General features: G+C 41.5%; 10 protein-coding genes across 10 annotated transcripts; 9 read left to right on the plus strand and 1 right to left on the minus strand.

Moving 5' to 3' along the window:
* The first annotated feature begins 4,481 nt into the window (after positions 1 to 4,481).
* LOC128400399 (olfactory receptor 12-like) lies at positions 4,482 to 5,414 on the plus strand. Its single transcript, XM_053362580.1, has one exon. The coding sequence runs from the start codon at positions 4,482 to 4,484 to the stop codon at positions 5,412 to 5,414; it is 933 nt and encodes a 310-aa protein (XP_053218555.1).
* A 2,299-nt stretch (positions 5,415 to 7,713) lies between these two features.
* Positions 7,714 to 8,655, plus strand: LOC128400400 (olfactory receptor 12-like). The gene has a single exon (XM_053362581.1). The coding sequence runs from the start codon at positions 7,714 to 7,716 to the stop codon at positions 8,653 to 8,655; it is 942 nt and encodes a 313-aa protein (XP_053218556.1).
* Positions 8,656 to 10,159: 1,504 nt separating this feature from the next.
* On the plus strand, positions 10,160 to 10,746 carry LOC128400401 (olfactory receptor 5P3-like). Its single transcript, XM_053362582.1, is given in 2 exon segments — positions 10,160 to 10,406; positions 10,409 to 10,746. Coding segments are annotated over 2 exon segments (585 nt in total).
* A 2,217-nt stretch (positions 10,747 to 12,963) lies between these two features.
* LOC128400402 (olfactory receptor 12-like) lies at positions 12,964 to 13,905 on the plus strand. Its single transcript, XM_053362583.1, has one exon. It carries the CDS (start codon positions 12,964 to 12,966, stop codon positions 13,903 to 13,905), a length of 942 nt encoding a protein of 313 aa, XP_053218558.1.
* A 9,200-nt stretch (positions 13,906 to 23,105) lies between these two features.
* On the plus strand, positions 23,106 to 24,197 carry LOC128399855 (olfactory receptor 226-like). Its single transcript, XM_053361658.1, has one exon. The coding sequence runs from the start codon at positions 23,129 to 23,131 to the stop codon at positions 24,056 to 24,058; it is 930 nt and encodes a 309-aa protein (XP_053217633.1). The 5' UTR covers positions 23,106 to 23,128; the 3' UTR covers positions 24,059 to 24,197.
* A 6,708-nt stretch (positions 24,198 to 30,905) lies between these two features.
* Positions 30,906 to 31,924, plus strand: LOC128399854 (olfactory receptor 6A2-like). Its single transcript, XM_053361657.1, has one exon. It carries the CDS (start codon positions 30,980 to 30,982, stop codon positions 31,922 to 31,924), a length of 945 nt encoding a protein of 314 aa, XP_053217632.1. The 5' UTR covers positions 30,906 to 30,979.
* A 4,809-nt stretch (positions 31,925 to 36,733) lies between these two features.
* LOC128399853 (olfactory receptor 6F1-like) lies at positions 36,734 to 38,596 on the plus strand. The gene has a single exon (XM_053361656.1). The coding sequence runs from the start codon at positions 36,969 to 36,971 to the stop codon at positions 37,938 to 37,940; it is 972 nt and encodes a 323-aa protein (XP_053217631.1). The 5' UTR covers positions 36,734 to 36,968; the 3' UTR covers positions 37,941 to 38,596.
* A 2,169-nt stretch (positions 38,597 to 40,765) lies between these two features.
* On the minus strand, positions 40,766 to 44,029 carry LOC128400403 (olfactory receptor 8I2-like). The gene is made up of 2 exons (XM_053362585.1): positions 44,012 to 44,029; positions 40,766 to 41,713 (listed from the first exon to the last, which is right to left on the minus strand). Exons 1-2 carry the CDS (start codon positions 44,027 to 44,029, stop codon positions 40,766 to 40,768), a joined length of 966 nt encoding a protein of 321 aa, XP_053218560.1.
* Positions 44,030 to 51,258: 7,229 nt separating this feature from the next.
* LOC128399816 (olfactory receptor 6B1-like) lies at positions 51,259 to 52,287 on the plus strand. The gene has a single exon (XM_053361589.1). It carries the CDS (start codon positions 51,279 to 51,281, stop codon positions 52,215 to 52,217), a length of 939 nt encoding a protein of 312 aa, XP_053217564.1. The 5' UTR covers positions 51,259 to 51,278; the 3' UTR covers positions 52,218 to 52,287.
* Positions 52,288 to 59,172: 6,885 nt separating this feature from the next.
* LOC128400405 (olfactory receptor 5V1-like) lies at positions 59,173 to 60,102 on the plus strand. The gene has a single exon (XM_053362588.1). The coding sequence runs from the start codon at positions 59,173 to 59,175 to the stop codon at positions 60,100 to 60,102; it is 930 nt and encodes a 309-aa protein (XP_053218563.1).
* Positions 60,103 to 61,822: the final 1,720 nt, after the last annotated feature.

Here is a 61,822-nt window from a genome sequence, read left to right on the forward strand (position 1 = left end):
ACAATAACATAGATAGTTGAATATGAGTCAAATTTTGAGGGTGACAAAGTTGCTTTGTGGGACACCTCTTTTTCTTCCAGCAACATTTTCTTTTCTTTTCTGACACTGCAATCTTTCTGTATTGTGTAGCAGGTGTCTGTGTGTGTGTGTGTGTGTGTGTGCTGGGAATGTGTCTGAGCCATGCTACAGAGCCCGGAAATAGTTCATTGGTTGCCCAGGCAATGTGATGGTATCTTCCAGCAACTCTCTGTGAGTGTGGGCCAAGTATGTTTATCTGTAAATATAGACACACAAGCTAAACATGAAAGCTTTTGCACTGTTTAACACACTTTCTGTCTTTAGTGTTGATTAGGCTACCTCAACTTGTTAGTAATACATTGTTAAGCTAGCATCTTCATATGTCAGAGATTCCCAACGTGCAACCTTCTAGATGTTGTTGGACTGCAACTCCCATTATCCTCAGCCAGCATGACCAAGAGTCAGGGATGTCCAGAGTTGCTGACCATGAATAATAAATGCTTCAATTTGTTCATTTCCCTGTTCTGTTCTTATTGCCTTTTGAACTGAATTTTGAATTATTATTCATATAATAGCATATGCATAATACACTCCACATTTCCTAATATATCAGTACATAAAGAGTACACATTTCCTAATATATCAGTACATACCACAATGCGTGTAACTTTATTAATACTTTTTAAAATCATGTTGCAGAAATATAGTACTTTAGATATGTATTATACTTGCAATGAATGTGTTTTTGGAAATAATTTTGCATGTTAATCAGCCTTAAAAAAACAAAAACCCTTTCTATTGAGAGAATCAGGGGGGAGTTTAGTTTTTAAAAAAGCGAAGCAAAGCAGAAGTAGAAGCAGCTCAGGCATATGAGGCTGTTTGATGGACATTTGTGGACAAAGCTCAGTTACATCAGGACTTCTAAAGACCATGTATAAATCCACTTAAAACTCATTCCTCCTCCATCTGTTGAAGTATCTCTTAAATTGTGGTATGTTTTAATCTTACAAAACAGAGCACATCTGGAAGCTAGTCCCACTAGGAGCTCTTGCATCTTGAAGCTTAGTGGTTCTCAAGAGATTGAGCTTGACTATGCAAGCAATTGTCCCCCAAGTGTTATGGGACTATTTACACATGCATTAACACTGAACACAGAAAGAACATTGTCATGACTCGCTTGTTTCAGAGGTAGGTGCCGATATATACTTTTAAGTGAAACAGAACAAAAGCTAATGTTTTCATTTCATTTTGATTCAAAATCTGACCCAATGGAGAATGAAATATCTGCTGTGGTAGGAGAGGAACATGGCACATTGCTCCGATAGAAGAGAGAGGAGGGCACTAGGTCCTTGAAAGCTGAATTAGTTCAGGGGGAAATGATCCAAAATATTTAAGAAGCAGGTTACTGGGACACCATAAAATGCTGCCACACTATAGGAAAAACTTTGAATGGTTGTTTCCTTAGAAGGACCAGATTTTCAAGCAGTAGGTTGCTTATCTCTGCAACTAAGTGAACATTTTCACACTTTAAAGGAAGTAACTGCAAATCAGCTTGACCTTGTAATGTAATCAGAAACACTTCATATTGTAAGAAATATCAAAGCAAGGTGAAACAACAACAAACTTGACAAGGTAAGAGTTGTACATAAGGAATTGGAGCATTTTGATGATGGTGGTGAGCTGAGATCAATAAGAAAACCTCAGATTTATTCATTTTTACATATAGTGTAATCTGTTTTTATTAACTAATAATACATGCATACATTTTTTCAACCCTCACATTTCTTCTTCACAAGACAGTCTCTCATGTTGCCACAGTGGTTCAGTGGTAAAGCATGCCTAGGCTATCACCAGCATCTCCTCATAGGCCTGAGAATATCCCTTGCCCCAAACCCTGGAGTGTAGACAATACTGAGTTACATGAACCAATGTTCTAACTCACTTATTAAAGTCAGGTGTCCATCTCCACTATTCAGATGCCAGTAATGTGTGTGTGTGTGTTTGTGTGTGTGTCTGTGTATGTATGTATATATATATATATTACTTGCAATGAATGCGTTTTTGAAAATAATTTGGCAAGTCAATCAGCCTAAAAACCCTGCAACCCTCTCTGTTGAGAGAATCAGGGGGGAGTTTACTTTTTTAAAAAAGCAAAGCAGAAGTAGAAGTAGAAGCAACTCAGGCATAAGAGACTGTTTGATGGACATTTGTGGGCAAAGCTCAATTACATCAGGACTTCCAAAGACCATGTATAAATCCATTTAAAACTCATTCCTCCTTCTGTTCTCCGTATCCTTTCCTGCCATCAACTGCATCTGGCTACTAAGCAGTTGGATTGTGCATAAACCATAACACCTCAGCAGCTGTGTGAATGGCTAGGAAGGGCTCTTTATAATTGTCCAGTAGCACCTTAGAGACCAACTAAGTTTGTTCTGGGTATAAGCTTTCGTGTGCATGCACACTTCTTCAGATACACTGAAACAGAAGTCACCAGACCCTTATATATAGTGGGAGGGTGGAGTGGGTTTTTTCTCAGAAGGGTAGTACGAGATGGGTGATTGACTCAATGGGTATGGTAAACCTGTTGACGACTGTTAACGACTGCAATTAGTCCTACAATTTTGCAAGGGATAGTATGCACATAAAAGCTTATACCCAGAACAAACTTACCGTAGTTGGTTTCTAAGGTGCTACTGGACAATTTTTTAATTTATTTCGACTGCTTCAGACCAACATGGCTACCAACCTAAATCTAGATTAGAATATGTAATGGAAAGCCATTGCTTCAAAATATTTTAATGGTAACTAGCTGATTGCCTGGTGTGCTCTGGTCCATGGGGTCATGAAGAGTCGGACACGACTAAACGACTAAACAACAGCTGATTTCCTCAGTACACAACAGGTTGATTTTCTTTTAGGCCGGTACATGCTGTCGGACCCCTTTTTGTTTTGTGACCCATCTCTTTTTTTTAATCAGTTTGTTTTTCTTCATTTTAATGATACTGTTTTACTTGTTGAGTCATATATACGTCCCTTGCTTGTTTATGTCCTTTTTCTATTAATTCATGTAACTGCACGCTTATTTCAAGCAACTTCTCAAAATTTGAATTGATCCTCTATTTGGCTTTCCCCTCCTCATATATGTTTTAATATCAGGCAATCAGCAGGGGTTTCCATGAATGTTTATTGTACTGATACATATTGAACTTTTCATTTTCTATGTTTTCCCTTTTGGTCTTTTTTGTTAGACAACTGGCTAGTCATTCACAGGGCATTATCTTTGTTTTAGTTTGTACTAAGACTCAAAATCACCATTAGACACTGTATTCATCCTGATGACGATTTAATCCAATGGTGTGACTCAACTGACTACAAGACATCCATCAACGGAATGGGAAGCAATGATATTTTTTTTGTGATTCTCCCCTCTCCCTGCAGCCCACACACCAATAAATATGTTCCAGAGCATCAGGTAGATATAGTAACACAAGAGGCTGCAGGAGAGCAGAAACTCATTGAAAAATTATTCACTCCCCATTCCAGTGATGGAAGTTTTCCAATCAGCTGTATGAAATTGCTGGATTAATTATCATTATCACCATCTCATTACTTACCTTTATTGATGTCTTTAGGACTTAAAAACTCCTAATAGTTTCTGGATTGCGGAGCTTTGTTGATTATTGTAATTGCTTAATCATGAATCAATACTGGTTATGAGAATTCCTTCCACCTCATTTGTTCTGAGGTACTTAAGCTTCACTGAAATGTCAGTAAGATGCAATCCAGTGGTTCCTAAATGATTTTGGGCCACTGCCTCATTGGTTCCATAAACTCATCCCCAGTACACCATACCCTACGAAAATCATCATTCAGAACTGTGGTTTCCATGATCCATTAAAGAAGATGATAATATAATAAAATCAAAGCAGTAACAATTAATTTCACATTTATTCAAAATCTAGTTAAGACCGGTGTGTTTTTGTTGTTGTTAGCCCAATGATGCATTCTCTTTAAGTCACTTTTCTTGCTTTCTTTTTTAAAAAAAACAATCAAATTAAAACTATTTAGTTTAATTAATTCAACAACATTATTCAACTTGATCCAGTGATACCACCTTTTCAAAGTTTGATAGTCATTTACGCCTCCAGCATCCACTTGTCACCCCTTGCCTTTTAGTGCTAATATAGGGAATCCCCCACAAGGGGAAGTAATACCACCTACTTTAGGAACCACTGTTGTGTAATCTTTCTCTCTCCCTCTCTTCCTTTGTATTCCCATTCAGGTTTCTGTTACTATAATTTTACAAAGCAGCTATATTTCTGATGCAAAGTAGCTCCTATGCCTTTGGCATCCACACTGTGAGGATTGCATACTAAAGCTCTCATTTCTGAAGTTTGCAAATACAAATACAAGGATATTTGAAGACATTTTCCCCCGACTTTCCACCTTGTCATAACTAAGCTATGGGAAACCATACTGAGATCACTGAATTTATATTGGTGAGCTTTAAGGGTCAGCCACAAATGCAAATAGTTCTCTTATTGCTTTTTTTGCTGATGTACACCATCACTCTGGTGGGAAATGCTGGTATGATCTTAATCACCAGTTCTGATTCCAAACTCCATACTCCTATGTACTACTTTCTAAAGAACCTGTCCTTCTTGGATATTTGCTACTCTTCAGTCATCACTCCCAAAGCCATGGTGAGCTTTGCAACAGGGGACATGGCCATTTCCTACAATGGATGTGCAACCCAGATGTTCTTCTTCTCTCTCTTTGGAACCACAGAGGCCTTTTTCCTGGCTGTGATGGCATATGATCGATTCATTGCTGTCTGTAGCCCACTTCTCTACCATACCATTATGTCCAAGAAGAGGTGTATGTGCCTTGTGTGCATCTCTTACTTCTTTGGTTGTGTCAACTGTTGCACCCAAACCGGGTTTACATTTAGTTTGGCATTTTGTGGCCCAACTCACATAAACCACTTCTTTTGTGATGTCCCAGCAGTCATGAAGGCCTCCTGTTCAGACACATTTGTGAATGAAATGGTGCTCCTTGTAGTCTGTGGTCTCATCATTGTGACCACAGCCATAATTGTCCTAGTATCTTACATTTACATTGTTACTACCATCTTAAACATACCGACTGGCAAAGGGAGACACAAAGCTTTCTCAACTTGCACTTCCCATTTGATGGCAGTAAGCTTGTTCTTTGGGACAGTCTTCTTTATGTATGCCCAACCTGGGGCCATGTCCTCTCCAAATCAAGGAAAAGTGGTGTCAGTTTTCTACACAGTTGTCATTCCAACGTTAAATCCGATCATCTATAGCCTAAGGAACAAGGAGGTCAAACAGGCTCTGATCAGGCAACTCAAAAGGAAAGGGTTTGTCTGTTGATACAGAGTTTTTAGCTGTGTGTCTACTCAATAAGTAAGTTTTACTGAGCACAATGGGACTTATTCCAATGTAAGAATGTATAGGACCCCTAGTTTGGCCCGCTATATTATAAGACTACCAATCTGAAGGAAAATTTGGATTTTTCCTGCTTGACAAGAAGAGCTCCAATTACATGCAAAGCACATGGCACAAGAAAGCGGTTCAAATGAATCCATGCCAAATATATCAAGCAAACCAATCCAATGCAACACTCAAGAAAGTTTGCCAACCTAGACACACAGTGAAGTCAATATATGCATATAACTAAAGAAGCAGGTTTCTAAAAACCATTTTCCTTTGCCTTCCCCACCCCTTTTATTGCAAACACACTCACATAAATAAATAAATAAATAAATAAATAAATAAATAAATAAATAAATAAATGCTGTTGTGGCCTGCTTTTATTCATAGGCTGCTGCTTGGTACCAACAGAAGAATGCCTCTCAGAGGGCAATGTGCCCATTTGCTCGAAAAATGTTAGTCACAACTACTTTGGGAGGGAGGGAAGTAAACTAATAGGGCCTTACTTCTGAGTAGAATTCCTCAGATTGCCCTATAATTCAACAATTTAATTGTGTCTTAAAAATCTAGGACAAGCGAAAGATCTAAGGTCAATGCATTTATTGGATATTCCTAAAACAGTATCCTTTGAGGCTTAGTCTTTAATCTGGCACCTAACTTATATATATGTGTAACAGAATGTTACATCTGAAGTCAATAATATCTGAATAGGGATACAAAAATTTATTTTGTTCAAACATGATGCAGTAAACATATATAATATGTTTATTATATTATATGTGTTTATATATATGTATACATATACATGTATATGTGTGTGTGTGTGTGTGTGTATATATATATGTATACATATACATATATATGTGTAGGTGTATACATATATCTACAACATACACCATGTACATTTAATTGCTCTCAAGCAGTTAACTTTATGACACTGTGGGGAATAAATTAACCCTCAGGTCTCTAAGACTTCATTTATTATAAATTCTTTCAAATTCTACTGTTGAGGCTTTCTTGCAGAACAACTTGATAGGGTTGGAATTTCTGCCTACCCCATTACCTCTTCGGTAAGTTTTATCATTTCACATTTTGACAACTCTGCTAAAGCAGGTGGGGCTGCTGACTTATTTAATGAGTTTGATGCAGAGATTTGGCTTTTCTGAAATCTGTTGTTTTTTCCAGTTCAGACTGTAAACCTAACCCCATTTATCTGGGTGCAAGCTTCACTGAATTCAAGAAGTCTTTTATTTTATTGCAAAAAATGTAGGGTTTTCTCCCCCTTAATCTTTACATCAGTTTTACCACCATGGCCATGGCTTTATAAAGATTCCCGATTTTCTTCCACCCTTTCAATGCTAATTGTTCCAAGCATTATGCTATTATTTGTGTTGTAGAGATAGAACATGTTCTGGGTTCAAAGAAATGACTAAGTGGTATGTTGGCAGTACCGTGCATTTTGTTCTGGTTATACCTAATGGGCAACAGAGCAATCCTATGCATGTCTTCTCAGAAGTAAGCCCCACAGGGTCCAACCACAATTAATTTCAGGTGCCTGTGTATAGGATTGCTGCCTATAGGAATAAAACTGAAGCAACCCGAATACTTTAACATGGAAATAAATTAAACATGGTGCTGGCTCAATATTTGGGTAGAAGATGCCTGGGTGAAATAATTTGCTTTAAGACAGTGGAGGCAGATGGGGAAGGGAATGTTTAGTATGAGTTACTGCACTGAAGCGGAATTTGTGTGTGTAGTTAGCCACTGAGTTGAAAGAGAAGATGTAAGGATCAAGAAAGACATTTTTGGGAGCTAGAGCCATATCCGCCCTTCAGATGTTAAGGCGAGACAAGTGAATTTAAGACCTAGCCAAACTGGTGTCTTCCATATGTTGTCTGACACTCCTTTCCCAAACTCCCAACAGCCCCAGCCAACAACATCTAGAGAGCACCATGACAAGCTCTAATGAGAAAAGAACCCCCCCCTCTTTCTCTCTTTTTCTTTCCCTAAGTGATGGAGATATATCAATAGAGATGTAAAAGGAAGGCATAAAAATTAAATTGTCAAAAAGAGAAAAATAAATGTAGACAGCACAAAGGAAAATATAATTCAACCACACCAGAATGATTCGATGAACTTATTACTAACAGTGGCTGGCCAAATGTTTCCGAGGAGCCAACTAACAAGGGATGTTTGCTGTGTATCATTAAAATGTTTTAATTTATTTCAGGAACCTATCATGGACAACTGCAGCACAGCCTCTGAGTTCATCCTGGTGGGGTTCAGAGATCTCCCAGAGCTGCAAGTAACATTTTTCATCACTTTTCTGGTGCTGTACATCACCACAGTGATGGGGAATGGTGGTATGATTGCTGTCATAAGTGCTGACTCTCAGCTCCACACCCCTATGTACTACTTTCTCAAAAACTTGTCTTTCCTGGACCTCTGCTATTCCTCCGCCATTGCTCCTAAAGCTCTAGTGAATTTTTTCGAGGAGAAGAACATCATCTCTTATGAGGGCTGTGTGGCCCAGTTGATGCTCTTCACCATCTTTGTTACTACAGAAGGGTTTCTTTTAGCAGTCATGGCATACGATCGCTTCATGGCCATTTGCTACCCACTCCTCTATCCAACTAAGATGTCTAAGAAGTCTTGCCATCGTCTGGTGGCTACTTCCTATGCTTGCGGTTGTACAAACGGAGTGATTCAAACAAGTGTCTCTTTCCATTTGAGATTCTGCAACCTCAGCAAAATCAACCACTTCTTCTGTGATGTCCCTGCTGTCATGAACGCTGCCACAACATACACATATCTCAACGAAGCTGTGATGTTCTCCCTCTGCAACGTTATCATTGCCATCACCACAGTGGTGATATTCACCTCCTACACTTACATTCTCTCCACCATTCTCAAGATTCAATCTGCAGAGGGCAGGAAAAAAGCATTTTCTACCTGTGCCTCTCACATAACAGCAGTGATCATCTTTTATGGGACAGTCTTCTTTATTTATGCTCAGCCTGCAGCCATGTCCTCCCCAGCTCAAAGCAAAATTGTCTCTGTGTTTTACACTCTTGTCATTCCAATGCTAAATCCCCTCATCTACAGCCTTAGGAACAAAGATGTCAAAGCAGCTCTAAAAAGGACTCTGGGGAAAAAGAGGCTCTTTTCAATGAACAGATAAAATCTGACAAAACCTTATGGGGGTGTTAAATCCCATAAGCCAAGCCAAACCAGAAGAAAATCTACATTTGTAATCAGAACTCTCAATATTCTGTTTAACCCAGGGAAAAATCCTATGGCAAGAACCACTGGGATGACCAACATGGAATCTCTGGCTCAGCTAGCTAACTGATGCCTTAGCTAGTACTGAACTGTTCTGAACATACACCAGCATAAGTTGCTCATCCTAGCTGGTTGAGTGGAAGCTGACTGAACTCAAGTCTGGTGTAAGCAGTGGCAGTGCTGGGTTATTTTGCACCCTAGGCAAGGCACCTCCCAGCCCCAAAATTGCTAACTTCTATTTTTAAAAACAGATGTTTTATAGAAAAAAGAAATATAAAAAGAAATAAAAAAATTGTCCAGTAGCACCTTAGAGACCAGCTAAGTTTGTCCTTGCTATAAATTTTCGTGTGCATGTACACTTCTTCAGATACACTGAAACAGTAGTCACCAGACCCTTATATATAATGGAAGGTGGGGTGGGGGTTTTTTCAGGAGGGTAGTAGGAGATGGGTGATTGACTCACTACCCTCCTGAGAAAAACCCCACCCCACCCTCCCACTATATATAAGGGTCTGGCGACTTCTGTTTCAGTGCATCTGAAGAAGTGTGCATGCACACGAAAGCTTATACCAAGAAAAACTTAGTTCATCTCTAAGGTTCTACTGGACATTTTATATGTGTGTGTGTGTGTGTGTGTGTGTGTGTGTGTGTGTACTGCTTCAGACCAACACTGCTACCTACCTGAATCTAGGAAAAAGAATAATACATCAATTTTTTTATTATCTTTCTCAAATACAAAATAAAATCTTTTAGCAAACAAAATATTTTGAATAATCTTGTGAAGTGTGATGCTAAAATTTAAGTCTCTTAAAAGTTTCAGTTTCAGACAAGTCTCCGTTTGCATACCTTTTCCTTTGCAAATTTGGTCACCAATTTATTCAGGTCAAGTGCTCATGAAAGGAGAAATAGGAGCTAAATATTCTGCAACTTCAAAAAATCCTGATTGCTAGCACAGTACAACTTTTCAGATGTACCACGAAATACCAAGTTTTGCATGCCAAGGACTCTGACCAAAGCAACCCAGCATTCCAAGATTTGTCGCCAATACTGTTCATCTTGCCAAATTTTCAAATGGATTCATCAATTGCTTTTCCTTGAGATGAGCACAATTCAAGTTGTCTCCACGTTTGCTAGTTTTCTAAATGGTCAGTATTGCTCTCTTGTGAAGACAGAATTGCTCCATTGTTCTTCTAGTCTTTGGAGCCTATTTCTTGTAGGGTTAATGCATCATGTTTTTTACTGTTCACTAGTGCCCCAGTACACACCCTCAAAGTTTATCGAATGCTTACCTAGAGCAGAGCTTTTAGTGTGGCGGCACCCACACACTGGAATGCACTCTCTGCTTGAAATTAGGGTGGTACAAACAATTTATTCTTTCAACAACCTCCCTAAGACATTTTGTGATGGCATATGACCGATTCATTGCTGTCTGTAGACCACTTCTCTACCATACCATTATGTCCAAGAAGAGGTGTATGTGCCTTGTGTGCATCTCTTACTTCTTTGGTTGTGTCAACTGCTGCACCCAAACCGAGTTTACATTTAGTTTGGCATTTTGTGGCCCAACTCACGTAAACCACTTCTTTTGTGATGTCCCAGTGGTCATGAAGGCCTCCTGTTCAGACACATTTGTGAATGAAATGGTCTCCTTGTAGTCTGTGGTCTCATCATTGTGACCACAGCCATAATTGTCCTAGTATCTTACATTTACATTGTTACTACCATCTTGCACATACCATCTGGCAAAGGGAGACACAAAGCTTTCTCAACTTGCACTTCCCATTTGATGGCAGTAAGCTTATTCTTTGGGGCAGTCTTCTTTATATATGCCCTACCTGGGGCCATGTCCTCTCCCAATCAAGGGAAAGTGGTGTCAGTTTTCTACACAGTTGTCATTCCAATGTTAAATCTGATCATCTATAGCCTAAAAAACAAGGAGGTCAAACAGGCTCTGATCAGGCAACTCAAAAGGAAAGGCTTTGTCTGTTGATACAGAGTTTTTAGCTGTGTGTCTACTCAATAAGTAAGTTTTACTGAGCACAATGGGACTTATTCCAATGTAAGAATGTATAGGATCCCTAGTTTGGCCCGCTATAACTCTACCAAGCTGAAGGAAAATTTGGATTTTTCCTGCTTGACAAGAAGAGCTCCAATTACATGCAAAGCACATAACACAAGAAAGCAGTTCAAATGAATCCATGCCAAATATATCAAGCAAACCAATCCAATGCAACACTCAAGAAAGTTTGCCAACCTAGACACACAGTGAAGTCAATATATGCATATAACTAAAGAAGCAGGTTTCTAAAAACCATTTTCCTTTGCCTTCCCCACCCCTTTTATTGCAAACACACTCACTAAAAAATATAAATAAATAAATGCTGTTGTGGCCTGCTTCTATTCATAGGCTGCTGCTTGGCACCAACAGAAGAACGCCTCTCAGAGGGCAATGTGCCCATTTGCTCGAAAAATGTTAGTCACCTTATACAACTACTTTGAGAGGGAGGGAAGTAAACTAACAGGGGCTTACTTCTGAGTAGAATTCCTCAGATTGCCCTGTAATTCAACAATTTAATTGTGTCTTAAAAATCTGGCACAAGGAAAGATCTAAGGTCAATGCATTTATTGGATATGCCTAAAACAGTATCCTTTGAGGCTTAGTCTTTCATCTGGCACCTAACTTTTATATATATATATATATATATATATATATATATATATATATATATATATGTAACAGAATGTGAATTGATCTGAAGTCAATAATATCTGAATAGGGATACTAAAATTTCTTTTGTTCAAACATAATGCATTAAACATATATAATATGTAGGTATATACATATATCTACAACATACACCATATACGTTTAATTGCTCTCAAGCAGTTAACTTTATGACACTGTGGGGAATAAATTAACCCTCAGGTCTGTAAGACTTCATTTATTATAACTTCTGGCAAATTCTACTGTTGAGGCTTTCTTGCAGAACAACTTGATGGGATTGGAATTTCTGCCTACCCCATTACCTCTTGGGTAAGTTTTATCATTTCACATTTTGACAACTCTGCTAAAGCAGGTGGGGCTGCTGACTTCTTTAATGAGTTTGATGCAGAGATTTGGCTTTTCTGAAATCTGCTGTTGTTTTTTCCAGTTCAGACTGTAAACTTAACCCCATTTATCTGGGTGCAAGCTTCATTGAATTCAAGAAGTCTTTTATTTTATTGCAAAAAATGTAGGGTTTTCCCCCCTTAATCTTTACATCAGTTTTACCACCATGGCCATGGCTTTATAAAGATTCCCGATTTTCTTCCACCCTTTCAATGCTAATTGTTCCAAGCATTATGCTATTATTTGTGTTGTAGAGATAGAACATGTTCTGGGTTCAAAGAAATGACTAAGTGGTATGTTGGCAGTACCGTGCATTTTATTCTGGTTATACCTAATGGCCAACAGAGCAATCCTATGCATGTCTTCTCAGATGTAAGCCCCACAGGGCCCAACCACAATTAATTTCAGGTGCCTGTGTATAGGATTGCTGCCTATAGGAATAAAACTGAAGCAACCCAAATAATTTAACATAGAAATAAATTAAACATGGTGCTGGCTCAGTATTTGGGTAGAAGATGCCTGGGTGAAATAATTTGCTTTAAGACAGTGGAGGCAGATGGGGAAGGGAATGTTTAGTATGAGTTACTGCACTGAAGCGGAATTTGTGTGTGTAGTTAGCCACTGAGTTGAAAGAGAAGATGTAAGGATCAAGAAAGACATTTTTGGGAGCTAGAGCCATATCCGCCCTTCAGATGTTAAGGCGAGACAAGTGAATTTAAGTCCTAGCCAAACTGGTGTCTTCCATATGTTGTGTGACACTCCCTTCCCAAATTCCCAACAGCCCCAGCCAACAACATCTACAGAACACCATGACAAGCTCTAATGAGAAAAGAACCCCCCCTTTTCTTTCTCTCTTTTTCTTTCACTAAATGATGGAAATATATCAATAGTGAAGTAAAAGGAAGGCATAAAAATTAAATTGTCAAAAAGAGAAAAATAAATGTAGACATCACAAAGGAAAATATAATTCAACCACATCAGAATGATTTGATGAACTTATTACTAACAGTGGCTGGCCAAATGTTTCCGAGGAGCCAACTAACAAGGGATGTTTGCTGTGTATCATTAAAATGTTTTAATTTATTTCAGGAACCTATCATGGACAACTGCAGCACAGCCTCTGAGTTCATCCTGGTGGGGTTCAGAGATCTCCCAGAGCTGCAAGTAACATTTTTCATCACTTTTCTGGTGCTGTACATCACCACAGTGATGGGGAATGGTGGTATGATTGCTGTCATAAGTGCTGACTCTCAGCTCCACACCCCTATGTACTACTTTCTCATAAACTTGTCTTTCCTGGACCTCTGCTATTCCTCCGCCATTGCTCCTAAAGCTCTAGTGAATTTTTTCGAGGAGAAGAACATCATCTCTTATGAGGGCTGTGTGGCCCAGTTGATGCTCTTCACCATCTTTGTTACTACAGAAGGGTTTCTTTTAGCAGTCATGGCATATGACCGCTTCATGGCCATTTGCTACCCACTCCTCTATCCAACTAAGATGTCCAAGAAGTCTTGCCATCGTCTGGTGGCTACTTCCTATGCTTGCGGTTGTACAAACGGAGTGATTCAAACAAGTGTCTCTTTCCATTTGAGATTCTGCAACCTCAGCAAAATCAACCACTTCTTCTGTGATGTCCCTGCTGTCATGAACGCTGCCACTACATACACATATCTCTACGAAGCTGTGATGTTCTCCTTCTCCAACGTTATCATTGCCATCACCACAGTGGTGATATTCACCTCCTACACTTACATTCTCTCCACCATTCTCAAGATTCAATCTGCAGAGGGCAGGAAAAAAGCATTTTCTACCTGTGCCTCTCACATAACAGCAGTGACCATCTTATATGGGACAGTCTTCTTTATTTATGCTCAGCCTGCAGCCATATTCTTCCCAGCTCAAAGCAAAATTGTCTCTGTGTTTTACACTCTTGTCATTCCAATGCTAAATCCCCTCATCTACAGCCTTAGGAACAAAGATGTCAAAGCAGCTCTAAAAAGGACTCTGGGGAAAAAGAGGCTCTTTTCAATGAACAGATAAAATCTGACAAAACCTTATGGGGGTGTTAAATCCCATAAGCCAAACCAAACCAGAAGAAAATCTACATTTGTAATCAGAACTCTCAATATTCTGTTTAACCCAGGAAAAAATCCTATGGCAAGAACCACTGGGATGACCAACATGGAATCTCTGGCTCAGCTAGCTAACTGATGCCTTAGCTAGTGATGAACTGTTCTGAACATACACCAGCATAAGTTGCTCATCCTAGCTGGTTGAGTGGAAGCTGACTGAACTCAAGTCTGGTGTAAGCAGTGGCGGTGCTGGGTTATTCTGAAGAAGTGTGCATGCACACGAAAGCTTATACCAAGAACAAACTTAGTTCATCTCTAAGGTTCTACTGGACATTTTATATATATGTGTGTGTGTGTGTACTGCGTCAGACCAACACTGCTACCTACCTGAATCTAGGAAAAAGAATAATACATCAATTTTTTGATTATCTTTCTCAAATACAAAATAAAATCTTTTAGCAAACAAAATATTTTGAATAATCTTGTGAAGTGTGATGTTAAAATTTAAGTCACTTAAAAGTTTCAGTTTCAGACAAGTCTCCGTTTGCATACCTTTTCCTTTGCAAATTTGGTCACCAATTTATTCAGGTCAAGTGCTCATGATAGGAGAAATAGGAGCTAAATATTCTGCAACTTCAAAAAATCCTGATTGCTAGCACAGTACAACTTTTCAGTTGTACCACGAAATGCCAAGTTTTGCATGCCAAGGACTCTGACCAAAGCAACCCAGCATTCCAAGATTTGTCGCCAATACTGTTCATCTTGCCAAATTTTCAAATGGTTTCATCAATTGCTTTTCCTTTAGATGAGCACAATTCAAGTTGTCTCCACGTTTGCTAGTTTTCTAAATGGTCAGTATTGCTCTCCTGTGAAGACAGAATTGCTCCATTGTTCTTCTAGTCTTTGGAGCCTATTTCTTGTAGGGTTAATGCATCATGTTTTTTACTGTTCACTAGTGCCCCAGTACACACCCTCGAAGTTTATCGAATGCTTACCTAGAGCAGAGCTTTTAGTGTGGCGGCACCCACACACTGGAATGCACTCTCTGCTTGAAATTAGGGCGGTACAAACAATTTGTTCTGTCAACACTCTCCCTAGGACATTTTTAATCAACTTGGGTTTTTCTTTTCACAGTTGCCTTGCTGGATATTGTTTGTGTCCGTTTTACAGATGGATTGAATATATTCTTATTGATTTCATTTTGTATTTTGTTTTTCTTTCCTTTTTGTGAACTGCCACAATAGTGTTGAATGGTAGTAGTTTATGAATTATTTTAACTAACTGACTAATCATTAGATGTTGGACAGTTGGGTGTTCTCTGATTCTCAGATTCAGGTTGCATATTTAGTGTAAGAATTGTCAAGTTTATTCTAAAGTGAAATTCAGTTCAAATTTAGAGGTTTTTGCTTAGGCAAAGCAGTCAAGGAATTGGGAGGGATGCTGGAATAAAAACACAGTTGGGTTAAACTGGTTTTATTTCTTTGGTTGCTGCTGGCGATGATTTCCCGCAACCATAACCTAAAATTATTTTCCTAAAACTTCCAAGTCTTGGTCATAGCTCACTGGTAGTGCACTTGTTTTGTACTCATAAAGTTCCAGGTTGAATCCCTGGTATTTCCAGGTAGGGCCAAAATCACAAAGAGCTGTTGCCTGACAGTGTAGATAATACTGAACCAGATGGACCAATAAAGAGCTGACTTGGTAAAAACACAGCTTCATATATTCCCATGCAATTCTCTCAAATGTTGTTGAACAGTTAAAGTAGAACACTTTCACTTCAAGTACTATAAAGTGACATACATTTTATTCTATGCCCACAACAACAACAACAAAACAGCCAGGACAGCAACCCTATGAGGTAGTAGCCTCAGAATGCTTCCAGAATGTCTTTATTTTCCGGCAGGTTTCAATTCCATACCAACACATTCAGATTACACAATTACTATTGACTTTAACAACAACCCACTTCCATACAAGATCAGCATTTATGATAAGGAAAGTGATGCAAAATGCACAGGAAAGTGTCCGACCGCACCTGGTGTAACATGATCTAACTTGCCACCCACCCCCTGCCACAAATCAGAATGAAGGCTTAAAAAATAGTCAACATTTTTTTGGCTGCTGCTGCTGCACCGTGACTGTTGGGGAAGGCCGCTCTCTCCTCAGGCTAATTCCACCTGGCCTAGGGGGCGGGGCCCAGGCTCACCTCCGCCACAGCTTTAAGAGGCCTCATTGAGGCACTGGGACATCGCTGCTGCTGCACCGTGAGTGTTGGGGAAGGCCGCTCCCTCCTCAGGCTAATTCCACCTGGCCTAGGGGGCGGGGCCCAGACTCACCTTCGCCACAGCTTTAAGAGGCCTCATTGAGGCACTGGGACATCGCTGCTTCACCGTGAGTGTTGGGGAAGGCTGCTCCCTCCTCAAGCTAATTCCACCTGGCCTAGGGGGCGGGGCCCACACTCATCTTCACCACAGCTTTAAGGACACTGGTGCTGCTGCAGCAAATGTTAAAAATGTTTTTATATATTTTAAAGTGTTTTAAAGATGTTTTTACTTTTTACTTTGTTGTACCACCATGAACAGTGGTTTTTATCTATGTATTTTTATTTTGTTCCATTTTATTGTGGTTTGGGGTGGGGATTGGTTTTGTTTAGGTATAATTGTTTTTGGTTTGGTTTGTTTTTCTATTTTGTAAATGGAGGCTTGTATGAGGCTTGGGATTGCTACCGTGGAGGGGCGAGGGAGGTATGGTGGTGGGGCAGATGTTATAGGCGAAGGGGATCGAGATACCGATATGCTCATACCCCTTCCAATCTGCGCCCCATCCCGAGGGACGAGGGTAGGGTGAGCAAAGATTACTCACCTCCGTCACTGGTGTTGTGCAATGCCAGGTCTATAGGCAAAAAAACCTCCACCCTGCGAGATTTCTTTACCTCGCAGGGGGTCGACCTGGCTTGTGTGACAGAGACCTGGGTGCACGAAGGGGAAACTGTTACCTTATGAGAGATGGCGCCCCCGGGTTTCTCTGTCCTCTACCAGTCACGGACTGTGGGCCGGGGGGGAGGGGTGGCATTATTAATCCGGGAAGATTGTTCTTTCAGGGCTCTATCATCGCCATCGATCCCCGGCATTGAATGTGTTGGCCTAGTGTGGGGCTCTGAGGTGAGCTTGGCTGTCTGGCTGGTGTACCGGCCACCTAGCGCACCAGCAGCCACCCTGTCAGGCCTGCTGGAGGCGGTGGCCGGCTGGGCCTTGGAGTTCCCTAACCTATTGGTATTGGGGGACTTCAACATCCATGCTGATGCCCCTCCCTCCTCACAGGCTCTGGACCTGGTGTCTTCCATGGCGACACTAGGGCTCTCCCAGTTTGTTTCGGGCCACACACATCAAGCAGGCCACACGCTGGATTTGATCTTTGGCGCCGGTATAGATGTGATCATGTCTCCTTCGATGAAGGTGCCATGGTCTGATCACTACGCTCTGAAAGCCAGGATTGACTTTCCACCCACCCCCCCTGCTTAGGTGGCGAGCCGATTTGGGCTCGCCCGCAGAGGCTGATGGACCCTGATAGATTTTGTCAAGCCTTGCGGGACCTTGCTCCCCCTGGCGACTCATTGACTGAGCTTGTTGAGGGCTGGAATACCCAGCTCCTGGCAGCCATCGATGAGATCGCACCTAAGCGCCCTCTGTGACCCCGCAGAAACCGGGCTCCCTGGTTTACCGAGGAGCTTCAGAAAATGAAGCGGGACCTCAGATGGCTAGAGCGAGTATGGCGGGGTGCCCGTGACGGAGCCTCAAGAACATCTTATAGGGTTTTTATGAAAACCTTTGAGATGGCAGTGAAAGCCGCTAAGAAGTCTTACTTCTCTGCCTCCATTGCATCCGCTAGCTCTCACCCGGCGCAATTATTTAGTATAATTAGGTCTTTAACATCCCTTGAAGGACAGCCAAATTTAAATAACAATCTGACACACAGCTGTGAGGCATTTGCGAGCTTTTTTGCGGAGAAGGTCCTGTTGCTCCGCCATGACCTCCCTGCCAATTTGGATACAATAAAGGAACTGGAGGCCCCTCGACTGTCCTCGGGTCCAGTATTGGACCACTTTGACCGGATATCCCCAGCCAATGTGGACAGACTCCTCCGAGCTGGAAAGCCCACCACCTGTCCTCTTGACCTGTGCCCGTCTTGGCTGATTAGAGCGTGTCCAGACGAGGTGCGGGCCCCCCTGGGGGATATCATCAATTTGTCCCTTGGCACCGGGATATTCCCAGGGGAATTGAAGGAGGCAGTGGTGCGCCCGCTCTTAAAGAAAACATCATTAGATCCCTTAGATCTATCCAATTACCGCCCGGTTTCAAATCTTCCATTCCTGGGTAAGGTGATTGAGAGAGCGGTTGCTGAACAGCTTGGTAGGTTTCTGGATGAAACATTAGCTCTCGATCCATTCCAGTCCGGCTTCCGCGCTGGTCATGGGACCGAGACGGCTCTGGTCGCCCTGACAGATGATCTCCGCAGGTAGCTGGATCGAGGCGGGTCAGGGCTGCTGATTCTTCTAGACCTGTCAGCAGCCTTCGACATGGTCGATCACGAACTCCTGGACCACTGCCTTGCCGACGTGGGGATCCAGGGCACATTCCTTCAATGGCTGCGCTCGTTTCTCTCTGGTCGGGGACAAAGGGTGGCGCTTGGGGGGGAATTGTCATCATGCCACTCCTTGGTGTGTGGAGTGCCTCAGGGTGCGATACTCTCCCCGATGCTTTTTAACATCTTTATGTGCCCCCTTGCCCAGCTTGTCCGGAGTTTTGGGCTGGGTTGCCATCAGTATGCCGATGACACCCAACTCTATCTGTTGATGGATGGGCATCCTGACTTGGCCCCAGACACACTGACCAGATGTTTGGAAGCTGTGGCTGGATGGTTACGTGGAAGCCGGTTGAAGATAAATCCTTCGAAGACAGAGGTCCTCTGGCTGGGACGGGACGATATGGGATTGGGGGGGCAACTCCCATCTCTTGCGGGGGTGCAATTAGTGCCAGCACCGTCCGTTAAGAGTTTGGGTGTAATCTTCGATACCTCCCTCTTTATGGAGGTGCAGATTACAGCTATAACAAAGGCGGCATTTTTTCATCTCCGCCAAGCTAAGCAGTTGGCCCCTTATCTCTCTCGCCCTGACCTAGCCACTGTGATCCACGCGACGGTCACCTCCAGACTGGATCATTGTAACTCGCTCTACGTGGGGTTGCCCTTGAGACTGACCCAGAAACTCCAGTGGGTGCAGAATGCTGCGGCGAGACTCCTTATGGGGTCTTCGCTGCGAGATCACATTCATCCGGTACTATACCAGCTGCACTCGCTCCCGGTGGAGTACAGGATCAGGTTTAAGGTGCTGGTTTTAACCTTTAAAGCCCTATACGGCCTAGGACCCTTGTACCTACGGGACCGCCTCTCCTGGTATGCCCCACAGAGGAACCTACGGTCTGCAAATAAAAACATCCTGAAGGTCCCAGGCCTCAGAGAGGTTAGGCTGGCCTCAACTAGAGCCAGGGCTTTCTCGGCTGCGGCTCCAATCTGGTGGAACGCTCTGTCACAAGAGACTAGGGCGCTGCGGGACCTGACATATTTCCACAGGGCCTGCAATACAGAGTTGTTCCACCAGGCCTTTGGTCAGGGCGCAGCCTGACTCCCTCCCCTGGCAACCTGCACAGAATTCTGCTTAACGGTTGCCATTAATTTGATTTTAATTAATTTTTATAATGAAATGTTTTTAGAATGTTGGATTATTTGATTGTTTGATTGTTTGATTGTTGTTAGCCGCCCTGAGCCCGGCTTCGGCTGGGGAGGGCGGGATATAAATAAAATTTATTATTATTATTATTAACATCTAAGTTCCCTGCAAACAAATAAGGATGAATGCTTAATAAATGAGTCATCTAGGACCACCTGAAATATTGTTACTAACTGAAGGTCACTGACAAAGTTTCATTATGGAGCAAGAATTCTAACCCTGATCTCCCTGGTACTTTGTCACATCAAATGCTACGCTAGACTATGCCCCATTGACTAGAATTATATTATTATTCAATTATCAAAATCCTGTAAGTTCAGGATCAGATATAAGACACAAGGTCCAGATGAGGAGGATGGAGAGCCTGGGACCAGCAAAATTGTCCTACTTTGCCTTGTAAAGCATGAAAGCCTAATTGTATTGCCAGGGGTCCCTGACACCTCTGTCTAAAAGGCACCCAGGTGAAAGGGCTGGAAAAAAATTCTCTGTGAATACAGTGACCAAGTAAACCATAGCAAGGTCCATGTGCGAATGTGTCCATTCCTCTACTGAGCAGGGCCCTAACAGCCTGGGTGGGTGGGTGGAAAATTCCTGCGAAGGCAACAAAGAGGGTGGCCTGTACCTGGTCATCCCCCTATGGACAGCAGAGGTGGGCTGGGCACAACCCTCATGTCCTTGCCCCGATTGGTCTCATGGGTGATGCCTGCCCACATCTGGAAGGTTCGGCATGGCTGGTAGTGGGCTGCTGCAGGTGGCTATCCACCGCTATTTGCACCGGAAATTGGTGGGGTCCCTGGACCAACCATGGCCATGGTGTGCAGCAAATGCCCACCCCCACCCCAAGCCCCAGGTAAGCAGATATTCTACCAACATTTAATAAGAGCTGCTTTAGATGTCAAGAAACAGTACAAGGTTTGAGTGATATGGCTTTTGATTGCTAACTGGCAGAGCTTTGGGTAAACCGCCATCCTTTCACCCTTCAATATGCACACAAAGCAAAGGGTTAAAGTTCAGAAACATGTAAGCACATTGCAGTATTTAACCAAAAGGGGGCCATTTCCAGAAGAACTTTTGTGGCTACTTTTGGATGTGATGTTATTGGATATTTTTACTTGGCATATTGGCAAACTTTATGCTCACTTGTGTGTGTTTTTTACATACTTATTATTTATCAATATTACTACTGCATTTATTCTTTTGTAATGTGAATCACTTTGAGCACAGCTGTATTTGTGGGAAATGTAGTATATCAATAGACTATGCCTACTATAATGGTTAACTTCAAGCATTAAACACTGACAAACTTGAGCTGAACTGTGCTAATACATGTGATTCAATAGTAGAGTTGATGATTATGTTCCAGCTGCTATGACCCGAGGGAACAAGAAAAAAAAGGAGAGGGTCAGAGGAACTTCAAGCAAACTCCCCAAACATTTTATGACTGACTGATCTTGGGTTGCGGAAGAAACAGTATTACCTCACACATCTAGCATGAGTCTCCATGCTTTATGTCCCATCTTTCCTTCACATGCAGCAGACCAGTAATCGAAAGCCTGCAAAGCCACCCAGAGAGATTTTTCTTCTCTACAGCTTTGGAACAACCACAGAAAGACTCGCATTGTTTGCCTTTACAAATATACGTATATATATTTGGGGGTGGAAACTAACAAGTTATCCTGTGGATGTACTGCTATGTAAGTAAACTTTGTCAATAACGATGCCAAATCTTTGCAATGCAGAACAATCAAATGACTCCTTTTTTTATATCAGCTAACACTTTACACGATGAATCTATGTGAATTGTTCTTAAAAAAGAGAGAGATGTGCATGAAAGTGGATAATTGATGTATAATGTTTGTTTTAGAATTTTAGAAATCTGAGCAAATGGGATTTTGGTAATGCAAGGCCACTGTTGTGAAATGTCTTCCCACCTACCCATGCCCTTGAATCTCATTTTCATGGGGAGAATTATCTTAAGAACATTTTTCCAACTTCAGAGAAATGAGGCAAAAATTGCACAAATTGTCTCAAGTATGTACAGAAAGCAGCATTTTAGTTAGCCATATGTTGCAACAAGTTGAGTGGTTCTTTCAGATTTTTCCTTCCCTCCTCTTTGTGTGTGTGTGTGTGTGTGTGTGTGTGTGTGTGTGTGTGTGCACTCGTGTACACGCTTGCACGTGTGGTCCAGGGAGGTCCTATCTAGCTAGTTCAGTATCTGGCTATCCCAGCACTTATACAGCCAGGCAGTGGCCGCAGATGCTGGCTTTCTGCCTAACTGGCTTGCTCGAATTACACTCTGTACAGAGCATTTTTCACTCTGCATACCTTGCACCTGTACTGTGGACAAGGAACAAGGTAACAGGAAGGATCAGCTTTTCCATTATTTGTTATAATGTTTTTAAGCAGATCAGAGTTGCCACCTCCCCTGGAAAAAATGTAAGCATTTGTGCCCCATCTTTCGCCCCCCCCCAATAAATCAAAGGCAGAGAAATCTGTCACCCATGTCATCCACTCATTGTAATTAAATGGATGAACCCAATTCATAAAACTGAATAAGAACGCCACTGGGTATATTTATCATTGCTTATCTAAAGCTAACATTACTTAGAAACATAGGTCTATGTGGCACATTGTACACCATTTTGATGGTCTCAAATAAGTAAGTAAGTAAGTAAGTAAGTAAGTAAGTAAGTCCTTCTAGCGAAATGTTGTCAGTACTGACTGCCAGCTCTCTAAGATTTGAAGCAGGAATCATTTACGAGCCCTGCACCAGAGACTGAAGCTGGGAACTTTTGCATACAAAGCATGTGTTCTATAACTGTACTATGGCCTCTTCCAAGTTACACCCCTATGATGAGCTGTAGGTCTTAAAAAGGGAAGTTTATGTTGCTGTACCTTGTCTCTTACAATCCCCTTCTTCTAAAATGATTTACCAGTGCCACTAAGCTTTTTCACTCTCTAGCTCTCTCCACATAAATCCTTTGGTCCCTAGGTCCTGCGTGGTGTTTCTCTAGCGAATAACACCTTTCACACACATCAGAAAATCTAGGTTATTTCTGAACATGCTGTCAAGCATTTTCTTCCCTCAGAAGTTAAAATGTTCAAGACTATCACCATACCTTCAGAGAAACCAATGGCTTCTTTCATGCTCATAATCCTTATTGCATTATAATATGTGTTGGGATCTCTGCAGATGCAGAACTGTGCCATTGTTTTCTGACTCAGTCTGGTAAATCTTTATAGACAATGGGATTTTAGCAGATTAAGAAATATGATATGACAAGATGCTGATTTATCTATTAATTTTGAATGTGATTTGGTGCTGAATAATATGTATCTATAAAATTGTGAAATCTGAACTTTGAATATTATTACAGCTCTAAACAGCAACAACATATTATTGAGGATGAAATGGGAGAACAGGACACATACATTTATCCTAGTAGGTTTTCCTGGAAACCCTGAATTGCAGATGTCACTATTTACGCTTTTCCTAATTATCTACACACTGACAATAATGGAGAATGTGGTGATCATTGCCTTAATCTGGATGAACATCAATCTTCATAAGCCTATGTATCTCTTCCTGAGTAATCTTTCTTTCCTGGAGATCTGGTATGTCTCCGTCACGGTCCCCAAAATGCTTGCTGGCTTTGTGGCAGAAAAGAGGGAAATCTCTTTCATAGGTTGCATGGCTCAGCTGTACTTCTTCCTGGCTTTGGCATGTACTGAGTGTGTCCTCTTAGCTGTTATGGCCTATGACCGTTATGTTGCCATCTGCAACCCATTGCGCTATCCAGCCATTATGAGTCAAGACCTCTGTGTTCGTCTAGCAGCCGGATCCTGGTTGAGTGGCTTTTTTATTGCCATGGGGAAGGTCTTCTTCATCTCACGGCTGAGCTACTGCGGACCCAACACCATCAACCACTACTTCTGTGATGTTTCTCCACTTCTCAACCTGGCCTGTACTGATATGTCATTGGCTGAGCTCATTGACTTCCTATTGGCCTTACTCATTCTCCTGGGCCCCCTTTCTGTGACAATTGCCTCTTACTTCTACATCATCTCCACCGTACTTCGCATCCCTTCAGCCAAAGGGAAGCAAAAGGCCTTCTCCACTTGTGCCTCACATCTTCTGGTAGTCACCATTTTCTATGCTGCCTCCCTTTTCATCTATGCCCGCCCAAAAGCACTCACTTCCTTTAACTCAAACAAGCTGGTGTCCGTTGTCTACACAGTCCTCACACCGCTTTTCAATCCAGTCATCTACTGCTTGAGAAATCAGGAATTCAAGGATGCCCTCAGCAAAACAGTTCATGGACCTTCTCGACGTTAAGCATAAGGCAAAGTAGGTAGATGTTTCTACATTGAGACAGTTCCAAATACTTATACAGTGGTACCTCTGATTGTGGACAGAATCCGTTCCAGAGGTCCGGCCATATCCTGAAGTTTCCACAACTGGAGGCACCGCTTCTGTGCAGACACGTGGTGTGTAGAGCACGTCTGTGCATGCACGAGCGGCAAAACCCGGAAATATACTTCCGGGTTTGCGGCTTTCACTACCCAAAGTTTACGTCACCCGAGGGTAACGTAAGTCAAGGGTCTACTGCATTTTCTAAATACTAATAATTAGTATTTTTTAAATTTATATCACCCTTAATCCGTAGATCTCAGGGCAGTTCAAAACATAAGATTACAATATAAAAACCAAAAAATACACAGTAAAAATAAGAACAATAATAAACCAATATTTCTCCATTCCACAACACATTTTAAAGGGCATCAGATGTTAATCAGCCAAAAGCTTTGTTGAAGAGGATTGTTCTTAAATAAGCTAGGACTATATGGCTTCTTTTCCCCTGAATGTTGGGAGTGACACTAACCTTGCCCAGCAGTCCCTGGAATCTTACATCTAAATATCTAGTAAGCATTAACATGGCGGGAGGGGGGAGAGAGAGTTAAACAAATGCTTTTGGTATCATATGAAAAAAAAAAGTTGTTCAAAACTGGTGTGATAAATTCTTGGAGCTGCAATATATGCATTTTATTTGAGATGAACATTACAAATTGCTGAGAACCAATGTAAATAATAATAATAATAATAATAATAATAATAATAATAATAATAATAATAATAATTATTATTATTATTATTATTATTATTATTATTATTATTATTATTATTATTATTTCCATATAGTTCCAGGCTAGGATATGCACAAATCGGCAACAACACTAGGTGAGTTTTTGGATATGCAGCTGTATTTCAAACCAAGTGTTTTGAGGTCTAATATCTTAAGCTGCATGCTTAAGACATTTCCCAGTATCTGTTGTTCTGCCGCCCATTATATATGTTTGCATCACTCTCTTCCTCTTACATTTTGTTTCTCCATAAGTATGTTTTAGTGATGGGAAGCACCTTATTCTGCTCTAGGCTGGATTTAGGACTGTATTTTATAATTAAAGCTATTTTCTTAAAGGATCAGCTGCGGAGGTCAATTCTTTGCTTATTCAAGCATCAAGCTGGTATAGATGGTTCTTCCCCCTCTGTATTTTACTTTCACAACAATCATATGTGGTAAGTTTGTCTGAGAGCCTGGTTCCGTGAGCTTCATAACTAATTAGGGATTTGAACCTTTTTCTTGCGTGTCGAGGTCCCCAGGGCCACCCCAGTAAATCACACATCACACCAAAATTATTGTTTAAGGTTTTTGGCATAATTTTGGCCACAACTTTATTAAAATACAAACATGTGAGTGGTTGCTTAGGCATTGGTTGTGACTAACTGTCCCCACCATGGGGGACAGGTTGACATTCCGCACGATGCGAAAGTCAGAAAAGGGGAATACACTTGTGGCTAGCGATGGAGCAGGGAACCTGCCCTCAGGCCACCCCAAATGCAGCCAGGAGCTCTTGCAGTGGCCTGAGCCCCCTTGACATGGTGGACAAGGAATAGTTAGCCCCCGATTCCTTTAACAGAATCCTTTGCAGCAGCAACATTAGGGGGCAGGCATAGCCAATCCTTGCCCCTCAACCAACCAAACCATAAACTAATGCCTAACCACAACCTTACAAGTTGTGATGATTTGCTACGCAGTAGGCAAAAACCAAATGGCCCCAGCCAATCAGCCAGATGGACAAAATTCCTACCGGGCCCCTGCCCCAAGAGCAGATGACCCCATGACAGGCATAGCAAGGTCAAGCGTACAACCCTAATTCTGGGGGGGCGGGGGCAGGCAATCTGATGCACAGGCGAAAAGAGGAAGCCCTAGCCTTGTGCAAGGAGTTTTAGCATTTTTGGCTGTCAATCAACAAATGGCAACATTAACTTCTTCCCAACGACAAGGGGAGCCCAATTGCATCAGTGGCCAACGGTCAATTAGCCCGCCCCACAACTTTGGAGTGTCTTGGCGACCCCCACCACAACACGTGCTCTCCATGAAGGAGAACACGCTTTCCAGGTCCTAGTCCAACACTCTAACCACCACACCACATATCATCAGGAGTTTTATATGTCAGTTGTAAGTCCCTGCTATGCTGAACTCTGCCTGACCTTTCTCCTCCTCCTTCAATTATCTGCCCCTGATATTGGCTAAATCAGATCCATAGGTCTGGGAGGACTAAAAGACTCTCCCAGGCCTCCTTCATCCTTGCTTTCATGAATGATAGCATCCTAGGAGCAAGGGACATTGTCAGTGCATTTTCTAGAAGAAGAAAACATTTCCCAGAGTCACTGGGATGCTTTCGTGGCAAGTAGGAGGATGGCTCTCAACTTTCCTTTGGGTGCCCCCATCCATCTGAAGTGAGACAGATGGTGTCAACATAGGAGAAGGTTTTATTATTAGAGTTTAGAGATGAAGGTGTTAGGAAAGGGCTGTGACTCAGTGGTAGACCATCTGCAGAACCCAGGTTCGATCTCCAGGGCAGCAGATGGTGACAGAGGAGGAGGCTTTTACAACTGTGGCACCCACTGAGAGGTTTGGGTTAGTAGTTTGTTCCAAGTTTTTTTTAGGAGTTTGTTCCTAAACAAATGCAGCAACTCAAGGGAAGGAGAAAGGAAAAGGCTGCCAAAGGGACATAATAGAAATCTTCCTATTGCTGTTTTGTGGACAGATCTCTGAAAGACTCAGCAATGGTGTGATTCTCAGCCCAGCCTGACTATATCAGTTTCTGCATTGATCTCCTCTGCCCTCTTGCATTTGTGACCATCATCACTACTCATCATGAGCAGCAGTGCCCGTATATCAGTGGAGAAATAATTTTCTCTTTTTGATTATATTTTTCTTTTCAATTTTCTTGTAACTTTTTGTCTGAACAAGTTTTTGGGAAGATAGAAATTCTTTCCATTGTTTCTTCATCTCTCCTGTGTAGGTAAACCTCAAAATTAGTATCTGCAAGTATTTGCAATGTTTTCATTATTTCACATGTGCATTTTTATGATTTGTAAATGGTAATCCAAATTTGTAATTTGGATTAAAGATGGACTTCTCATTTTCTATGCATGACAAACAATATTTGGTTTTGAAGTAATGCACTGTTGTTGTTTTGTTTGCAGTTCTGTTCCAGTTAAGTATATTTTAAAATAAGGGTTTTGTGTGCTGGTATCATTTAGGACAGCTTTCTGAGATCAGTAGTTTTCACCAACGGAACAGAACTAGGTGTACTTATTAGTTCAAGAGCGAATATATAAAACCATTCACCAAGTGGTAAATTTACTAGGAAAAAAGAAGATGAGATTAATTTTTGGAAGCAGTTTGTTTGTTTGCTTAAATGCAGTTGTTTCAAGATTATATTTAGAAGAATTTAAATTTGACTTTGGTGAGGTTAAATCAGTAAATGCAGCTGAATTTATTTTTGGTAGAATTGATTTTTTTTGCTGTTGCTAGACATTATCTTTTTTAATAATTGAGTTTTAAAATATTGTTCAGAAGGTTGTCTTATTTAGCTATGAGGTTGTTTGAGATCAGATGTAAGTTCTCCTGAGTTTGGTGTGACTTCAAATTAATTGAGTATAGGATTGCAGCCTGACCACATATTCCTATGTGGAAATTCCTATTAGAATCAAGTCCTATCTGATTCAATATACTATTATGATAAATGAATATTTTATTGCAGAATGTTTATTAATCAGTTTCCCTTGACTTATTAAAATGGAAGGGTATTATATTCGATATTTTAAATGGGTGGACAGATGATGAAATATATGTGAGGTATCTGTTGTTGTTGTTTAGTCGTTTAGTCGTGTCCGACTCTTTGTGACCCCATGGACCAGAGCATGCCAGGCACTCGTCTTCCACTGCCTCCCGCAGCTTAGTCAAACTCATGTTCGTAGCTTTGAGAACACTGTCCAGCCATCTCATCCTCTGTCATCACCTTCTCCATGTGCCCTCAATCTTTCCCAACATCAGGGTCTTTTCCAGGGAGTCTTCTCTTCTCATGAGGTGGCCAAAGTATTGGAACCTCAGCTTCAGGATCTGTCCTTCCAGTGATCACTCAGGGCTGATTTCCTTTAGAATGGAGAGGTTTGATCTTCTTGCAGTCCATGGGACTCTCAAGAGTCTCCTCCAGCACCATAATTCAAAAGCATCAATTCTTCGGCGATCAGCTTTCTTTATGGTCCAGCTCTCACTTCCATACATCACTGCTGGGAAAACCATAGCTTTAACTATACAGGCCTTTGTCGGCAAGGTGATGTCTCTGCTTTTTAAGATGCTGTGAGGTATCTATTATTGAACTTAACAGCCATATTAAAATATATAAGTGAACCAATTTATAGTTATGACAGTGGAAAGTTCGGAAGCATCCCTAAAATATGAATAGACTTGTTTGTATATGCATTCCAGTTTGACTGCTGATGTAGGAGAGGACATTTGCAATGTAAATAATTAAACAAACTAAGGATGTTAGTGCACAATGTGAAGTCCTGAAAAAGAAGATAACATTTAAAATACTGATTTGTTGGGAATTAAATGAATAAATGCAGCAATACCCACTAACTAAAGTATGGGAAGGGGAGCCGTCTAACATCGAGCTAACATTATTTTATTTTTACTGCTGGGAAGAGAGACAAATGCTTCAAGATGCCCAAAAATCTTGACCAGCTTACTTGGGTAGTGTGAACATTTACTTGAGGGGGATGAGAGTCACCATTGGCTGCTCTGCTTGAGGCAAGCCCTGCAACAAAGTCTTGAAGCACCTTCAAGATTAACAAATGTTTAGTGGCAAATTTATGACGGCAAAAGACAGGGGCACAGCTCAGTTGGCATGTATTGAAGGGTAATTGTAATAAGTGGGGTTAAAATGGCCAAAAGGTGCAGTCTGTCTCCATTCTGAATAAAGGTTTGCAAAATAAGTGCAGTGACCATTACCAGCACCAAAGGGAAATCCCGGTACTACTGAAAATTCTAATGCTCACCATTTGGGGTTGCAATAATGCATTGGCTTCCTGTCCCACTATGGGTGTTCATTTCTTTAACCATCCCAAAATGATTGTGTTGTCTCCAGTTGCTGTTGCTGTTAATGAGTATAAAGGTAAAGGTAAAGGTACCCCTGCCCGTATGGGCCAGTCTTGCCAGACTCTAGGGTTGTGCGCTCATCTCACTCTATAGGCCGGGAGCCAGCGCTGTCCGGAGACACTTCCGGGTCATGTGGCCAGCGTGACAAGCTGCATCTGGCGAGCCAGCGCAGCACACGGAACACCGTTTACCTTCCCGCTAGTAAGCGGTCCCTATTTATCTACTTGCAACCGAGTGTGCTTTTGAACTGCTAGGTTGGCAGGCGCTGGGACTGAGCGACGGGAGCGCACCCCGCCACGGGGATTCGAACCGCCGACCTTTCGATCAGCAAGTCCTAGGCGCTGAGGCTTTAACCCACAGCGCCACCCGCGTCCCACAATGAGTTATACTGTATATATATTTGCTTTTACAGTTATAAAATTTAACCTACATGCTTATGAACATGGATTTATGAATCAGTTTTGGTAAACAACTTGATAGCAACACTCATTAAAAACTTAAGTCATCCGTTATACATTAAGAGTCACATCCAGCACCATCTTATGTATATCTAATCTGAAATAAGTCTATATTTAATGTAGGATGGCCAATTATGTATTGCCAAAAAAAGAGGCTTCCCATTCACAAAAAAGAGGATGAAATATTTGCATAAATTTTTCATATGGTGCTTCATATGTATAGACACACATTTAGAAAGAACTACAAGAATTTAAATAGAAATGCAATACATCTCAATATAGAGGGGGAGAAATCAGGTGATTTCTATGCTGGATTAGACTGATGACCAGGTGCTACTAACTTTTGTTGGGTATCTTCAAGGTTCCCGATCTCCCTTTTTCTGGTTCCTTATCTTTAATCTAGACTGGACAATTCTCAAGCAGAGGACAATGTCCTCTGACAGTCCTTCAAAATCTAATCACTGTAGACAGTGCTGGCCCATCCATGAGGCACGTGAGGCTACTGCTTTAGGTGGCAGAAGCCCCCCAGGTGGCATTCCTGTAGGTGGTCCATCTGCTCCACCTCCTTTTCAAGTGGCAGAGAAGCACTACCACCATTGGCACCACTTTGGGGCAATATCTCACTGAAAATTGGCATCGATGGCAGTGCCGCTTCTATGCCAGCAGAGGATGGGGCAGGACACACAAAAGCAGGTGGCGGCAAGAGTGGGTGGGGGCAGGGGCAGTAGGGCAAAGTGGAACTTTCCATTTTTCCCCAAGCAGTGAAACAAGATGCACTGCCCTGGGCTGTAGAGTGGGCCACCTGGCTATGGTAGCTTGATGAGTAAGCTTTGCTTCTTATAAGGTGTGTTTGGATTACAGCCGAAGTTAGTTGAACTCAGTTCCCACTGATATCAGTGGGGCTTTACTTAGTCATGGCTTTCATGTTGAATTGAATGGGATTTAGACTGGATGCAACCCTGTGAAATATGGTTTCCTGAATAAAGAAATCATAAAGCTCTCTATGCAACAACAGATATGTATAGAAAGTTGAATTAATTTTAATCTATTTTAGTATTTTAACTTTTGTGTGTTTTAAAGTAGAGTTCTTGATTGTATGGTTTTCTCATTTTGCTAATCACTTTCAGGTCCTTTACAATCAATTGGTGAATAATTTTTTATGAAATAAAGATATTAAATTAAATTTGCAGAGTGGAAGGGCACTCACTGTCATTTGCTTTTGAACAAGTCATGTGTATTAATCTTCTTTCTGCCTTTCATCTATGATACCAGCAAGCATTTGAGATGCAACTGGCAAACTGGACACAAGTGAATGAATTCATCCTGGTTGGTTTTCCTGGAGATCTGAGGCTGCAGCTCTTGTTATTCACCACTTTTCTGGTTGCCTACACACTGACAATAATGGAGAATGTGGTGATCATTGCCTTTATCTGGATGAACATCAATCTTCATAAGCCTATGTATCTCTTCCTGAGTAATCTTTCTTTCCTTGAGATCTGGTATGTCTCCGTCACGGTCCCCAAAATGCTTGCTGGCTTTGTGGCAGAAAAGAGGGAAATCTCTTTCATAGGTTGCATGGCTCAGCTGTACTTCTTCCTGGCTTTGGCATGCACTGAGTGTGTCCTTCTAACTGTTATGGCTTATGATCGCTATGTTGCCATCTGCAACCCATTGCGCTATCCAGCTATTATGAGTCAAAACTTATGCATTCGTCTAGCAGCCGGATCCTGGTTGAGTGGCATTTTCATCGCCATGGGGAAGATCATCTTCATCTCACGCCTGAGCTACTGTGGACCCAACGTTATCAACCACTTCTTCTGTGATGTTTCCCCACTTCTCAACTTGGCCTGCACTGATATGTCATTGGCTGAGCTCATTGATTTCCTTCTTGCCTTACTCATTCTCATTGGCCCACTCTCTGTAACAATCACCTCTTACATCTGCATCATCTCCACAATTCTCCACATACCTTCAGCCAAAGGGAAGCACAAAGCCTTTTCCACCTGTGCTTCACACCTTCTGGTAGTCACAATTTTCTATTCTACCACTATTTTCATCTATGCCCGGCCAAGAGCCCTCACCTCCTTTTATGCCAACAAGCTGGTGTCTGTTGTCTACACCGTCCTCACACCACTTCTCAATCCAGTCATCTACTGCCTGAGGAATCAGGAATTCAAAGATGCCTTCAGAAAATCAGTGCATGGACCTTCATCAATGAGAATGGGCTAATATCTACATCTGAAGTGCATCTGAAGGGCATATGTTTACTTGCACCATGCTTCAAATGAGGACTTCAGACAGGGTTATATTTATTAAAATATAACAAGGAAGACATGCCCCAAACCAACCAGCAGTGTGGGCAAGGAAAACATGTGCTGGTAGGCAGAAAGTCATGTGCCTTTGGCACTTAACATCTGTGCTCAGAAAACTGCACTGGTTGACAGTCTGCTACTGGATCAACTTCAGGCTGTTACTAGAAGTACATAAACTGCATTGAGTTTTTCTACAATGGAGCAGTGTATATTTATAATGAAATAAATAGGAAGAATGTCCTTAATACTTTGGGACTAGTTTACCTGCTAGATTGCTTTACCCCATAGATGTACACTTTACCACTTCAAGCTGCAGAACTGGCAATATTTAAAGTGTCACATATAGTCATTCAGCACTTGTAAGAAATTTATATTTAGGTATGGCAGCAACCAAACAATGAAACTCCCTATCTACTGACATCAGGCAGCCCCTTCCACTGTATTATTTTCCATGGTGGCTAAAAACATTTTTTATTTGGCAAACCTATTCAGACATGTAGAATCTATCAGGTATTTTAATCTGCCTTTAGTTTATGGTTCATTTAAAATATTTTTAAAATATATTTAATACTTGAATACCTTCCCCTAGTGGTTGTCAGTAGTCCAGTGCCTTTGAAAACATTAGCCAGAGCACATGGGGTGACCTTTGTTTACAGCTGCATAATTTAAAGGACTAATGGCATACTTTTCTTTGTTTGTTTTAGAATAAACACTGAAAATTTGTGGACCTGTAGGCTACCAAATGGTGAGGCCAATTTGGATCTCCTTTGCCTACTAATCTGTTCATTCTTCCACATCCTAAAAAGTGCATGGAACAATTTTCCACCTCTATGTTAGGTAAACAAGAATTATGATCTAGGGTATTGGCAGGAGAGAAAGAGAGAGAATATGTAAATAATTGATTGTTATTAAACATATCCCAAAGGTTATCTAATACTCGGAGATATAGATTAGGTCTCCTGTGTGTGTGAAGTGACTTTTGAAATAGCAGCACCAAACAACATAAAGCTGTTTCTTAGGCTGTACAGTTTCCCGTCTTATGTTTTTTGTGGGATAACATGGTGCAGGAAATTTTAGGCACAAGGATAGATGAGATAAGAAGGGCAAAGATGTAAGTGGTTAAGTTATGAATTGCCTCTTGAAAACTCATTCCTTTTAATGAAAGGATTCAGTATCATTGTTTCATTTGGCAATAATCTATATTAGTTTGCCATTTTCATAGGATTTCATTCTACCAATTAGCCTGAATAGTATTGATGCCTCCTGGATAACTGGCAGCTTGTGTGAGCCCTGTAGATTACCCTTCATTCAGGTAAATACATATGTTATTGATGAATTCACCATATATTCTTAAATCATCTTTTTTACAATGTCTGTGTATCTGTCTATCTAATAAATCCTTAAAACTAAACAGATGTAGATATGTAGATTGGTAGATATAGGTGTCTGTGTTTCTATGTGTGTGTGCATGCATTAATATGTACACATTAATACAAAGAGTTACAGCAATATATACACACACACACACACAAACACACACCGTATTTTTCGTCCTATAGGGCGTACCGGCCCATAGGATGCACCTAGTTTTTTTGGGGGGGGAAATAAATAAATAAAAATTATTTTTCCCCCACCAGCCACGGGGCTGGGGCAGGGCAAGCCCGAGCTTCCCCCGACCCCAGCCCCCAGAACAGGCTGCCGCCCGCAAGCCTTGCGAGGCCGGCGGGACCTCCCGCCGGGCGCACAAGTCTTGCGGACATCTGCCCGAAGCATGGGGCGTGCTCCGCAGTGCGCCCCGTGCTTCGGGCTGCCGGCTGCCACCCCAAGCCTTGCAGACATCTGCCCGAAGCACGGGGCGTGCTCCGCAGCGCGCCCCGTGCTTCGAACGGCAGGCTGCCGCCCCAAGCCTTGCGCGCCCGGTGGGACCTCCCGCTCTCAGAGCCCCCAGAACGGGTCCGGGAGCAATGGCGAGGTTGCGCAACCTCGCCATCGCTCCCGGAGCTTGCTTGCGGGGCTGGGGGCGGGGGAAGCCCGAGCTGTTGCTCGCAAGGCTTGCGGACATCTGCGCGAAGCACGGGGCGCGCTCCGGAGTGCGCCCCGTGCTTCGGGCTGCAGGGTGCTGCCCGCAAGCATTGGCAGCCCGGCGGGATAGCTTCCTGAAGCCTGGAGAGTGAGAGGGGTCGGTGCGCACTGACGCCTCTCGCTCTCCAGGCTTCAACGAAGGCCTGCATTCACCCCATAGGACGCACACACATTTCCCCTTCATTTTTGGAGGGGGGAAAGTGTGTCCTATAGGGCGAAAAATACGGTATATATATCGGTATATCCGTATATATCAATATCATCAGATATTTGGAGCACCTTTTCTACACTGAGAAGATGGGTTTTGTTTTGCTGCCAAATATAAAAGTGGGGAGATTGATAGAAATTAGAAAACTACAGGTTGCATCCTATGCTAGTCCTACTCAGAGTAGATTTATTGACGCTGATGTACATGACTAACTTAGGTTAATCCATTTCAGTGACTCTGCTGCGTGCATAACTTACTTAGACACAACCTACAGATCAGTGTGGACAGAGTGGGTATGGATACATTTAACTTCCTGTAATACATAATGAACGTAGAGTAGTCACTGCCACTGAGTATGAATAGCGTTTATAGGATTGAATCATATGTCGATTTCCCTGGATTTAAACCCCTTTGAATTCAATGACACTTATGAGCAAACTTGCATATAATTGTGTTTTTAGAACTATTTCCCTGAAATGATTATTACAACCTTCTTTAGCTCTTCATGATTCCCTGGGGCATTTGGCTCACCATTGCTTCAGACAGAATATTGAGTGGAATAGATAATCTTTTAGTATGATCAAGGAATGCATAATTGCATTCTTACTTTGTAATCATAGAATGCTGCCTGGTAAGTTTTCTGGGGTAGCCAACAATTTGGGTTAATGGGAATTGTAGTTCCACAACCTCAGAAGGTATCCCTTATATTCAATGAAGAAGGAATAAAACAGGAAGAGTGCATAGCTCAGGGGTATAGTACTGTCTCTTCAGGCAGATGCCCCATTATTTTTAATCCCTTTCCATTCTGGGAAGTTAAAATGATCAGGTAGCAGATGATAGGAGACATCTGAAGGCAGCCCTATTTCTAACCCAGAAATAGTGCTTCAGGTTAAGAACTTTGCTTCAGGATGAGAACAGAAATCGGGCTCCGGTGGCACGGCAGCAGCAGGAGGCCCCATTAGCTAAAGTGGTGCTTCAGGTTAAGAACAGTTTCAGGTTAAGTACGGACCTCCGGAACGAATTAAGTACTTAACATGAGGTACTACTGTATTTTTAATCTTTTGTTGGAAGCCACCCAGAGTGGCTGGGGAAACCCAGCCAGATGGGCGGGGTATATTATTATTATTATTATTATTATTATTATTATTATTATTATTATTATTGTCATCATCTCTGCCTGAGGCTCTGGAAGCCATTACCAGTCATAATAGGCGCTGTAGCTACTTCTGATATGTGCTCATGAATCCTCTTTTAAATAATCCCATTCTTTTTAAAGAAAGAAGACAACATCTGTGTAACTGTTTTCGTGTGGAAATATGTAGGTGAAAATAACATTTGTTGAATATATCGCTGAACAGATCTTTCTTTACTTGGGATGCAGCTTTCAAAAAATGCACAGGTCATTAATTCTTGGATGGGTAATTGCGTGTCGAGGTCCCCAGGGCCACCCCAATAACTCACACATCACACAGAATTTTTTGTTTAAGATTTTTGGCATAATTTTGGCCACAACTTTATTGAAATACAAATTTGTGAGTGGTTGCTTAGGCATTGGTTGCGACTATCTGCCCCCACCATGGGGGACAGACTGACATTCCGCACGATGCGAAAGTCAGAATAGGGGAATACACTTGGGGGTAACGTGGAGCAGGGAACCTGCCCTCACCCCAAATGCAACCAGGAGCTCATTGCTATGGCCCGAGCCCCTTTTACAGAGTGGACAAGCAATAGTTAGCCCCCAATTCCTTTAACGGAATCCCTTGCAGCAGCAGCATTAGAGGGGCAGGCACAGCCAATCCATGCCCCTCAACCAACCAAACCATAAACCAATGCCTAACCGCAGCCTTACAAGTTGTGACGATTTGCTACGCAGTAGGCAAAAACCAAATGGCCCCAGCCAATCAGCCAGATGGACAAAATTCCTACCAGGCCCCTGCCCCAAGAGCAGACGACCCCATGACAGGCATAGCAAGGTCAAAGCGAACAACCCTAATTCTAGGGAGGGGGGGACGGGCAGTCCGATGCATGGTTGAAAAGAGGAAGCCCTAGCCTTGTGCAAGGAGTTTTAGCATTTCTGGCTGTCAATCAACAAATGGCAACATTAACTTCTTCCCAACAACAAGGGAAGCCCCAATCGCATCAGTGGCCAACGAACAATTAGCCCGCCCCCAACTTTGGAGTGTCCTGGCGGCCCCCACCGCAACACGTGCTCTCCATGAAGGAGAACACGCTTTCCAACATGACATGGAAAAAGAATTGAATAAACAGAGTAGACCCATTGCAATTAATGGTGTTAAGTTAGTCATATCCATATAGCCTGCCAAGACTGGGGAAATACCTGCACATGTACTCTTGCAGGAATTTGCCATGATCTAGAGTTGGCAATCATGTTCATCATGGATGACCCTATGTTACATTAGTTTTTCCCATCAACTACATGAAGTATAAAGTGTAGATGGATGTACATTCCTCAACATTTGGGGATATAGATAGAGAAGTATGGAAGGATACATTTGGTTCTCCATCCCTGTTCATCACATTCATCACATTTCTGACATTCCTAAAAACAAATGTAAATAAATGTTCTTAAATATAGCACATTAATCTTTCCCCTTTTTGTTCCCTTTGTCACTCCTTCTCCACAACTTTGCTAACCAGAGAGAATGTCGACATGGAATCTTCTAACAGGAGTGTGGTAAAGGCGTTTGTCATCTTGGGGTTCTCAGCTTCTCCACAGCTTTCTATGCTGTTCTTCACCCTAGCCTTGGCCACCTATGTTCTCACTGTTACTGCCAACATCGTCATCATCTCAGTCATTAAGGCAAACCCAAAAATGCAGCGACCCATGTACTACTTCCTAGGCAACTTCTCCTTCATGGAGATCTGGTATACCACCTCCACTGTGCCGAAGATGCTGGAAAGTTTCCTGGCTGGTGGGAGTACAATCACTGTGGCGGGTTGCATTGCCCAGCTCTATCTTTTCTTCGCCTTGGGCTCGACTGAATGCTTCCTCCTGGCTACTATGGCTTATGACCGCTACTTGGCCATCTGCCGTCCTCTTCATTATCCAGCTCTTATGACTCTGCAAGTAACTACATGGCTGGTGACAGCAGCCTGGGTGGGTGGATTTCTAGCTCCTTTGCTCCCCATTGTCCTCATCTCCCAGCTCTCATTCTGTGAGCCTAAGGAGATTCACCATTTCTTTTGTGACGCTGGGCCCCTGTTGAGGCGCTCATGTGGCAATGCCTTTGTCAGCTCTACCCTAGTCACAGTTCTGGCCTCCTTTGTCATCCTCAGCACCTGCTTGCTCACCATGGTATCCTATACCTTTATAATCTCAACCATACTTAGGATCCCCTCAGCCAGTGGGAGACAAAAGGCCTTTTCCACCTGTGGTTCACACCTTACTGTGGTGGTGATTTACTATGCCACAGTTATCTTCATATATACAAGGCCCATTTCCCCTTCTCCTTCTAAGCTAGACACAGTGGCATCAGTTTTTTATGCAGTAGTCACCCCACTGCTCGATCCAATGATTTATAGCTTAAGGAATAAGGAGGTAAAGGATGCTTTGAAGAAGTTGATGAGCAGGAACCGGGTCTTTGTTAAAAATATTGGAGCTATGATCATGGTTTGCTGGTAGAAAAGACAATATGTGGGCAAAATGCTCATTAGCTCTGATGTGCCAAACAGTGGCGGAGCAAGCCGATTGGGCGCCTGGGGTGGCGCACGTGCCCTGTGCCCAGGGCCAGGGCCAGCCATCCGTGGGAATGGGGTGATCTGGGGCAGGATGCTCCATGGGGCCTCTGAGGAGTCTGCCTGCCTCCTCCCACTTAGCTGCCCTATAGCTGAGGGGGAGGCGGTTGGTGGGCCATTTGGGGCAGAGCATTTGTCACCCCCCTCAGTGGTGATATCCGGGGCAAACCACCCCCTTCCTCCACCCCGGTGCCAAAATCTCTCTTTCTCCTCCCTCCTTTATTCTCTTATTCTCCCTTATTCCCCCCCTCCTTCCCTAAAAGGCTTAAAATCATTCGCTTCCTCCAACCACAGGAAGTGTAGTTTGGTGGTAACTACACCAAACTTTGCAGTTTGCAGTTGGATGAATCTGTCAAAATTTGGTTTCTCGCAATTTCTCCTTTTTACAGTCATAGTCCAATTCACCCAATTTCTGCCCCCATTTGTCTTTCATTTTTAAATTCCCATGAAAATTCTTACATTTTTTGCACACTTTTCTCCGCATATGCAAATTTTTGTAGAAAGTTTTGCCTAGCTTTTTTGCAAGCAGTTTTCATTTCACAGAATGCAATTTTGTTTGCTATTTTCACTTCTGTACACTTCTTTTGCCTGCATTTTTTGAATTTTTGTACATGTTCTCAGCTGCATCACAAACTTTGTGAAGTGCAACTTTCAAAGAACATCTATTTCTTGGTTCATGTATTGATTTAGGAAGTGCAAATTTGGTAATGGAAATTAATTTCTCTCCCACATCAGCTCAGAAATCCCAGGATCCCTTATGGAAAGACTTGACAGAGTGATATAAACCCTATATATTATATATGCCTATAATGGAACTAAACCTTTCTTCATACACACCTTTTTTGATTGTCACCCATACAGTGGTACCTCAGGTTAAGTACTTAATTCGTTCCGGAGGTCCGTACTTAACCTGAAACTGTTCTTAACCTGAAGCACCACTTTAGCTAATGGGGCCTCCTGCTGCTGCCGCGCCGCCAGAGCACGATTTCTGTTCTCATCCTGAAGCAAAGTGCTTAACCTGAAGCACTATTTCTGGGTTAGCAGAGTCTGTAACCTGAAGCGTATGTAACCTGAAGCATATGTAATCTGAGGTACCACTGTATTTAAATATGTGCCTAATTGCTGTGTGTAATGCAATTTATTTTAATCATTAACATTTTGTGTGTGTAATAAGTAAAGTTCTTTGCTCTTATTTTAAAAGGAAGTATGTATTTATTTAAAGGTGTTACAATATCTTGGTGGAGTTTACTTTCCCCACACTGTGTTAAATAAAGTTTTTACAAAGTGTTGGTTGTACAACAAATTTGAATCAAGAATAATTGTCTACTTCCTAGGATTTCTTGCAAGCTTAGAATGTTTTCAGCCCCAGGTTCATTGAGCATTAGAGAAATTCATAGCTAGAGATACATGGGTCTTCTGAAAAACACTTACATAGGGTTACAGAGCATTCGAATCCTAATGCATTTATACAAAATCACATTGTTATACTTTCAGCACTTTGAGTTTTTAAGACTAACCACATAGCTCAATGATTTTATGGGATTCAAATATGAGCTGATGTCAATTTAAGTCCATTGTAAGTTGTCCAAATTTCTGAGACTTTTATCCTGTACCAGGATGCATTCTGAATGCTTCTTTGCAATCTAATTCCAGTTGAAAGCTGTTCTGAAGATAAGAACATAAGAGGAGCCGTGCTACATTAGAACAAAGGTCTATCTACTGGAGTATCTTGTTCCTACAGTAGTTGACCAATAGGAAACCTGCACAGTTGTTTGTTTGTTTTTAATGCTTGATATCCACTGTGTATAAACTATAATAACTACTGGCAATTCAAAGGACTTTTTATCTATCTATTTAGCTACATAAAAATGGGTTCTATTTGCTGGGGATCATGAGCAAGAAGGCACTGCCACACTCATGCCACGGTGCTCTCCAGATGTTGTGGTCTACAACTTTCCCCAAAACATTTGATGCAACGTGGTGCAAAAAAAATGATATAACATTGGCTCTCCCTGCCATAGGCATTTGGTTAGCCACTGTGAGAACAGATGATTGGGCTTGATGACCTTTGGTCTGATCCCATTTGGCTGTTATATCCTTTAGAAAGTGTGTTAACATATAAGTGCCAATGTATTTTTAATTTTTACATAGCTCTGGATTAAAATTAATTTTCAAACATTCCATCCACATTCTGACAGAATCTGGATAAAAGTATTGTACAGAATGAGTTGGTTCCAGATTTAACCATGCTTAGAGCAGAAACATTGAAATCAATGTGACTTAGGTTGATGATAACTTATGTCATATTGATTTCAATACAACTATCGTATCAGTTGATCTAGTATTCATGAAGTACATATTTGCCATAATTTGGAATTTAGATATGTGTGTTAATTAGGCATATATACAATGGTAATAAAAGTTACAACATATGGTTGAGCTTGAATGAATAATTTATACGAGGGATAGCCAAGTGGTGTCCTCCACATATTGTTAGACTCCAAAGAACAATAGTCTTAGTTATTGTTAACGTAGCAGGGAAGATGTGAGTTGTAGTCTAGCAACATCTGGAAGAAATTGTGTTGCCTACTCTGGTTCAGAGAGACAAAATTCAAAGAAAATCAAATCCTATGATACACATCAATTAAAAGAAGAACTTGTTTCTGTGTTTGTATTTTTACATATCTAGTCCTACTTAGATAATTTGGTTTTCTAAGTTCTAAGGGACAACATGCATGTCTGGCCCAGTTTTCCCAAAGCCACCTTAACCTCCTTGTTCCTTAAACTGTATATGAGGGGATTGATCATTGGTGTAAGGATTGTGTAGAAAGTAGAGAGCACTTTGGTTAAGCCTCTCAGTTTGGGGTCATCTGGGAGGACATAAACAATCATTAAGGACCCGTAGAAAATGGTGACTACAATAAGATGAGAGGAGCAAGTAGAAAATGCCTTTTGCCTCCCAGATGTGGTGGAAATCCTCAAAATGGCTGAGATTATGCAAATGTAAGATGTTATGGTCAACATAAATAAAGGGAAAGTGAATAAGGAAGATAACATAAGGGCTATCACCATAATTAATGAAGTATCAGTACAGGCCAACTTACTGAGAGGTATAAAATCACAAAAGAAATGGTCAATTCCGTTGAAACCACAGTAAGTTAATTGTGTCATCCATATGACTACCACAGAGACAGAGAAACAACCACTTATCCAGGATGCTGCTGCTAAAGAGATACAGACCTTGCTGTTCATATGGAATGAATATTGCAGTGGTTTGCAAATTGCTAAATACCGATCATATGACATCACAGATAAGAGACATGTCTCTGCAGTCACCAGAAAACCAAATAAATATAATTGTATAAAGCAGCCAGAAAAGGAAATGGTTCTATTCTCTGTTAGGAAACTGACTAGCATTCTGGGCAGAATAGTTGAGGTATAGAAAATCTCCAAACAGGACAAGTTCCCTAGGAAGAAATACATGGGCGTATGAAGCTGTCTATCATTCACAACTAACACAACAATGAGAAGGTTCCCCATTAAGGTTAGAATGTAGATGCTCAGAAATATCAAGAAGAACAGAATCTGTAGTTCAGGATGATGTCCAAATCCCAGGAGGATGAATTCTGTGATGGCAGTTTGATTTATTGAGGTGGCTACCTAAGAGGAAAATAGCAATGGAAAGAACCATCATGGCAGCTATGGTATTCTTAAGAGGAAAATGTAATAATGACACACACTTGATAAACAAATTAACAATCCGCTTAACCTTTATATTGTTCAGAGCTCTTTACACATTTTTTTTCAGTGTGAATTGATAAGATAAATGGAGCTAGGCAAAATGGTAGCTATCGTTTGGCATGCATGAACCAAGGCACTTTCTGAATGGAGCGATTCATCCATGAATCACAAATAGGGATAAGTTCAAGGACAAAATCAGTTTTGGGCCTAGTTCACCACCAAATAAGACTGAAGTCTTTTCCATCCCATTTCTGTGCAGGTTTTAAGGATCAGTTCACATATATCCATATGCCAAATTTCCTCTTTTTTGGTCTTCAAAATATGGCAACCCTTCATAAAAATCTACACCTTTTATGTAAGAATTCCAAGGGTGGCAAAACACGAGGTGATCCAAGCTGAGTTGTATTTTTAAAAATGCTTCCAGTTGCTTAATAGCAACTAGGTAGTGTGCAGTTTCCTTTTCACAATGCACATCGAACTTAGCTCATCTTTCCCCACCCATCCCATAAATCTTTGTTTTAAATTTAAATACCAGAATAATGTGAAAATAAATGTTGGGATGGATTGAGGCACATTTGTATATTCCTACTAATCACATGTCATTATTCTTATGTGCAATTTTATGTACGTATTTTATGTACAATTTACATGCTTTGACATATAGTTTATTCTTAGTCTTAGGAGTAATTGAACATAAAATACATAAAATGTACATATGATACATAAAAATTCCATGTGAGAGGGATAACACGTCATCAGTACTCATTGCTCCCCATGGGACTTGCTGCACTGATTTCAAAATGTGCAGAGGCAGGAGCCCTGTGAGTGACTAACTGCACTTATGCAAATGAAATTACATTTTTTAAAGAAGACAGTCAACCTTCAGACCAGCTCATGTGCAAATGCATAATAAAGTTCTAATCAAACCTGATCCCTGCATATGTCTGGACATATTTTTTTCTGCTGGATGCACTCTGGAGTTAAAATTGCATAGTGTTATCTAGGCAGTGAGAGATTTTACTTTCTTGGGCTCCATGATCACTGTAGATGGTGATAGCAGCCATGCAATTAAAAGATGCCTGCTTCTTGGGAGAAAAGCAATGACAAACCTAGACAGCATCTTAAAAAGTAGAGACATCACCTTGCCAACAAAGGTCTGTATAGTTAAAGCTATGGTTTTCCCAGCAGTGATGTATGGAAGTGAGAGCTGGTCCTCTCCTACATCAGCAGTCAAACTGGAATGCATATACAAACAAGTCTATTCATATTTTAGGGATGCTTCCGAACTTTCCACTGTCATAACTATAAATTGGTTCACTTATATATTTTAATATGGCTGTTAAGTTCAATAATAGATACCTCACAGCATCTTAAAAAGCAGAGACATCACCTTGCCGACAAAGGCCTGTATAGTTAAAGCTATGGTTTTCCCAGCAGTGATGTATGGAAGTGAGAGCTGGACCATAAAGAAAGCTGATCGCCAAAGAATTGATGCTTTTGAATTATGGTGCTGGAGGAGACTCTTGAGAGTCCCATGGACTGCAAGATGATCAAACCTATCCATTCTGAAGGAAATCAGCCCTGAGTGATCACTGGAAGGACAGATCCTAAAGCTGAGGCTCCAATACTTTGGCCACCTCATGAGAAGAGAAGACTCCCTGGAAAAGAGCCTGATGTTGGGAAAGATGGAGGGCACAAGGAGAAGGGGACGACAGAGGACGAGATGGTTGGATAGTGTTCTCGAAGCTACCAGCATGAGTTTGACCAAACTGCGGGAGGCAGTGGAAGACAGAAGTGCCTGGCGTGCTCTGGTCCATGGGGTCACGAAGAGTCGGACACGACTAAATGACTAAACAACAACAACATCTAGGTATGGAACACTGCATTGCAACAGGGCATTGGACTCAATAGCCTAGCCTACTACATACAGTACCCATGGTATAACAATCACTTACACATGGTTACTCATTTATATTTATGTCTCAAATGAAACTGAATTAAAACGATTAAAAATCCTGTGGGGGGGGAATAACTGATTTTGGTAGAAGATTGAGAAGATCTAGTAGATAATCAGATGCAAGGGCTACCAAGTGCAGTTCCTCTGCATAACTGCAAACAATGATCTAACAATCTGAAAAGGATTTGACCATTGGTATAAGATATGTATTCCAATGACTATAGCCTGGGATATTGTGTCCTACGTTTCTGTATACTTACCGCATCCACTGACACCATAATCCACTATGTCTCTCAGCAACATGACAATGCTCTGAAATAAAGAGAACTACATCTGACAACTTCATAAGGGTTTTATTTTCTACAAGGTGGCACTTTCTCTCAAGAGATTATTATTATTTTGTTCTCTTGGGCATTCCTTATGATATGACCTGGGGAATCAGCGGAGCTCTTATTATCTGGCGCTTTCCTACCATGATATGAAGGGAGCATATGGCCCCATTTAATGAAAGCAAGAGTTGGTGATGAGTAGGACCAAAGATCATACACTTGCCCAATAATTTACCCTGTTGCTATTGGAAGTTCAGGGAAGTTTTTAATGTGTGACATTTTAATGTATTTTTAATCTTTGTTGGAAGCTGCCCAGAGTGACTGGGGAAACCCAGCCAGATGGGCGGTGTACAAATAAATTATTATTATTATTATTATTATTATTATTATTATTATTATTATTATTATTATCAACAGATGCCAGAGCAGAGAACTCTGAAAGACAGACACTGTGAGAATAATTGTATTTTTTAAATGATATTTATTACTTTTCCAACAATTTAAACACAACACAACAAACAAAAAAGAAGAAAAAACAAAAAAGAAGAAAAAAGGAAAAAAGAACAATACAATACAATACAGAAACACTAAAAACATAACCAAACAAAAACAATTTAAAACACTTTCCGTATCTTATCTTTCATTCACTTATTTCCACGACCTCCTCACACCTCCCTTTTTGTATTCCACTTCTATTAATTGTTTCAGCAATTCCTTTCCATCTGCCTCTGTTATCTATCCTATAATTATCTTAACACATTCTAACCTTAATTTTCCTTTAATACTCTATTAATCTATTTATACTTATTTCCTTATAACATTTCTACTGAAGCCATATCACTTCATTCCAACATTCTTCTAACATTCATTAATTTTGCAGTATTTCTGTAAATAGTCTTTAAACTTTTTCCAGTCTTCTTCCACCGACTCTTCTCCCTGGTCTCGGATTCTGCCAGTCATTTCCGCCAGTTCCATATAGTCCATCAACTTCATCTGCCATTCTTCCCTGGTGGGTAAATCTTGTGTCTTCCAAAACTTCACGATAAGTATTCTTGCTGCTGTTGTTGCATACATAAAGAAAGTTCTATCCTTCTTTGGCACCAATTGGCCGACCATGCCCAGGAGAAAGGCCTCTGGTTTCTTCAAGAAGGTATATTTAAATACCTTTTTCATTTCATTATAAATCATCTCCCAGAATGTCTTAATCCTTGGGCATGTCCACCAAAGGTGAAAGAATGTACTTTCAGTCTCATTACATTTCCAGCATTTATTGTCGGGCAGATGGTAAATTTTTCCTAGCTTGACTGGTGTCATGTACCACCTATAAATCATTTTCATTAAATTTTCTCTTAGGGCATTACATGCCGTAAATTTCATACCTGTGGTCCATAACTGTCAGCCATCATTATGTTATGTCCAACATCTTGTGCCCATTTAATCATAGCTGATTTCACCATTTCGTCCTGAGTGTTCCATTTCAACAGCAAGTTATACATTCTTGACAAGTTCTTAATTTTTGGATCTAACAATTCTGTTTCCAATTTTGATTTTTCCACCTGGAAGCCAACTTTTTTGACCAATTTATATGCCTCCATTATTTGATAATAATGGAGCCAGTCTCGCACTTTGTTTTTCAATTTTTCAAAGCTCTGCAATTTTATTCTGTCTCCGTCTTGTTCCAGAATTTCCCAATATTTCGGCCATTTGACCTCCATATTGAGTTTTTTCTGTGCCTTCGCTTCCATTGGTGATAACCATCTTGGGGTTCACTGTGAGAATAATTGTAGCCTCTTTCTCTTTTGGATGAGACCTTGTCATATATATAATTAAACGAGACATGACCTTCAGAATTTGGGACTGAATTAGTAAATCCCCCTCATCTTTATCCCGTAGCTAAAAATAACGATCAGAAAACCATTCTGTGCATTAGAAGCCAACTCAGGATAAAAGACAAAATTCTAGGGAAACCAGACACACCAGTGAGAAAACTTTATAATAACTGCCTGGAGTGGTTTGAATGATGGCACATGACCTTTTTAAAAGCTTCTGAGTCAGGTTTGCTTTCTGGTCTGATGTCGTCAATTGCCAAATTGTCAAGTTGAAGCCATTTCACCTGAGCAGTCATCTTTTCAATTGCACAATCAGCTCTTAACAACAACAACAACCCTAACCCTATGGCCTTTCAGTTAAACTGATGCTCTTTAATAGTCTATGAACCATCAAGTTTTCCCCCCAAAACAACCCACAAATATTTGAGTCCCAACAACTAGGGGCTGGGGGAGAGAAAGTCCGCTTACCCTTTATGGTGGGCAGCGTTGCAGCTGGGCATCAGGTCCCGCAGTGATCCAGCTGGGGGTGTAGAACAACACCCTCCTCGTAGCCATCTGGCTGTGTTGTTGGCACTGGGCGGGGCCCTGCCCATGGGCAGCCCTGCTGTCCAATCATCGCTGGTGGGAGGAATGGCCGCAGCAAATTTAAAACATGACATGGCCAGGGGACTGTCCTCTCATGCCCTTCGCCAAATCATACTAATGAAAAATCCCTCAGTAACAATAGCTTGAGCTGTACAAATCAAGAAGTGTACAGTGGTTCCTCGGGTTACATACGCTTCAGGTTACATACGCTTCAGGTTACACACTCTGCTAACCTAGAAATAGTGCTTCAGGTTAAGAACTTTGTTTCAGGATAAGAACAGAAATCAGGCTCCGGCGGTGCGGCGGCAGCAGGAGGCCCCATTAGCTAAAGTGGTTCTTCAGGTTAAGAACAGTTTCAGGTTAAGTACGGACCTCCGGAATGAATTAAGTACTTAACCCGAGGTACCACTGTACACTCTTTCACACAAACACTTGTACTTGGGTAGAGACAGTTTATAGTTGTGTGCATTGTAACACGTCATCATCTTAGTATTTATTTAGATGAGATTTAGGTAGGTGTTCACAATCGATTTCCACACTGTGCTTGAATCTAGTATAGTGGTACCTTGTTTTACGAACAGCTTAGTTTATGAACAACTTGGATTAAGTATGCTGCAAACCCAGAAGTAGGTGCTTTGGTTTGTGAACTTTACCTTGGAATAAGAACATGTTTCACTTCCTGTTGAGTGTGTTCCATTTGTAAATTGAGTCCCCCGCTGCTATGGGAAAGCATGCCTTGGTTTAAGAACGCTTTGGTTTAAGAACGGACTTCTGGAACGGATTACGTTCATAAACAAAGGTACTACTGTATTATAAAACTAAGTCTTCCAGGAAACTTCCAGACTGTCCTTGACCATATTATATGAATCATACACCAAGTTCCATATCTATCTCGGACCCTGAGGTAGGGGCAGTGATCTTTTATGATGTTTGGATGTCAGCTGCCAGTTTGAATCAAAATGGAGGCCCAAAACTTCACTTTGACATGACTTCACCATTTTTGAAGTAATGGTTTGGCCACCTATCTACATAACACTTCCAAACTCAGCATGAGGGGTTCCCAGGTGGGAGTGCCGGCCTTCATCAATGTTTGGATGTCAGGTGCCATTTTGAATCAAGACTGTGCACCAAATATGACGTTTCTGCCTGGTTCCCTGTAGCTTTACTTCTTTCCGCTAGAAAGCCCTTGGTGCTGGAACTCAATGTCTGGGCTGAATGCTGGGGTGGAGATTTTCCTACAGGTATACAGGGCTGAGGTTGTTTAGGGCTTTAAAGGTTAGCACCAACACTTGCAATTGTGCTCAGAAACATACTGGGAACCAGTGTAGATCCTTTAGGACCAGTGTTATATGGCCCTGGCAGCTGCTCCCAGTCACCAGTCTAGCTGCTGCATTCTGGATTAGTTGTAGTTTTTGATTCACATTCAAAGGTAGCTCCATATAGAGAGCATTGCAGTAGTCCAAGCAGGAGATATCTAGAGCATGTACCACTCTGGTGAGACAGTGAGCAGACAGGTAAGATCTCAGCCGGTATACCAGATGGAGCTGGTAGGCAGCTGCCCTGGACACTGTTGACCTGCGCCTCCATGGACAGCTGTGAGTCCAAAAGGACTCCCAGGCTGCACACCTTCTCCTTTAGGGACACAGGCACCCCATTCAGGACGAGGGAATCCCCCAAACCTGACCTCACCCTGTACTCCAGAAACAATACTTCTGTCTTGTCGAGATTCAACCTCAATCCATTAGCTGCCATCCATCCTCCAACTGCCTCCAGACATTCACATAAGATATTCACTGCCTTCCCTGGTTCTGATTTAAATGAGAGGTAGAGCTTTAAAAGTGCTTTAAAGTACCGTAAGTACAGACTCTCAAGTCATAGATCTAAATCCATTAAACTATTTATGAACATTTATGAAAATTAGAACTCTACACTTAGCCAAATACAGAAGTGTAGCATATTCACTCTATTGATAATATTAAATGCTCTGAACAAGGGTTAACCTTTATGCCATCATTACTGACTTAAATTAGACTAAACTGGATAAATTAATACCAAGGGAATACTTTAGAGCAAAACCAAGGCAGAAGTTCATTTAAGACTTTGTTATATCCTTTAACCCCTTTATACACACCTACACCTACACCCACACCCACACCCACACACCAGCCAATTGTGCCAGGTTGGAGAGACTGTCTGCTAACTAATTACACATTAGTAGATGCTCTCATTGGTGTGTCTTCAGAAAGCCAGGGGACTTTATTTAAAGGAAAGACATCTACAGTATCTAGCCACTGGAAAAAAAATACGACAAGCAAGCTGACTGTTACAATTGGGCCATAGACAAAATGAAATAAATGCATTATTAGATTTATTCACAGAGCAAAAAAAATTGAAGCCACAACATAGGTACCTATGAAACTATAATGCTTGATTCTGGAACGATTTAAAGCAAATGTGAGTAGAAAATTATCAGACCTTGTTTGTTCGGTGACACACAAATACCAAATGCAATAATGGCCTTATTTATCTAATCAGTCTGATAAATTGTTTGTTTTTGTGCTTTTTATTTATTGGGGGAACATTAATGGGACTTATTCATTTCAATTTAAAGTATAGGAAACAGATTTAACTTAATTGCTTATTTCTTTGATTTTCTCTCCCTTATCCTCATTCAACTGATTTTTTTCCTCATGGATAATTGTACAAATCAAGTTGCAGTTGTCAGACAGGAGCTCCTGAATTAGAACTTCCATCATCTTTAGCTAGCAAGACTAGTGGTCAGGGATGATAGGAACTGTAGTCCACAATCAGCTGGAGTCCCTACGTTAGGAAACACTTCTGTAGCGGGAAGTAAGGGGATTTCTTCAGGAGAATAAATGGCTAAGGAGTAAACACTACACAAATCTGGAGTGGAGTGCCTAAAACGGTTGGATGGCACCTTGTGCTTCCTTCTGGCAACTCCTGCAGCCAAGCTGGTGTCAAATGTATTGCTCTGCTTTCCTTTGGACCACATCAGTGAGGCCGAGAGAGGGTCTTGTCATCTGCATAGCCCAGGACTTCCAGACATACCGCCTAGGTTTGCTCTCTGTTGGGGTTAGGGATTCTACCTTCGCTTGGTCAGGCCACTCCATATATACATACCTAAATGACGACTCACCAACATAGAGCTTTTCCCCTTGCAATATTTCACATCATGCCACCTGTAATTCTGCACAGAAGATTCTCAAAAATTCCATATTCAGAAATGCATTATTCTTGCAATATAAAACAGGTCAAAACCATTGCACATGTTTTATTTTACTGCCCATTTTACACATTTTAAAATCTGTGATAAATATTTAAACTCCATGCTGAAAGGAAGGTTAAATTGCCCTGACCTTTCCAGGACCTTTTCTGAGAGATGACATGAAACTATAAGACTTGAGAGGCACTTTTTAACCTTCTTATTAGTTTTACCTCAAAGTACAGTGGTACCTCAGGTTAAGAACTTAATTTGTTCTGGAGGTCTGTTCTTAACCTGAAACTGTTCTTAACTTGAGGTACCACTTTAGCCAATGGGGCCTCCCACTGCCGTCACACTGCCGGAGCACGATTTCTGTTCTCATCCTGAAGCAAAGTTCTTAAACCAAGGTACTATTTCTGGGTTAGCAGAGTCTGTAACTTGAAGTATCTGTAACCTGAAGCGTCTGTAACCCGAGGTACCACTATGTGCCCTTTTCTGAACAGATGCCAATTTTATGCTTTGGCTTATATACTTTATGGGATGTGGGTGGCGCTGTGGGTAAAACCTCAGCGCCTAGGACTTGCCGATCGTCAGGTCGGCGGTTCGAATCCCCACAGCGGGGTGCGCTCCCGTTGCTCGGTTCCAGCGCCTGCCAACCTAGCAGTTCGAAAGCACCCCCGGGTAAACGGCGTTTCCGTGTGCTGCACTGGCTCGCCAGATGCAGCTTGTCACGCTGGCCACGTGACCCGGAAGTGTCTGCGGACAGCGCTGGCTCGCGGCCTGTAGAGTGAGATGAGCGCACAACCCTAGAGTCTGTCAAGACTGGCCTGTACGGGCAGGGGTACCTTTACCTTTACCTTTTTTATATACTTTAGTATGTCAATAAAGGTGATTGTTATAATGCATGCTGGTATTTCACTGCTGAAGCTTAGGTATTAAGTTATTACTGAAATGTTTGCGCTTAACTCTTTCTCTGAGAGCGATCCTACAGCTCCTCTGCCCACAATGTTGATGACTGAAGGTGGTACTTTGTTGGTGCAGGGGTGCCTCTCCTCTAGTAGAGCAGGAAACTGCTGGTGGAGAACTCGACCATGGTAGGGGCCACTGCGATGCCAAAAGCTACAGCCTCTGCTGGTGGTAGCAAGTGGGAAATCCTGGTATTGGACATTTCAGACTTGGGCAATGGTGGCATTAGATCTGCTTTATCCAAAGCTTGGTGGTTATCCTAAGGGACCTGATCCTTGGGCTCCTCAGCTGCATTGACCTGTAGCTGGCACAGAGTAATTGGAGAAAGAACTATTCCATCACCTTTAGGTAAGCTGGCAAGGCTTGGGATGCAGTGGTGAATCTGCCATTCCACTCCTCCCTAGTCCCACTTAGGATTGCTCTGTTAATGAAATCAGTGAGAATTCAAAATGCTTAAAGTTGGCTGTAATGTGCCCTATATGACTACTACTACTACTAAAATTAATAATTATTTCTGTTGTATATTTTACTTTACTAAATATCATGATTTGCCATTTTATTCTTTAGGTTTGCATTATTACATATATATTTGGAGATGAAGAACCAAACTATCATTTCTGAATTCATCCTTCTGGGGTTTCCTGCTGAGCTGGAGATCCAGAGTTTTCTTTTTGTGGTCTTCTTCATCACTTATATACTAACAGTCACAGAGAACCTCATTATTATCTCTGTAGTAAAAGGTAACCGGAACCTTCACAAGCCCATGTATTTCTTCCTGGGAATCTTGTCTTTCTTGGAAATCTGGTATATCACTGTCACACTTCCAAAACTGCTGTTAGACTTCTGGTCACAGACCAAAGTAATCTCCTTCGAGAGTTGCATGGCTCAACTCTACTTCTTTATCTCCCTTATGTGCACTGAGTGTGTCCTCCTAGCAGTCATGGCATATGATCGCTATGTAGCCATATGCAACCCACTTCGTTATCCAGTTATCATGACCCATAGATTATGTTTCCAACTGGGTGTGTTCTCCTGGGTGTGTGGTTTTTCCATCTCCTTGGTCAAGGTCATCTTCATCTCTAGATTGAGTTTTTGTGGGCCTGGGGTCATTAATCACTTTTTTTGTGACATCTCCCCTGTACTAAACCTCTCCTGCACTGATATGTCAGTGGCTGAGTTGGTAGATTTCATTTTAGCTTTGGTCATCCTCCTAATCCCATTGTCGGTTACCATTCTGTCCTACCTTTTTATCATCAATTCAATATTCCGGATCCCCACAACCCAAGGGAAGAAAAAAGCCTTCTCAACTTGTGCTTCACACCTCACCGTGGTCATCATCTTTTTTTCAACAACAGTCTTCATGTACGCTCGACCTAGAAAAATTCATCCCTTTAATCTCAACAAAATAGTGTCCATTTTCTATGCTGTGGTCACGCCAGCTCTCAACCCTCTCATCTATTGTCTGAGAAATAAAGAAGTAAAAGAGACATTGAAGAAAAATGTGGGCAGAAAATGCTGGCTCGGCTCAGAATAATGCTGCCCTTCCAAATCAAGATAGGTGGGATTCTCTAAACCAAGAAGAAATAAGTCTGAAGAATTCCATTGTCCAAGGTCAGGAGTCTCTGCCAGTGGGATGGGAAGCAAGTGAAAAGCAACCCACCCCAATAACCTGGCCATTCCTTTTCTCTTTATTATATGACTACCATTATGGCAAGAATGATGTTGGAAGGAGCTAGTTTGGATGGCCAGAAGAAGGCCTCCAGGATTTTACATTTATTATCTTGGTAATCCCCATTTCTTGTTGTTCAGAGAAAATAAATAGAAAAAAACAAACCATGTCTAGTTGTTTTATAAATTTTATAGAGATCGCCAGAAAGAGTTGATTCAGTAACTCTCTTGCGTAACCCCACACTACAGATAAAAGGCAGTTTGCAAAAATATTGGCTTGTCTAAAGTCATCTAATAGTGTTGCCATATTTTGAAGAGAAAAAAGAGGACACATTTGTCAACTTCTACTATGAACTATGAATCGCTATGACGACTCTCATTTTACAAACCCATGAAAAAGAGGATGTGTTCTGGAAAAAGAAGACATATGGCAGCCCTGAGTCCTGAGCCAAATTGGGCATATACAGAAGGACTATGGCATTGGACGAATCAGGTACAGACAACCATGGATCCCTATAAGTTGAGTTGGATGACCCAGGGCCATCCATGCAAGGGGTGAGGCCTCAGGGGTGAGGCCTTGTCATGGGGTAAGGCACCAGGTAGGAAAGAGAGTCAGGCATCAGGTGGGAAAACCATGACCTCTGGCTGCATCTTTTGGGGAAAGAAAGAGCTTGCAGTCAGAGGTAATGGCAGGTCTCAGCCTTTCCATTGAGTTTTCCCATCTGATGCCTGACTCTCCTTCCTGCCTGAGGCCTACCCCTCAAGGCCTGGAGCTCCATGAAAGTTCAGTGCTGCTCTCAAAGGAGATATTGATGTTGCATGATTCAGGGTGCTCCTTTGTAAGTGGCGTCCCAGGAGAGAAGCTGCTTGCAAAGGAGCACAGAATTAACATCTCCACTGAACAGGGAGGTGCTCATCCTGCATAGTGCAGTGTGATCATTTGCCAGCTGCTTCCCAGGGGTTGGTAACTGGATCTGGCTGGTGGACCAGATCCTTAACTTTACTATAGTCTATATGAGTCAGCTTTGAAGGTGGGCACAAGCCCTGGTTTGCACCCCATTGAGTGTTTTTGTCCAGCTGGAATGCAGCATTGAACTCTAATAAAGCTTCTTGTTGTGTGGCTGTACACTGGGCAGAACTAGCTGCAAAAATGGGCAGGGGAATGGCTACGACTCTTTGTATTGCAGCCTACATTCCAGCCATGCAAATGCCAAAGGTTTTCACATGCACCACAAATCTCCTTGCTCCTTCTAGGTGAGCAGGAAGTTATATCACAGTTTAAGGGCACATTCCAGCCAGAAAAAGCATGCATGCAAGGGACTTGGACCTGTGGGAAGTCCCCCCAGGCCTGATGTTCTCTAGTCCTGCATAACTTATATGGAACCTAAGATGTCATGGGCCACCAGTTTCTCTGTGGACCTACCAATAGGTTTAGGTCAACTATTATGGTCAACAATTAAGGCCCTGATCTGTGTTCCCTCATCTCTGAGGTGAAGGGGATGATGAAACACACAAATAATTTCTCAGTAGCAGGGATGCCAACTTGACTAAAGTATTGAGGGGGACAGGCAAGCCCTGCCCCACATAATCAATCAAATGACACAGAGCGCGCATGTGCGCATGCACACACACACACACACACACACACTGTGCCATTTGAATGGCAAGCTATGAAACATCTTGCTTCTTCTCTATTAGCTTAAGGATCATCTATCTTTTTATTTCTGAGGGTGTTTGAGATGCAGCAAGATATTGTTCTCTTTTAATTGTCCATGATTTGTGTTTTGTGATTGTCATTTTATAAATACTCTTTGTTTTGCACTGGCATTGTCAATGTTGCTATCTTTTTTCAAGCAACTTTGTCTACCTGTACAGAATGGGGGGGAGAGAAAATAATATAATATAAAATAAATACAGACAAAGCACTTTTTTCCCTTTTAGCAAAAGCAGCTATATGCATGTAAAGTGGGAGTAGGGTGAGATGTTATTTTTCTTCTTCTGCCTTTTTAGCATTATTTTACTGTATTGACTTACGTGACTTGTTCTTCTGAACCATCAAGCCCAAATGGCTAACTTAACCCCTAAAGAATTATTGGCCCCAGTGATTTTGCTTTCAAGTTCCAAGTGAAAGACACTGAAATGACCAAATTGCTCTCTGGTCCCAAAAGTGAAGCTTTAATAGTTTATGAAAACGACAATGTTGATTTTCAATATAATTCAATTACAGGCTTTGATTATGTATACAGGACACATATCAAGTTGATGCTTAAGTCTAAAATAGTAACTGGAGGGAGTATCAATTGACAAAGTTAAGAGTAATAATAAAGAAAACACAAAAGAGTTAACCACAGAATACCCAGGGGTCCAGAGGAGTCAAGTTAGAATAATAAGGCCTTAGTGTATCCACAGAATTTGCAGAGCTTTCTTTGTTCAACAATTAGAAGCAAGCTGTTAATATATCCCTGTAGGAGACTGAATTTGTAGTGTGCTGAGATACAACAAGAGTAAAATACCACACACACAAAGAAAGCAAGAAAGTGAGCATTAATGAAACTGCTAATATATATGGCCCAGCTTAAACCTTATAAAAAATATGTGACCAAACATCAATGATAAATACATTAAGGGAGAAAATGTTGGACAGAGAGTGGATATCAAAACTTTTAATTCTTCATTTGCAAGCAATGTATAACATTGAACTAAAACATGAAAGATAAAGAAAAATATTTAGCACTACTGTTGTGTGGGAATTCTTAAAAAAATAAGAAATTCTGAGATGTATAATTGAATAGTGGTCTCTATAAGAATGCACAGAGTAGGGGAAACAAGTAAGATGAAATTGTGCTCTAAATACAGGATAGCAGATATGACCTAATGGGCATTACTGAAACTTGCTGGTATGAGATTTATGATTGGAATATAGAAATTGAGGGGTATAAACTATTTTTTTAAAAAAGAGCAAACAGGAAGGGAGGAGGAGTAGCTGGGGCTTATTTTACTCCAACATCTGGGCCTCTGTGTTCATTCACAGCTTGTTCAGAGGCAGATTTCAGGGGGTGCAACTGGTTCCACTGCATTGGGCACTGACACTAGAGGGTACTGTAGGTCTTTGCAATTATAACATCGCAAATTGAGCAGAATAGAAGGCAAAATTTTGGCATTACACAGAGTGCCGCTGAAAATTTAAAAACCAAAGTCCACCACTGATTTGTTCCTTCTGGTTTTACTGTGAATGGGCCTCGGTAGAATGGTCAACATTATCCTAGTGATTCTTTTTTGCTATTAATGTGCAGGAAAAGAAAAGGGAAAAGAAAAAAGAAAACCTATACCAGAATATTACAGGACAGTAAGTTTTGACATAAAGGAGTGCAGATTTTAGAAACTGGAATTGACAACCTCAGAATTTCAGAAAAACTATTTCCTTTAAATTCCACACGGAAAATCATCAAATTATATGACATAAAAGTACAAATTGCAGTTTTAACAGGTTTTTCCACACTATGTGATTTCTGCTGTGATAATAGTGTCTAGAGCAATCATGTTCTCCATTTAAGAGTATGGAGCCTGGCCCTGGCAAAATCGTCATAGGAAGAAATTACTTTGTCAGCCCTCTTCACAATTTCTCTTTCCTGAGAGTATGGCACAATGCAAGACCTCCCAAACCAATACATATATTGATTGGGACATAGAATGTGTACATAAATGATAGAGGGATGGCCTTCAGATGTAGAAATATGCAAGAGCCAAAATTTGTGGGTTCATATGACCTTTAACATTTGCATCTACTATAGTGTCAATGCAGATTAGGACCCAGGAAGTAGACAATTGCTCGCAATGAGTGCCCAAGCCATTAAGATTTACTCAGGTCACATATCAAGAGTTTAGGAGCTCTGTTGGTTATAGCTGAGGAGCACTCCTCTCAACCCATATGTAGCCAGATAGGATGGAGGCAGGCAGTCATCTCAAGGGAGACACATTACTAGTACCCAGGAGCATTCCTGTTTTCATCTGTGATATTTTGGAAGGGATGTAATGATTGCATAGTTAGAAAACACACTTGGATTAATGATTTGTGCATTTCCTTTTACCCATGTGTGCAGTCAAACTGGTCCAGCCCATGTTTGTGAATAGGATTTGAGGATATATTAAAGGCCAAGTAATAACAGACTGCTGCTCTTTCATATCAGGAGTGGTGAACCAAAAATAAAATTTGGTGCTTTTTTTGTGGGGGTGCTTGTTCTAAGTGCACCGACTTTGAAATAAACTCAACAAGATCATTAAGAAACTGTGCAGCACCGCCATGTAAGTGCATCATAAACAACACTGGGGTAGACATCAAGTGGAAACCATGACTGCAACTAAGGTAAGTGGGGGATATGAATTAATATTGGCAATGCAGTCAGATATTTGCATGCTGCATAGTATTTTTCTACCACTTACAGTAAAAGAAATCTCAAAGAATTTGAAAAGATTTTAAAAAATATGTTAAAGCAATTTACAGTGTAGACTAGACTCACTGAAATAAATGAATCTAAGTTAGTTGTGTCCATTAATTTCATTGCGTCTGTTCTGAGTAGAACTAACTTTGGATAAAGAGAGACCAAGACACAGATTATAGGGTGCAATGGTATGTTTCTGAGGCTTGGTTATTGTGTGGCAATACGGACACAGAATTTTAGTTTAAGGTTATTGGCAAAATTTTAGGCCACAACTTTATTGACTTATAGAAATGTGAGTGGTATTGGCTTAGGCATTGGCTTAGACTATATCAGACTCCTGCCCCCTTTGCAGGAAGTCAATAAGGGTAAACCTTACAAAGCCCTAGCCCCTCAAGCAGACTTCGGACAGGATCCAGACATTGGATTCCTTTAAAGGAATACCCTTGGCCAATGGAGGGGCAGGCGATGGCCGACCTCCCCTCCCCCACAAATCAATGAGCCAATGCCTAACCACCAAACCTTACAAAGTTGTGACGACTGCTAAGAGGTAGGCAAAAACCAAGTGGCCAATGCCAGTTTGCCCAATGGAAAAATTTCTACCTGGTCCCCGGCCCAAGTCAGGTGACCAACCGAAGTCCAAAGCAAGGCCAGAGAACCCATAAAATTACAGGGCGGGTGGGCTCAGAACATGTTGCTCTGCTGCTTTTAAATTCCCCATGACCACCCCGCTCAAAATGATTGGCCAGGGTGGGGTGAGGATCCGGGTTGGGGGCCTGCCCACAACCAGGACCATTCTAAAGATGATCCAACTTACTCTTTAGCAGGGACAAAAGGGCAACTGGAGCAATGCATGAAACTATCTAGATGTTGCAAGACTCTGGAGAGTGGCTAGAACTTAGAAAAACTAGCATTATGGGGGGGAAAATAACAACCCACAAGCAACTACAATACATGTTTGGGTACATCTAAAGTAGCACAAAAGGAGATGGTCTGCCAAAGAAATAGTTTAAAAACCCATTATTATTATTATTGTTGTTGTTGTTGTTGTTGTTGTTGTTGTTGTTGTTGTTGTTGTTGTTATTATTATTTATGTATACCCTACCCATCTGGCTGAGTCTCTTTATACTGTGATTTGTTTCTACATTAAAATACATGCATTTCATTTCAAAGGAGCATTTCTGCCCCTTAAGTGGAGAATGGTAATTATGCAGTGTATAGCTGCCAAAGTGCAAAAGACTGCAAAGTGGAAAAGGAATGGGGAACCAGATCTAAGCAGTAGGCTGAATCCTTATCCCCCCACCTCATATCCGTGGGCAAAGTTTGACAGGTATGTGGGGCCACCTGCCTGTCAATCACCACACATTGCCTGCTTTTGCTTGCATGTTCCATGGTGCCATGCAAGCAAAGGCAATACAGTGGTACCTTGGGTTAAGTACTTAATTCGTTCCGGAGGTCCGTACTTAACCTGAAACTGTTCTTAACCTGAAGCACCACTTTAGCTAATGGGGCCTTCTGCTGCTGCTGCGCTGCCGGAGCCCGATTTCTGTTCTCATCCTGAAGCAAAGTTCTTAACCTGAAGCAAAAGCAGGCAATGTGTGGTGATTGACAGGCAGGTGGCCCCACATACCTGTCAAACTTTGCTATTTCTGGGTTAGAGGAGTCTGTAACCTGAAGCGTATGTAACCTGAAGCGTATGTAACCCGAGGTACCACTGTATGTGGATTGCTAGATCCGCTGTCATGTACCTTTGGAGTTCTAGACTAGTGTGTGTGATGAGAGAGAGAGAGAGAGAGAGAGAGAGCAATGGGTAATACTAAAGAGTAGTGGATCAAGGAGACAGGAATAAAAGTAAACAGCCATAGTTATCAATACATGCATGAGGTACTCTCCCCTCCATTTTCTTTACCTACTAAGAAGGAGGAAATGGAGATGAATGACTCACAAAATACATAACGGTAATCATAAATTGTGAATCGCATGATGCCACTCGAATTCTACACCACACTTAATCTAATAATTATTTGCTTTGCAGTTCTTTGAAACTCTTGTTTGTGACCATTTATTCCAAACTAATTGGCTGAGGAGCTATGGTATTGCATGCTCCTCCCAGAGGCTTGATGAATGTCCAAGGCTACGATCCTATATATGCTCAGCTGTGGGATTTTTCCAGTTGAATTCAGTGGAGGTTAATTTCTTAGAAGAGATGTGCGGGAATGAACTGTGGTTGAATCAGCTTAACGGTCTTCCTTCTTTGCAGTACCTCAGAGGAGAAGACTTCTAACATTGCCAGGTGCTCTTCTTTCTTAAAAAGAAACAAATCTGATTGTCAAACCTTTCCAGTTAAAATTAATTCTCTCAGTATGATCCAAAGGATATGCAGGAATGGAAGGTAACAATCAAACTTCTGTGACAGAATTCATCTTACTGGGCTTCTCTGGCTTCTCTCAAGCACAATTTCCCCTCTTTGTGGCCTTTGTATCTGCCTATGCAGGAGCTCTGGTGGGCAACTTTTGTATCATCACATTGATCAGGGTCTGTCACACACTTCACACTCCTATGTACTTTTTCCTGGTCAACCTCTCCATCCTGGACATTTGCACCATCACTGCAATCATTCCCCAGATGCTGTTGAATTTAATGGATGAGAAAAAGACCATCTCCTTCCAATGCTGCTTAACACAGGCTTATTTCTTTGTCATCTTCCTGGCCACTGAACTACTGTTGTTGGCTGTGATGGCTTTTGACCGCTATGTAGCCATCTGCCAACCTTTGCGCTACACCATCATCATGAGCCAGAAAGTCTGCAGTTACTTAGTGATTGGGACATGGGTGCTTGGTATCCTACTTGCCAATGTTCATGTTCTCTCTGTCCTCCGCTTGTCCTTCTGTGGACCCAGTACTATCAACCACTTCTTTTGCGAGCTACCACCACTGCTTCAGCTCTCCTGCACAGACACAACCTTCAACCAGTATCTAATGTTGGTGACAGACCTCTTTTTGGGCTTTGGTTGCTTTCTGATGACTCTAGTCTCTTACATCTACATTGTTTCCTCTATCCTGAAGATCCAATCAGTGCAAGGGAAGAAAAAGGCTTTCTCCACATGTTCCTCTCATTTGATGGTGGTGACACTTTTCTACAGTTCAGTCATTTACACTTATGTTAGACCTCCATCCATGTACCTTGACACGGACAAAATTGTAGCAGTATTGTACACAGTGATCACCCCTATTCTCAACCCCCTTATCTATAGTCTAAGGAACAAGGAGGTCAAAGAGGCATTCAAGAAGTTTGTGAGGCTAGACAGAAACTAAGGTAATCCTCAACTCAGAATTGAAGAATTAGAACAGATTTCTTCTAGCCTGATATCAGAAATACTAGGGGTATTCTACATAGTGCCACACCATCACTCTTAATGTAAATCTCTCATTGCCTTGGAGCTAAACAACACACTTTTCTATATATATGTCTTTTGGGTAACTTTTATCCCCACACTGAAATTCTCATTAAAACCTGTTTAATATGAGAAATTTCACTAGTAAAAGCATGCTAAATAATGTTGCAACAAACACTGGAGCTGCTGGGGGTGGGAGGCAGATCAGATTTGTCAAGAGGAATGGTTAAACAGCCAAGACTGTGCATCACAATGAATTATCACAGTTAATTTAACACGATTTCCTTTTATTATTAAAACATATGTGGCAAATTGGTGGATATGTGAAAATTCATCTTAACCACATGCTAAAACTAGAAAGCCTTCAGATGCCTTTCTTTTTAATTAGAAATGCTTCAGTTTCATTTTCTTTTTAATTAGGATGATTCTATACCATGTAGCAAACTCCCTCAGTAAAGATGGGAACAAGAGAATGTGACTAGGTCTGGGTGATTTAAACTTAGACAAGTCAGATATGTCAGAGACTATGAATTCAGAGGTTCTCTGTATCTGGCAGTGTTTACTATAATCCAACAGCAACTACTCTTGTTGCAGGGGTCTTATGACCACTTATTTCTTGAATTGGGAACACCTTAAAGGTGAGACACAATGGATACAAAACTGAAACTTTATTAACAAGTATTCTATGAAGAATAGATCTTAATGGTTTCACTTAGATCCAGGCCTGCCTACAAAGTGGTCAATGGCAGGTAGGTTGGGAGGTGGGGCTGACTCAGGAGGTGGACCAAATGGAGCATGAAGTCTTCCTTTGAGTCTGCTGTTGGGGCATTTAAAGCAGCCTGCTCTGGCTCTAGTGCTCAGTTCTTCATTGGATCACCCACCCTCCCATTGTGAAAAGGTTTGTCTTGGGTAATTTGACCTTGCTATGGACTCTGTTGGTTGCCATATTCAGGGCCAGGCAGGAATTTGTCCACCAGGCCGATTGGCTCCTGTCTGTTGGTTTTGCCTACCAAATAGCAGTGGTCACAAATTAGGTGACTTAGGCATTGGGTAAACCTTAGTCTTGGATGGAGAGGAGGTTGTAGTCTCTGCCTACCCCTTCAAGTGAAAAGGTATCCTGCTAAAGGGATCTGAGATGAGTTGCTTCTGTACATGGGGAGTTCATATGCCCAAGGGGTGGAGGGGTGGGGGTTGGGCCACATCACTCCTCAAGATGACGATCCCCACAGGGGCCCTCCTATTTTATATAAGTCCTAGGACCCTGCACTGTCAGGTTAACCCAGAGCTTCACTTCTGGTAGACAGCCCAGAAGTTGGGGTTTATGCCCAATACCTATGCCAGACTTCTTACATCTTTAACCAATAAAGTTGTAGCTTTATTTGACCCATAAACTGTACTATGTCTGGTTCTTCCTAAATAGTTGAGGGGCAGTGGGTGGGTGGAATCTTGACACGACTTTGTTCATTATTTCCCTAGTGGGATAGGGATAAAAAATGTCATACAAGTAAAGTCATGGATCATGATGAAGTTCAGCAACATAAACTCAATCTGTGCTTTTTGTACATGCACTTCAAGGTGTATTTTTATCACATTTTCCAAAAGTTGTCATGCAAAATGATTGAATCCAGAGATAAATGTTA

This window comes from Podarcis raffonei, chromosome 13 (assembly GCF_027172205.1).
Source record: "Podarcis raffonei isolate rPodRaf1 chromosome 13, rPodRaf1.pri, whole genome shotgun sequence".
In the NCBI taxonomy this organism is placed as follows: domain Eukaryota; kingdom Metazoa; phylum Chordata; class Lepidosauria; order Squamata; family Lacertidae; genus Podarcis; species Podarcis raffonei.

What these genes read in the sequence shown, in the direction of transcription:
- LOC128400399 (XM_053362580.1), top strand. Translation starts at nt 4,482, where the DNA reads ATGGGAAACCATACTGAGATCACTGAATTTATATTGGTGAGCTTTAAG.
- LOC128400400 (XM_053362581.1), top strand. Translation starts at nt 7,714, where the DNA reads ATGGACAACTGCAGCACAGCCTCTGAGTTCATCCTGGTGGGGTTCAGA.
- LOC128400402 (XM_053362583.1), top strand. Translation starts at nt 12,964, where the DNA reads ATGGACAACTGCAGCACAGCCTCTGAGTTCATCCTGGTGGGGTTCAGA.
- LOC128399855 (XM_053361658.1), top strand. Translation starts at nt 23,129, where the DNA reads ATGAAATGGGAGAACAGGACACATACATTTATCCTAGTAGGTTTTCCT.
- LOC128399854 (XM_053361657.1), top strand. Translation starts at nt 30,980, where the DNA reads ATGCAACTGGCAAACTGGACACAAGTGAATGAATTCATCCTGGTTGGT.
- LOC128399853 (XM_053361656.1), top strand. Translation starts at nt 36,969, where the DNA reads ATGGAATCTTCTAACAGGAGTGTGGTAAAGGCGTTTGTCATCTTGGGG.
- LOC128399816 (XM_053361589.1), top strand. Translation starts at nt 51,279, where the DNA reads ATGAAGAACCAAACTATCATTTCTGAATTCATCCTTCTGGGGTTTCCT.
- LOC128400405 (XM_053362588.1), top strand. Translation starts at nt 59,173, where the DNA reads ATGGAAGGTAACAATCAAACTTCTGTGACAGAATTCATCTTACTGGGC.